The sequence below is a fragment of the Nicotiana sylvestris genome, chromosome 10 (genome assembly GCF_000393655.2).
Source record: "Nicotiana sylvestris chromosome 10, ASM39365v2, whole genome shotgun sequence".
In the NCBI taxonomy this organism is placed as follows: domain Eukaryota; kingdom Viridiplantae; phylum Streptophyta; class Magnoliopsida; order Solanales; family Solanaceae; genus Nicotiana; species Nicotiana sylvestris.
In genome coordinates, this window is record NC_091066.1 from 41,205,238 (window position 1) to 41,277,326 (window position 72,089).

At 38.1% G+C, this 72,089-nt stretch overlaps 4 protein-coding genes and 1 long non-coding RNA gene across 6 annotated transcripts; 4 read left to right on the forward strand and 1 right to left on the reverse strand.

Moving 5' to 3' along the window:
- Window positions 1-3,893: 3,893 nt before the first annotated feature.
- On the reverse strand, window positions 3,894-8,250 carry LOC138880396 (uncharacterized). Its single transcript, XR_011403033.1, has 2 exons — window positions 8,070-8,250; window positions 3,894-4,185 (listed from the first exon to the last, which is right to left on the reverse strand). It is a non-coding gene; the product is annotated as an uncharacterized lncRNA (long non-coding RNA).
- A 7,184-nt stretch (window positions 8,251-15,434) lies between these two features.
- Window positions 15,435-23,998, forward strand: LOC104224471 (SPX domain-containing membrane protein At4g22990-like). Of its 2 annotated transcripts, XM_009776140.2 has the most exons (11): window positions 15,435-15,564; window positions 16,156-16,214; window positions 16,889-17,009; window positions 17,775-18,086; window positions 18,383-18,487; window positions 18,617-19,071; window positions 19,898-20,199; window positions 20,690-20,862; window positions 21,762-21,952; window positions 22,589-22,722; window positions 23,666-23,998. In XM_009776140.2, the coding sequence occupies exons 2-11, from the start codon at window positions 16,162-16,164 to the stop codon at window positions 23,902-23,904; spliced, it is 2,085 nt and encodes a 694-aa protein (XP_009774442.1). In that variant the 5' UTR covers window positions 15,435-15,564; window positions 16,156-16,161; the 3' UTR covers window positions 23,905-23,998. The 2 variants fall into 2 exon arrangements, with proteins under 2 accessions (XP_009774442.1, XP_009774443.1); XM_009776141.2 differs by lacking the exon at window positions 15,435-15,564 and having other exon boundaries at window positions 15,839-16,214; window positions 20,693-20,862.
- Window positions 23,999-25,399: 1,401 nt separating this feature from the next.
- On the forward strand, window positions 25,400-25,933 carry LOC104224472 (pectinesterase inhibitor-like). Its single transcript, XM_009776142.1, has one exon. It carries the CDS (start codon window positions 25,400-25,402, stop codon window positions 25,931-25,933), a length of 534 nt encoding a protein of 177 aa, XP_009774444.1.
- A 39,493-nt stretch (window positions 25,934-65,426) lies between these two features.
- Window positions 65,427-66,356, forward strand: LOC138879233 (uncharacterized). Its single transcript, XM_070158832.1, has one exon. The coding sequence runs from the start codon at window positions 65,427-65,429 to the stop codon at window positions 66,354-66,356; it is 930 nt and encodes a 309-aa protein (XP_070014933.1).
- A 3,162-nt stretch (window positions 66,357-69,518) lies between these two features.
- LOC138879234 (uncharacterized) lies at window positions 69,519-69,842 on the forward strand. The gene has a single exon (XM_070158833.1). The coding sequence runs from the start codon at window positions 69,519-69,521 to the stop codon at window positions 69,840-69,842; it is 324 nt and encodes a 107-aa protein (XP_070014934.1).
- The last annotated feature ends 2,247 nt before the right edge of the window (window positions 69,843-72,089 follow it).

Genomic DNA, 72,089 nt, shown 5'->3' on the forward strand with positions numbered 1-72,089 from the left:
ATTTTTCTTCAAGGATCTCATAATCCTTTTCCCAAGCAGCGATCTCATTTTTTAGCTCTTCATTTTCAGCCAAGGCGGAGCTGTGGGAAGCTTGAAGAGAGGCGAGGGAGCATTCTAAAGCACGCACCTTATCAGCAGAGATTCTGAGGTCCTCTGTCAAATTTTGCACAAGCTCCCCAGCGTAAACTTCTTTTTGGTTTAAAAGAGCCTTTAATTCTCTGATCTCTTCACTAGCTTTAGATAGCTGCTCTGAGAAGGAGGACTCGAGACGCTCTTTTTCTTTTTCTGATTGGTTTGAAGAGGCTTTGGTAACCGCCAATTCTGAAGTTAAAGCCCGTACTCGCTGCTCTAAGGTATTCTTGCTCTCTTGTAAGTCCTCTATATCAAGCTGTGCACTCTCAAATTGCTCCTTCCAATTGATTGCTTCCAATTGAGAGTCGCGTGCTATCTTCTCCAAAGGGGCAATTCTTTTCATCAATTCTGTGCCGATAAGATTGGCCTAAAAAAAAAGAAATAAGAATCCCAAAGATGAAAAATTTTGCAAATTAAAAAAGGGAGAGAAGAAAAATACCTTCAAAGTGGCATGCACGATATCATTCATTAAAGTCAGGGAACTATGGCTCTCCATCTTTGCTTTTTCAATTGGGCCAATAAGAGTCTCCAGCCATACATCTGCCTGACCTGACTTTCTCAAAAGGCTGCTCTCAGCAGGAACTTCAATAATTACCCGCCTCATAGCGGCACTTCTACTTGAAGAGCCCATTTCAGTATGATGAACGAGGGTGAATAGTCAAAGGAGGAGCCGGAGAAGAGGTAAGAGCAGTAGAAGAAGGAACGGAAATAGCTGGGGCCGGTAAAGAAGGAATCACAAGCACGGGTGATGAAAAAGATGATAAAGGTACTTCGTCTAAAACAAGCCTGACATTTTCACGACTAAATCCACTGATGAAAAGTTGGTCAATAGACTCACGAGTATCGTGGGGAGTGACATTCATCAGGAATTATTATTGGGGTTTCAACAGGTTCGGTAAGAGAAACCGAAACTTCAGCTTCGTCATCGGAAACGATGCATCTCCTAACTCGTGGCCTCGTTACCAGGGAACTCTCATCTTCCTCTTCTTCAGAATTTTCCTCTTCAGTAGCCTTCCTTTTCGCAGAAGAGGAACCCAAAACTATTTCTCAGGCTCTTTCTAAAGAGATACAGGTTCCCGAAGGAGTACGGGTTCCCAAAGAGACACGAGAGGCTGCAACTGCTTCAGCAGTAACCCCTCGAATAGCAAATCCTGACAAAAAGAAGGATAAAAGTTAAAACAATAAAGGAGAATGTAGGCACGAAAAGAACAAAATGTGAACTCTTACCATGAGTCTTTACCTTCCAACCAAAGCGGTTAGAAAGTGTTTTCCAAGATCTACCATCCGTTGGTACGATCTTCAGCAATTTATCTACCCAACTACGGAAATTGGGAACATCCCCCACAACTCCCATGGTTGCTAAAAAAGGGGGGAGGGGTAAAATTAGAAAAGCTGATAAACTTGAAAGAAGAATGTACGAGAGGGATAAAAGACCTATGTGCAAAATTTCACTTCTCAGAAAAGGGAACATTATCTTCACCCACTAAACCAACAGTGGGGGCAGCAACAAATCAGGCATACCAGCCACGATTCTTGTCATCTTTAGGGCTCACCAAAACCATCTTACTCCTGGCTACTAGTGTAAAAACACCATTGCGAAAAAGCCTAGGCGAGTAAAGATGAATCAAGTGAGGGAAAGTAAAAGGAACTTCGGCTTTAGCAGCTAAATGCCTTAAACAGGCAACAACCCTCCATATGATTGGGCCAATTTGACCCAAGCAGACATTGAAGAAACGACAAAATTCAAGAATGACTGGGTCGATTGCTGGTCTAAACCCTAAAGTAAAAGGGTAAGTGTAAACAAAAGAGAACCCAGTTAAATAAGAAGTAATTCTTTGATTCGGATTAGGGATAATAATGGAAAAATCATTACTCCAATGACAGTCCTTACGGACCATAGAAGTCAAAACCTCTGTAATTTGAGTGGGGTAAGCATCGACACGATCTAATGCGGAAACCTGGTTTCTAAGAGATTCTCTGTCATGGTAAAAAGACAATTCTGAAGGGACTATCTCATCTACTAAAGGTTCGCGTAAAAGTTCAGAATGATCTTTACCCCTAGAAGAAAATTTGTGAGAAAGGGAACCTCTGGTCTAGAAGAAGGACCAGAACTAGAAGAAGGCATAGACGAACCACCTCGAGTAGATCCTAAACTACGAAGTCTACCTCCCTTCTGTGCCTAACAGGGGCATTGGGGAAGGAGTCAGTAATGGAAACTCTCTCAGGGTTAGGGCTTGGAGAAGACATATCAAAGAAGAATGATTTAAGGAAGAAGTAAACAGAGATTTGGAGAAATAAGTGTTCAATAAGCTTTATGTGATAAAAGACAAGGGAAAAAGTTATATTTATATCGATAAGCAACCGCCAAAGGTAAAAGTGCGGAGGTGGAATGACCACAATTATGATAACTGGCACTTCATTAATAGTGGAACCGTAAAAACCTTGAAAAAGGCTGCAATAACTGTAGAGCCAATGGAAAATCGATACGTGTACGGAATATTAAATGAAAGTGACAATTGAAGCGTCAATTTTGTCATAGCATTAATGGTGACAAAAATTCTCATTTTAATGAAATTCACTTCCCAAATATTCAATTGATGAATAAATGAAAAGTGGGGGAGACTATTTGTATTGGAAAAAATTATATTTATATATGTAAGTAACATGTTGAGACACGTGGACTGGTCAAATAGTCAAAGAATTATAATTAGTCAAGAGGCGCAGACAGCAATAGAAACGAGTAAAGGCAAAGGAAGAGACACGGGAGGACATTCGAAGAATTCAGCGCCGATACCTATTTAAGTCATTTATCAAAAGGAATGGATCTGACCGTAATAAAGAGCGCAGATACGGAATTTGACAGGCATTAAATACTGGATACGTTAGAGAATTTGTATTGATCATAATGATTGTGTAACGTAGCATTCAATGTCTTTAATTATTCATAATAGCCTCATTATGATTTGGGAAAAATGCATATCTTCAAGATACCTATAAAAGGGAGGTATCTGATCACTTGTAAACACGAGATACTATTGGAATATACTTTGATTCACTTGTTTTTTTCCTGATTATACTCTGGTTACCCCAAATTACTCTCTTTTATATATTCTTTTGATTATCAGTAACTCGCGTTCTTTTAAATTCTAGCTTTGACTAAAATTCTGTTTTTTTGGTTAAACAAGTTGTAAAACTCAGAAATAGATATTTGTCAAAGTAAAGGATATGTTTTGCAATTCTTTTAATTTACTTATACAAGAGAAGGTAAGAAACTGGACAATTTAAAGAAAATTCTGACGTTGTGCATGAAAGAACATGCCGTGATAGGTTCCGCTAGATATGATTCTAACTTTTACACGATTGTTTGGATCCCAGTTGAGAGATTGGTCATTTACATAAACCTGAAATGTAGATTCAAGTGGTTTTAACATATTGGCAGCCAATTAAGTTGCACCTCTCAGTCAGAACATGTTGTAACACGTGTAAAGATTTGATCATAAATAAAGTTTCTTCATTACATGTGCAAGGTTTGTTGTTTCCCTTAAATTATACAAGACATGTTTCAATAACAATTAATTGCATTTACAACAATTAAAAACATTGATGTATAGGTTGTAACATCATGTCACGACCCGGATTTCCCACCCTCGGGAGTCGTGATGACGTCTATTAATAGGAGCTAGACAAGCCAACTTAAATTACTTTCCATTTAACGCGCATTTCTTTTCCGAAATTATCAACATGTAATAAAGGCAACATAATTAAAATTTCATGCGGAGGTCTCAACTTATATAATAACTGAATAGAATTGCGGAAAGTTTAACAAAATCCTCTACCCAAGATTGGTGTCACAATTCTCACGAACTTCTAAGATTACTAAATACACTGAAAGAAAATTTTAAACTGTTTGTTTCGGTACAAAAGATAACAAACTAAACAAAGAGAGAGAGACTTTGTGCATGCGGACGTCAGCAAGGCTACCTCGGTGTCTCTGGACTGAAGGCCTGCTCCCGATCTACTGCTGCTGTCCAAAGGCTGCTCCAACTCCGTGATCTGTGCAAAAGAGCACAGAGTGCAGCATCAGCACAACCGACCCCATGTGCTGGTAAGTGCCTGGCCTAACCCCGACGACGTAGTGACGAGGCTAGACCCAGACTCCAGATAAATATGTGCATATATATATATATATATATATATATATATATATATATATATATGTATATACAAGTACAATGGAAAACAGCGGAAAGTAAACAATTAAAGCTGGGAGGGGGAGCATGCGTACGGGGATAGCAGATAAAACAGAATATTAGAAATAATAAGGGAAAACTACATTTGCTCACTTCTACCGTAGAATAAGGGAAAAACAACCACTTTCACTTGTCTCAGTTTTCTCTTGTTGCAGGCGTGCAGCCCAATCCCATTTCATCATATCTTGTGGTAGGCGTACCACCCGCTCCCTTTTCATCACATCTCGTGGTAGGCATACCAGCCGCTCCCATTTCATCATATCTTGTGGTAGGCGTACCACCCGCTCCCATTTCATTTTATCTTGTGGTAGGCGTACCACCCGCTCCCATTTCATTCCAATACAATATCACAGGATAATCCCGACAAGGGAGCAAGATAACATAATAAGTTTCCCGGCAAGGGAACAAGATACCAAATCAACTATCCTGGCAAGGGAGATCCAGCTATAACCAATTTACTCAATTTCTACTTAACACAATTAATACAAATGCTCAATCATAACATTTACTTACTCAGTTTCAAAGATCTTCAACCAAGTTCTCATAAGCATTACTTAAGAATACAACAATTTAGCAATTTAGGACTCACGGTCATGCTCGATCCCCAACGTATAGATACTCGTCACCATGCCTATACGTTGGACACAACACAAAGCAAGTAGTAAGTAAGACTCAACTCCTAATCCCTCAAGCTAGAGTTAGACCAAACACTTACCTCAACTTCCATGGCTAAATTAATCCACAACGACCGCTTTCCCTCTCGAATTCGGCTCCAACTCAATCAAATCTATGAAATAACAACTTTATAGTATCAATATAAGCTAAACAAATCAAACCTAATGTCTAAACATAGATTTCTAAGTTTTCTTCCCAAAAATCCAAAAATCGACCCCGGGCCCGCTTGGTCACAACACGAGGTTCGGGCCTAATTCATATCACCCATTCATCCACGAGCCCGAATACATAATTTATTTTAAGATCCGACCCCAAATTGAGGTTGAATCACTCAAAATTCCCAGAAACCTAACTCTACCCAAAACCCCTAATTTCTACTTTGATTTCATGATTTAGGTTTAGAAACTCATTAATTGATGAAGGAAGATGAAGGAAATGAGTGGGAATTTACTTACCCAAGAAGCTTTGGTGAAGAAGTGCTCAAAAATTCGCTCAAAAGCTGTGGAGAAGAAGAACTCGTGTGAAATATGGACTAAATCTCGTCACTGTTCTGTTTTGGGTATTTAAAAATCGCTGGGCAAAAATGCCTATGCGATCGCGAAGAAGGTAATCCGATCGCATAAGGTAAGGGGAAGCTGGTCATTGCAATCGCAGAAGGGCTGCTGCGAACGCATAGAAGAAAAGGTTGTGCATTCCAGGTTTGGATTTAATGAAATGCGAACGTGGATTAAAGGTTGCGTTCGCATTGAAGGATCTGGCTAAGCTATGCGATCGCGGATAAATCTATGCGATCACATAGAACAAATGTGGGGCACCTGAAGGATTACTCTATGTGATCGCAATGCTACCTATGCGATCGCATAGAACTAGGTACCAGAACACCAGAACTGAAACTTCTACAACTTTTCTAAGGCCAAAACCACTCCGAAACACTTCTGAAACACTCCCAAGCCCTCGGAGCTCCTAACCAAACACTCACACTAACTCAACAACATCTTACGAACTTAACCATGCGATTAAATAGCCAAAATAACATCATAAACGAGGAATCAAACCTCAAAATCATCACTTTTTCATCAAACTTCATAAACTTTCAAACTTAGTGTTTTAAGTCCGAAACACGTCAAATGACGTCCGATTTCAACCAAATTTCACAGAAAGCGCTTAAACCACATATAAGACCTGTACTGGGCGCCGAAACCAAAATACGGGCCCGATGCCAATGCTTTCTAATTCATTTTTATTTCAAATTTCCAAATAAATTTCAGAAAAACAATTTCTTTTAAAAATTCATTTCTCGGGCTCGGGACCTCGGATTTCGATTCCAGGCATACGCCCGAGTCCCATATTTTTTTACGGACCCTCCGGGACCGTCAAATTACGGGCCCGGGTCCGTTTACTTAAAATGTTGACCAAAGTCAACTTTAACCATTTTAAAGTCACAATTTATCAAATTTCACATAATTTAACACATAAGCTTTTCCGGCTACGCGCCCGGATTGCGCACGCAAATCGAAGCAACTAAAGGTGAGGTTTTCAAGGCCTCGAAAATACAGAAAAAGAGAGAAAACCGGTGATGACCTTTTGGGTCGTCACACATCAGTAACTCCATAATTTGATAGAATTGACAATCGTTGTGCCAAAGAACCAAATTAACAATAAGCGGTACAATAAAGCAAGCAAAAAAACTGAGCAGAGGTATATGACTATTGGTTTATTACGACAAAAAAAATAGCATCTAGGAAAGCAAGTGCAATAGCCATACCATTTAGGCTTGGAAATTTAACTCTTAGGACAAAGAATGAACCCATGTAAGCTATTTGAGAGATTCGAAGATGAATCTTTACTTGAATTTAGCTATATATTATTTGTAAGTTACCCATATGAGATAAAATATTGTGATAATCAAATAAACACGATTAGCTTTCAAAAATTCTCTACTCTCAGGAACCCAACATGAAGATGAATGCTTAATTCTAAGATAGAGCTCCAACCACATGAGCGTATAAGATGAAATAAAATGCAATAGCTAACTTTATTCCTCTGACCACTCTAGACAAATAAAGAATTTATTTAACATGGGAGAAATCATAATTAATTAAAATCTCCAATCGCATCTACTGAACAAATTAAACTCTCGTAACATAAGTAGCAATCTACGTATAATAGTAAATAATAAGTAACATTCTTGTTTGAAAGTACTCTGAATTAATTAGTAAAACATATTAGCATTACCAGTCGTGTGAGCGAGTCATCGAGGTACGTAATCTATTAGAAGAGATGAAAGCAATTTTACATTAAATCAATATTAAATCTCTAAGGAAAAAAATAACAATTTTTAAATGAAATTTCTTTTTGAACAAATGACAAATTTTAAATGTTTTTTTAACCAAACTCCAAACTTTGCAAAAATGCGATTAACTTAGCCCAAATACCATCAGGTAACAAATATAGATATATGCATGTGACATCATGATTAATGTCTATTGCAATCATCATCATCATAGTAAAAGTATTAATGATACTATAACAACAACCATAAAACAAAATAATTTTAGAAACTAATGCAATAACCAAACCTCTACTTTGGAATTTTGAGATTTCGATTGTTCGGCAACCAAACAACAATTTATTCGATCGGCAGTACAGTTCTATAAGAGACCAAAGTACATTTTAATTATATAACACAGGCAAATCATCAAATCGCTTCATTTTTTATGATTATAAGTGAAGAATGTAATTCAATGACTAAATACTTAAGGGACAAGTTCGATAATAATCACGTCAATAAAATTGCCCCTGATTATTCCAAATCAATGAAAATAATCAAGCGAAATTAGTATCATTGACTAATCAATAGCATATAAATTGTTACACAGAACTTGTTAGAAAAGAATAGGCTAGGAAATCAAAATAAACAATTATTTGAAGGGATATAGATAGACCTTTAATCACCTGACACCAAATTTCATCCTTTTTCAATGACCTTTTACCTAAAAGCAAATATCTTACCTTAATGTTCGTTTGGTTTGGTTGACCAGATTTCTAATTCTTTACGCAATTCTCCCAATAACTTTTACCATAAAAAATATCTGATAAAGAGGAGATTAGGAAAAGCTGAGTAGGAATTTGGTGAAATAGAGTTCAGAGTTCACACATGTTGCTTTAATGGAGAAAAACGAAGATTGAGAGAAAGTTGTCATGGTATTCTGACTTTTAAAGAGAACAAAATGAACCGATTGGAGAAGATGATTAGGCGTCTGTCCCCAGAGAGATGAGAGGCACGTGTAGGGTTTTTTGTTTTTTTGTTTTAAAAAAATAAATAAATGAAGGGTAATTTCGTATACATAATAAGAAATAAGGGTAATTTTATAATTTGATCTTTAACTTAAAAGTTAATTACTATATTATCCCTGTTATTTACTTAAATACCCTATTGACTTATTAAAACCTAATTACCTTATAAACAAAAATCTGACGCCTACAAACCAACACAACGCTTCAGACACAATCGTTAACGGTCACAAACCTTCAAACTATAAATAAACACAAATCTTCACAGTCTGTTGATGAGCCCCAGCTTCTAACGTTGCTTTGGCCTCTTATGTTTCACCAAACTTATTGGCTGGACAATTCTATGATGGATAGGATGATACATATGTTTTCTGGTATTTTTTACGTAGAATCGATTCTCGATATCTAAATTTCTTAAGATAGCTCCTCGAAAATTATGTATTGAATATTTGAATGAAGTGTTAGCAATTACTTTATTTAATTTAGTGGTTGAAGAGATTTATGTTATTGAATGGGTTCGTATTCTGAGACTTGGGATAATACTGTATTTGATATCTGGACACTTGAACACTGCTACTAATTACATCCATCTATCTATTCAAATAATAAACTGGGGACTACATATTCTCTGATAAACTAAAATAACTATTATTGCATTTTTAAGAAATACACACCATAGCTGCATAATAAAGTCTGTTTGATACTTTTAGCCAATTGATGTGAATATAAGTTGTGATTCTCCACCATTAAGGAATTAGCCAAATAAAACTGACATATAGCACCTGAGCAGTGCAAGAGAATCAGATAGTTTATTTCGATGTTAAACCCCATATAATACCCATATCGTTTGAAGGGTTTGCAATTTAAAGTTATTTTAGGAGAAGATATATAGTTGATTTTAGTGTTATGCATTGCCAATAGAGATGAGTTCAAACTTAAAATATCAAAAACTTGGACTCTTCAGTTTTGTACAATTAGATACACACCACTTTGTAAAGCATCTCAATTGAGTAGTTTTTGTGGTTCTAACTTTATCATGCTAATCATATTTTAAAGTACTTTAGAACCATATTTATTTTCATATATAGACTGATTCTTTTATTCTCAAGTCATTAAGCTTTATTATTTCTCTTTGGCAACGGCATACATAAACTCTTTTTTATTTCATATTCCTAAACTTTGTTCGTGTCATTTGCCATGTATGACTTATTCTATTTTCAAGTATCCAACTGAGTTTTTTTTTTGTTTACTTCTTCAGATGAACTTCTTTTCGTATATATACATATTGCTGAATATATTTTTGCAATTCATCTATTAACCTTCACACATATTAATCTCTCTAGATTTTTAAAGAAATTATCGTATTCCTTTTTTCATTACAGGTTTAAGTAGTTGCCTTGGTAATTCTGAATCAAGAAAACTAAGTTTATTTTTGTGTTCATGGGGAAGGAGGACTTGAGGTTAACATTTTGTTTAATGTGGTAGAAAGATGATTCTTACGTGACAAATTGCACATTATTGAAAGAAATATTTCACATTGAAGAAGAGGAAGAAGAAATCAGCCATAGTTTAATGGGAGAAAATCAGGAAAGATTTTCTCCTATTTCATTTAACTACATGAGAAAGACGAATTTTTTTGGAAGAATTCTTAAATTTGTGAACATGTTGAGGATCATTATTACTACTTGCTGCCAAGGGGTAAAAGAACCAATTAAATAGTTGAGAAGGCTTCCTATTTCTCTAAAACGGAGAAGAAGAGAACTAATTAATAAACGATGAGAAGAAAAAGCATTAAGGAGAAGATAATGGTAATTAAAGAAGTGAAAAGAAATTAGAACGCATAGCCATGAATATGCTACTGTTGTTGATGTCTTGAGGGAATATTTTTCCTAGAGTTTATATTCTTGAGCCCGTTTATGTCATTTAGAAGCAAATGATAATACGATCCAATTTATATGAGGTGTAGACGTAGCTTAAGTACATAACTATTTATTACCATAGTCTTATAAGTTCAATTAGGAACTTCATTTTTTGGGAAATATTTCTTACAACATTTACACTAATTATATATGTAGAGCCATCTGTCTATGAATGCGTTAATGGGAGTAATATACAATCGCTGTCTAATTGTGATGCTTATCTTAGTTCAGGTGTATTTAATTGTACTTTGCTTGTTTATCTTCGTAGGATTAACTGACTATAATGATCCTTATTAGTCAGTCACTTAAGCTTTATTATTTCATGTATAATTATTTATTCAGAAACTTCACTTTAATAAAATTGATATTATTTTATATAAATGTATATTACATGACTTAACATACACGTGCAATCGCACGTGAGGAGAAACTAGTATATTATAAAAGCATGAATACAATGTCGGTTTACCAAAATAACCTTATAATATTAAGTATAATAACTCATAATAAAAGGACAAAACCGAAATTCTAGATATTAGCTTTATAATCCTATTAGATTTAGGACATAACACTACACGCTAATATTTAGGACTTTAAAATTAACTAAATTTTGGTTATTAAATCTTTCCTTATTGAACTAGGTAAGATTCATAAATAAAAATATTAAATTTAACCTTGTATTAGAAGAATAAAGAGAGAATGGTCTAAATTCGTATGGAAAGGCTTTGAAAAAATTTGGAGTTAAAAAAATCCAAAAATTATAAATTCAAGAGTCCACTTTGACTCAACGTTTTAAGAACGAATAATAGTGTATATTTTACCTTCTTTATTTATATTACAAATTGAAGGAATTTTTTTTAATTTGAACAAAATACAGTTCCTTCAAAAGTTGTAGTTGCATTTTATGTCGATTTTAATTAAAATTAGTCTTAAATTATTTTATTTTATTTGTTGTTTGATCTTCATGATTTTTTCTATCTTTAATTATTTGAACATTTACAGAAAATTTTGTTTACTTTTCATGTCAAAAATCAAATATGTTGTTTAATGAAAAATTTACGTGAGTTTTCAACATTGAATAGTTTTTGATGGGGTACATACACAATACACATACCAAGATTAATCTATCCTTACTTATTTTCTATTTTCATGTATTTTGGAAATAGTAAGTAAATAAAAAATTCTTACAAATTACATCGTGACTCCAAGCTAATGTCATGTCCTAATGATAACTAACCTAACTTGTTGGTTTACAAAAATAACCTTATAATATTAAGTATAATAACTCATAATAAAAGGACATAATTCTAGATATTAGCCTTATAATCCTATTAGTTTTAGGACATAATACTACACGTTCGGAATCCTATTAGTATAATTACTTTTGGGCTGTCAAATTCATATAAAATTGAACAAGTAAATATCTTTAGTCATGTAATCCTATTACCTTTAGGATATACTTCTTAAAAATTTCTATTACTATTTTAATTTGAAAATTATTATAATGTCCTATTATTAATTTAATTTGAGAATGTATTATATTGTTCAAGTCCGTTCAGAAAAAAGAGAGCACATATCATTATAAAAGCATAAATACAATATTAATATACTAAAGTAGCCCTAAAATTTTAAACGGAAGAACTCATTGGGAAAGGACATAACTGCAATAACTTATTTTTTGGACTACAATATCTTCTGTGCTAATTTTTAATATTTAATAATTTAAAATTAATAAAATTTGGTTTATTAAATACTTACTAAGAATATGTATGAAGATTTAATAAAATCAATTTCATCAGAATTCTTCGTATTGGCAATACATTATCACTCCATAATGCCCAATACCAAAAAGAATTATTAAATGGACCGCATAAAGAGTTGAAATTGAGGGAAAATAAGACCCCCACGATAATATATTTTTATATTATATTTGAACTATTTTTTTACTCAAATAATATATTTTTTAATTAATTTTTCGTGTATTATTAAAAAATACCCAATTATTAAACAACAAGTAAGAAAATTTTTAAGATTATAAATTTGTGAGAAAGAGAAAAAAATGGTTCGTAAGAGTCAATACCACTAATGATTCTACAGACTAAAGATCTAAAAGTGAAATGTCATATCAATATTTTACTCTTTGAAAATAAAATTTATGGTGGATAAAATTATAATTAAGATTAAATATTCAAAATAAGAGATGAACTAATATTAAGATCTGAATCAGCATAGAATAAATTATTTTTTATTTTAAAACCAAGTAATAAAATCTGATAATTTTATTTAGCAAGAGAATCCAATTCAATTATTTTTTAAATTCATTATATGGGCAACATTCTTATTCAAGTTAAAGAAATCTTTTGGTGCATAAATTTATTCCATAAAAAGAGCATTAGAATACAAAGTAAAAATATTAATATATTATTAAGAATCAAAATGCTATACAAGTGTCTGAAGAAGCACAATCAAATCTAAATCCTAGAAAAGAACAAGCTTTCAAAATTATATTATAAAGAGTCGACTCTGCTATAGCGGGATTATTCTTTCTAAATGCCTCCGGCGGAATCGAAATAATATTTTTATGTCATACATTACTTGCAAATATCATATCAAAAGGCATGCCACTGTTAGCAATAATAGCAATGATGTACCAACAACAATTTTATTGTAAGACCACCCACTTTAGATTTGATATACCTCTTCAAACAACTTAAATAACCACCACAAATATATCAAAGCTGAGCAATGATGCTAAATTTATAAGGAGAGCAAAATTGATAATGAAACACTTATGACTAAGTGTCAAACGACCGAAATAATTGCCTGGAGTTCTAGAGATATATTGGATATTAATGAACCGTAGATGGTGTAATAGTAGTACGTTTAATAAGAGAAATATTTCTATCATTAGATTAAAACACTATTTGTGCAAATCAGGATAGAATTAAAAGGATATCTTAGCTAGAAGAAATGAATATGTTGATCGACTAAATAAAAGGTTGATTGCAAAATTTTATAATAAAACAAAAAGTTTTTCTGTTTTTGACTCAATAGAAAATGATACCAATAATTACTACCAAGAAGAACACTTAATACTTCAATACCAAATGGCCTTCTACCATATATGTTTGTTGTCAAGTTTATTATTTCTTATATATGTTAGTGTCACCGTATATATAATATACTAAGTTAAAATTGAAATTCCATTGTATATATGTTGATTTTGAAGAAAAAATTGTTTGTCATGCTACTGAAAAACTTAGATACGCCAAATAGCTTATATAATAGCACACACATGGTATATAATTTTTTTGACAATAACGTCATACATGCAAAAAATTATGATACTGGTCAATGTGCTTCTAAGTATTATCTTATCCCTGAATTCAACTTTCATCTTTCGAACTAAGGAATATCCTTTTAAATTTGTGTGAAAATAATTTTAGTATGTTTATGTTTTGCAAATATAATAAATAAAATACAAAGACAAACATCCTAAATATTGGATTATATTTACCATACTATGTTTTCTTACATGAATAACTGCATGTTTCAAGAGGCATATCAAGATCGACAACAGAAGTTATGGTTAAGGCAGAGCAACCAAAGCATTAAGATGAAATATACACAAAAAAATATTGTCCACAAAGAAGTGTTGGTTAAGATACCATCACATTAAACACTTTTAAATTATAATACATAATTATCTAATTAACATGACAAAATTGATCATTTGTATAAGTTTTGATGATGTCCTTTTATTTTAAATTCATGTATTATACTAATGTAATAATATTTTTCGGCATTTAGATAATTGTTGTATTATTATACATAAAAATTTTCTAATTAATTAAGTTTTACTGTTCCTTTATATAAATAAATATTTAAATCATCACGTGTGCACGTTAATAGATACTAGTCTCGAAAAAGAAAATTGCTGCACAAGTAGATTGAAATATGTTACTTCTCAACTCCTTGTTTAGCATTGGTAACTTGTTGGCTCGATTAATTCGAATTCAGGCAGGTAGACTACTATAAAAAGGTGAAGGACTTCGATTTAAGTTAGGAATGCCAAACTTATTAGACTTTGACATCATCGTCAAGAACATATATGTTTGCCACATGCACAAACTTATTTACATCATGTTAATCTAAATAATTTATTTAATTATGTAATTATATTTGTCAACCAAATATGATAATGAGAATTTTACTATAATTATATTATGACAAACAAATATGTAAATATAATTACTATATTTTATAATTATTAGAGTGCATGATTAGTAACCTAGTAATTACACATGACTTTTCGGACAAATCCCTAAAGTTTTACCAATAAGGAACTCAGAAACCTTGTTTTTACTTTTTACCCCTTAGTAGATAAAACATCTCGGCCTTTACGGCTTGTTTGGATGATTGTTATATATTGTAACATATTATATTGTTATCTCAAAATAATGTTTGTTTTGATTGTTTATTTAAAAAATTATATCGTATTGTTAAATACGTTGTTCCGGAACAACCAAAAGCCCCATTTTATGAAACTACCAATTTGATGTAGTGAGATTGTTTCCTATTTTCTTTTTCAGTTATGCCTCTTACTTATTACTCCATAATTCTAATTTATCTTTTACTTTTTTTTTTATTTTAACTCGAAATATCCAACCTATTGACCTACTATGTTTACGTCCATCTTTTCCAGAGTTCGATCATGCCGTTCTTTTTATCCGAATCTCCGTTCGTTTCTTTATCTCTTTCCATCGTTTTAGATTTTTTAAAACTAGAGATAGTTAACTTTTTTTTCAAGTTTCTGCTCTTGTTTTCGAGCTACATAATTTGTGATAAATTAGTAGAAAGAAGTTTTCTTAAATTAGTTATATATGTAATTCTTGATATATTTTATTTAAAATAATTGAAGGTATTTTAGTAAACTTATCGGTTACAATACAGTACGATACAGTCAAACCAATAACAAAAATGTTATTTAACAACAACAATGATACAATCTATACAAACGTTATATCCATAAAAATGATACAATACAGTACATTAAACAATGATCCAAACACATTGTTAGCTTGTAGGCAGAGTAATATTATACGGAAGGTACGGCAGTCTGATTTTAAGGCTTTTCCAAGAGTTCAACTTTATCATGAATTTCATAGTTATGTGTCTGATTTTGACCAATTGGTGGCTCTTTATTCAAATGGGGAGGCTCAAAACTTGGACCATTAATATTAGACGGCAAAGTAGCAGCAGTAAAATTCAGATGCGAAGAGTTGGAAAAAAAGGTTAGAGATGGCTCCGTTTGCTGACATTAAAATTTATTCTGATGTTTTAACTGATTTATCATGTCTACTTGACTTTCCACGGACTTTCTGATCAACTTTATTTTCTGAATAACCATTATCAATCACTGATTTTAAAGTGACGATAATTATTTCAGTAACTTTTAAAAAAGAAAAGGATATTGATGATCATTTGAGAAATATCTTATATAGTTGATCATTATAAGAATAAATTGATAAAATGTGTCAGTCGCTATCAACAATGATTCAAGCATGTATTAATAACGCCTTCAATTGAATTGGCTCTCCTTTTTTATTAATAAGTGGTGTAAGGATGACATGATAAGTCAACTCAATCATCTACTATGTATGATTTTTCTGATGCACGTCTGTGTACAATTTTGAATCTCAATTGGCAAGTATTTTTCCATACTCAGGGCTCGAACCTTTGGTAGCAGCCCCATCCGCTGCACCACATACTTTTTGGTGGTCAGATGTCACCTACTTTAACTCTATAGTCTACAGAAAACAAAATCTCTTCATATGAACTTTTGATCTACAATTTATTTCATCTGTTTTTTGAGGTAACTACAGTGAAAAATGGTTGCTTTTGGGAAGAAGTTGAAGGAAAGGCAAATCGTGGAATGGCAAGGGTATGTCCATTCTCCTTTATAGACCCAGTCTCTGTGTCCTCTTTTTTTTTTGGTTTAATGTATATATTCCATTAATTTTTATTCATATGAGCGGACTATGCAGGATTAATTCCCTTGAATCCTGTCATTTGTTTATGTTTAGTTTTTCTTCCAACTTAGCTATCTTTAAGTGTGTTAGTCTTAAAACTAATTATGCTTAAGAAATAACATGCTGTTAAACTCAAGTATATGCTATCTGCCTCTTGAGCATAAACTTAGTTGGAATTCTCAATGATAATGTTATTTGATAAAAAAAATAACATTAACACTGAGAATTGCAAACAGGAAGATACATTGCTTAAAAAGAAAGCAAATTCTACTTCTGGTTGTTTTGTGCTAATAAAAGAGATAAGGGTTAACTCTATGTTGCACGGGCTCTCCAAAACAGTTGTCATTCCCATGTCGGATCCTCCTTAAATGCACTATTTTTGGAGGATCCGATATGCACCCATCGACATTTTCGGAGAGTCCGAGCAACATAGGGTTAACTTCTCTCAATTCATATGAAGCAAAGTGATTGAGCAAACAGAGAAATGAGGCACTACCACTTAATGAGTGGAAAGGAAACAAGAAAGCTACAAATAGTTTGAATTCCAATGTTATGTTGATTTATAAGGATTATCTTGTACTTTCAGATACTATATCAATTACAAAGTAATGAAGAAGAAGGTAAAGCAATACGCTGATCAAATCCAGGCTGGAGCACTCAATCAGCGATATGTTCTTAAGGATTTCTCAAGGATGCTGGACAAGGAGGTATGAATTTGTGAAGTGAATATCTACTACTCCCTCAGCCCTAAATTGTTTGGTACTGTTACTATTTGGGGAGTTAAACCATTTTCAAAATATCTAAACTATTTAAAAAAGTGAGTTATAGTACTTCTATGTAATTTCTGGTTATGTACATTTTTTATCAAAAAGTTTAAGAAATTAATATCCTAGTCAACACTGAAAATTAGATGTTTTGACCTTCCTACTTCGAGCCCAACAATTCTTTTTGGAACGGGGTGAGTAAATCTTACTAGACATTTTGTTTAAGGAGCTGTGTGGCATGTGAACAAGGAGAAAGGGAAGGAAGAAGAGGGAAGGCGTTGATGAAATCTGAACCATTCACCTAAGTGGCGGAGGTGAAAGTGCAGCAAATAGGCTGCAATCCAGTCTCATCTACTAAATATTTTGTTCCTCCTGAAGTAATCTATTGAGTTCCGAAGTTTGTCAATATTATTGTCTGAGGTTTTCAAGGAATGTTGTTGTATTAAGACCTAAGGGTGATTTTGATGCTCGTCAGTGGATTACTCGTTATTCTTTCAACAAAATATCTGGTGTTTTTTACTGAGCAATCCATGCCTAGTGCAACTTGAAACAGGAAAAAATAAATAAATAAATAAATTTAATTTCTTGTAGTATCAACGCATTTAGTGGTTGATTGGAAGGATTCTTTTTGTAGGGAAGAAATTTCCTGGTACATTGTGGAGTACCGATGTATAAGAGCTCATGTATTTATCTTTGTAACATTTGCAGATTGAGAAAGTTGTTCTGTTTTTGTTGGAACAACAAGGAGTACTTGCAAGCAGGATATCTGAACTCAATGAACAGCAAGATTCTCTTCAAGAACAGCCTGATCTATCCAAAGTAACTGAGCTACGAGAAGGCTATAGATATGTGGGGCGTGATCTTTTAAAGCTTCTCTTTTTTGTTGAAATAAATGCCATTGGACTGCGGAAGATCCTTAAGAAATTTGACAAACGTTTTGGCTATAGATTCACTGATTACTATGTCAAAACCCGGGCAAATCATCCATATTCCCAACTTCAGCAAGTCTTCAAGCATGTGGTATTATGCTAAACTTAACTACTAGTCTCTTCCTCTGATGATAAAGCTGTTGTTGCTACTACTTAAGTTTTACTGCTAGTACACTTAGTCTAAAGTTTCTCTCTAATGAATTTTGCTTTAAGCAGAAAAAAAAATATAACCTAGTCATTACGCATTACAGCGGCATTGGTTCTTAATCAAACATGAATGAGGAAATGTGGATTGCCTTAACAAATTTGATAGCTCTCTTTCACCTAAAGCAAGCTGTCCGTGTCAGTAGCCCAGTGGGCGTCACTGACCAATAATGAAAATTGCAGGGATTAGGGGCAGTTGTTGGAGCAATATCTCGTAATCTTGCAGACCTTCAAGACCGTGAAGGAAGCTACTTGTCAATTTATGATCAGCCTGCTCTTCCACTTCAGGTTTTCGCCTACTTCCTTTAATCAACTTTAGGTTTTTGTTTAGGTTTTGTTAACACAATGTTTTTTTTGGCTAGTAAAATTCTGGTTATGCTCTATTATATTCTCATACGGTATAAAGCCATTTTGCAGGAGCCCGTCGTTGATGCAATGGAAGCAGCTATTGATAGATTAGGTTACTCAACTACCTTCCTTAACTTTTCGGTCCAACGTTCACTAATCATGCTAGAAGAGTTACCTACTCCTGTTGAGGAACATGTTGATGATCAGAGATACCATTTTATGTCACTCCTCTTGAACCTGGCAAATACATTCCTTTATATGATCAATACATATATCGTTGTTCCAACAGCTGATGATTATTCTATGAGCCTTGGTGCTGCGGCGACAGTTTGTGGAATTGTGATTGGAGCCATGGCTGTTGCGCAGGTCTTTTCTTCTGTGTATTTCAGTGCCTGGTCAAACAGGTCTTACTTCAGACCTCTGGTATTTAGCAGTATAGTTCTTTTTGTGGGGAATGTGATGTATGCATTGGCCTATGATCTCAAATCAATACCAATTCTCCTTCTCGGTCGTATATTTTGCGGGTAACTCTCTCTCCACCCCCTCTTTGAGCGAAAACATCTGTGCAAGTATACCGAATGGACAACTAGTCATGCATAAAAACAAACTTCGGAATGGAACAAGAAGAAACAGGATTAAGAAAACTATTGTTAATGTTATGTCTCTATATGTTAGTAGTTGATGAAATTCTTTAATTTATTTATTCTTCTTAAATACTTTTCACGTTGGTTCTTCCTCCTTGATTATAAATGCTCCTTTCATCCAACCAGCCGAAATAAAAAATTTCCATCTTTTCGCTACTGTAGCCACATTTCCAAGATTCTGATCTAACTGTTGAGGATAGAATTTTTAAGCTAATTTAGAGCAGCTATCTCCAAAACATCAAAAAAACAGAACTAAAGGGAAGTTCCTCCCTGTATCTTCGCAAAGGAAAAAAGATCTTCTATCTTTTGGTTGATTTCTTAGCGAGAACAATAGTGCTAGAATGGAGAGAGTGGACTGTGGACCTCTAAAGAAATCTCCTGGTCAAACATTTGCACAACTTAAATGATTTCAGCGGCAACATTGGCCAAGAAGTTGGTCAATTATTGAGGATTACCAAAACTAAAACATCTCTTTTGGATACCATGTGAATCAAATAATTTCAATGGAACACTCGAGATTGTACGAACCAATAAATTCTCACAAACAATGTGATTTTGAGTAGCATCACCTGCTTTATCGTTTTTACAGCATAATTCAGTGTCATTGTTGTCTGTGTTTTTGGGAGGTTACTGTGATATTCTAAAAGCAATTTGCAGTTGACTATAAGTAAACAAGATCTGGCTTTTCTCATCTTCGGAATTGCAGTTTGGGTTCCGCCAGAGCAGTGAACCGACGTTACATCAGTGACTGTGTGCCACTTAAAATCCGGATGCAGGCTTCAGCAGGTTTTGTAAGTGCTAGTGCACTTGGAATGGCATGTGGCCCTGCAATTGCTGGGCTACTTCAGACAAATTTTAAGATTTACAAGTTAACATTCAATCAAGATACTTTGCCTGGTTGGGTTATGGCTCTTTCATGGTTAATCTATTTGGTATGGTTGTGGATCTCTTTTAGAGAACCTGCTCAAGAGACTGAAGCAAACAATGTTCCTCGGAAATCTAATGCTGGTAAGTTCAACTTTATGTTTTTATTATCAATGCTGTCACTTGTGGTCTTAATTCCAAAAATGCCTATATGAGTGCTTGTAAATTTTCCTTTCCCCTTCATTCTCTCTGTTATCCTCAAACTAAGTTGACACCACTCAAGAGAAACAGGGGGAATGCCGAACTTTTAATTTCAAATTTTGCTGCACGACTAAATAATTGAAACTGTAAGCTCCTAAGTTATGTGGGGGCAAGGTGAAGTACAGAAAAGAAGTAATGCATTTGGAGTTTTAGTCTATTGGTTGAATAATTATCTCAACATTCTGTTAATTTGTTATCTCGCTCATGGAATTGCTAAATTCCTTGTCTTTTAGTTGCGTTGTAGGCTGGCCAGAGCACAGTCCCTGGAGAGAGTTAGGCTTTATATTCTTGTAGCCTCAAGTGAAGCCATGGTATTGTTGGTAAAACAAGAGTTTTCTTTAAATGCTTCTGATATTAAATCTTTTGATACCAGTAGAAAACGATGCCCTTGAAAAAGGTGTTGTGCAACCATTGCTATTAAAATCAGCGGATGATGAACAAGAAAATGAAGGTGAATGTGATGGCAGTGAAGAAGCTCCCGAGGAGTCTCGTCGTCCAGCCAACTCCATTGTAGAAGCATATAGATTGCTGACTCCTTCTGTGAAGGTATGTGGAGATCCTTTATCTTTCCAAGGTTCATGTGCGAGTAATATTCTTTTTGCTTTTTATGGGTAAAAGAGTAGTCCAGTGAAATTAGATGCTTTTACTGTTCAATGGCAATTTGTCTGTTGGGAATCAACCCACTGATCCGGTGCACTTGCTTCCCTAATACTGCTTGTCGTTTGAAATTATTTGTCTGTGGAGAGAAAGATCATGGTGTTAAAGAAGGAAAAAGGATTGTGGATACAGCCTATAAAGGCCTATAACTATAATACAGCCTAAAGGATAATCATGGAGCTGTGCACATGTCACATTGAATACGGTGCATAATTTAGCTGCATAAGCTTTTCTTGGTTGAAATCAACAAATCATGCTAATGATTGACTTGAAGCTCCAACTAAAGTCTTAACAAGCTCCTTTTTGGGCATTGGTAGTCTACAAATACTAATCAAATGAGAAAAGTTCTTCTACCACTTTTGAAATAATTCCTTGTGAAACTTTAATCTATTTTTATATTTTCCTCTTTACCTACCAACTTTTAAAGAGTCACATCCTCTATTGCTATTCATCACGTTAAGTGGAGAAACGTAGACTGATGACAGATTCTCCATTCTTGTTTAAAACTTGTTATTTTGGAGGGGTGATCTAGGATAAAAGTTAGTAATTAACAGATAACCGTGTTGCTTGAGAACTGCAGAAGTGAGATAGAAATCAAGTGCACTGGTTTGAAAATCCAGTTGAGCAATGCCAACATCCCCTTAGAACCACCAAGAAAGGGAAAAACAAACAAAAAGGATGGACCACTTTTTACTTGCTGCCCAACATCACATTATGTTATCTGTGGTTTGGTTACGCTATTAACAATTATACTAACCAATGACCATTCATGTTACTCCTTGATGCAGGTTCAATTATTAATCTATTTTATGCTGAAATATGCTATGGAGATTTTACTTTCAGCATCTAGTGTCATCACGGCATATTACTTTAGCTGGTCAACGAGCACTGTCGCAATTTTTCTTGCATGTCTGGGCCTCACAGTTCTTCCAGTAAATGTTGTTGTTGGGAGCTACATAAGTAACATCTTTCAGGACAGGTAATCTATCTTGAAACAAGAACATATTTTTGAAGCTTATTTTCTGGATGCTATAAACATGGCTAGTTGGCTATATACATATTTGCCAATGTGTATAGTAGAAGTGCTTTGCTTGCAATGGAATGTTGTTAGCGGATAGTATTTAATTTATTAGAAGGATTAATTAACTGTAGCATTTTTAGTTTTTATGAGCCTTCATGTTTGCAAACAACATCAAGTTTCTTGCTAGAATGCTCATTCATGTATTTTTATAGCCGTTCTGAACTAGTTTCGAAATAATGCATAGATGATTGACTGATTGATCAAATGCTTCTGCTCATATTGGATATTTCTCATGCTTTGCCTAAAAATTAAAAGAAAAAGAAAAAGAAAAAGAAAAAGTTTTAGTAGTTATGTCGCATTAATCAATTATAGAATTTTAAAAAGTTTCATTTCCTAGTTTTGAAAACTGTGACTGAGTTCTTCATGATTAGTGCATTAAACTATATAAAAGTGGAACAATCTTACTACAGAGAGCAAGTCAAGCCCGTGAAAATTCACGTTTGCTCTATCATGTTGAATGTTCGCCATTGGAATTTATGCTCTATCATGTTGAATGTTTGCCATCAGAATATGATAAGTTTATTCTCTCTGCAGGCAACTTTTGCTGGCATCTGAAATCATGGTTTGTCTTGGTATACTCCTGAGCTTTAATGTTATAATCCCGTATTCAGTACCACAGTATGTCTGCTCAGGCCTCCTAATGTTTGTATCTGCTGAAGTATTAGAAGGTGTGATCTCTATTTTCCCTTTATTTTGCTCCTTGAGAAAACATACTTGGTTCTTAATTCTCAGTAGAACCTATCATGATGATAACAAAGAATAATGTAGTTCCTATGCTCAAGAGAAAACCTGGTGGAAGAGAACATAATGTATTTTTGAACTAGTAAGCTTGGACTTGTCCTCGGCTAATTTGGCGTGTAAGATTGCTGCAGTGGACAGTATCATAACCATTTATAACACATCTTTGGTGGTAGGAAGATAGATATGCTGCATCCTAGTCTCTAGCTAATCTCAATTGGAGCGATGTTGTGAACATACTATGTTCTGTTAATACTTTGGATTTGTAGTTTTTGCCTTTTAACTAGTGCAGCATAATTGAGTTAAAGCACAATTATACAGTTCTTTCTACCAAATGAGTCACAAGATTACCCGTACATCCCATCACAACCTACGGAAGTTGTTGATTTAAGCAAAAAAGGTCAACATAACCACATTTTAGATAAGCGAATACAATTCTGAGAACAATATCTATAGTTGGTGTGAGCGGCGGAACAACAATTGACACTCCTTTGCTGGAAAATTACACTATATAGCTAGATAAAAAAATTACCCCTTGGCTTCTTCATTGATTTATTTCTTACATTTTGACCCCCCTTGGTAAAAATTCTGCCGCTGCCACTGGTTGGTGTTAATATTTACCAACGACTACCGTACTATAGACAAAAGCCTGTCATTTAAGCAGAGAAGGGTAGAGGGATAAGTGACAGGCCCATTATACACGGAGTTTTGAACTATGCATCACTTATCCTCGGGATTTCTCGGTTATCCAAAAAAAAAAAAATCCTAACCCCTTTGAAATCTAACAAAATTAGGAAGGTCTAATGGTGAAATTTTGTTGGTTTTATTCCACTTTGCATTCTAAAATATCTATGATTTGGCTGATGACTCCAGGTGTAAATTTATCTCTTCTCTCTCGAGTAATGTCATCAAGGCTTTCCCGGGGAACCTACAATGGAGGTCTCTTGTCCACAGAAGCTGGCACAATTGCTCGGGTGATTGCTGATGTAACTATAACTCTTGGTGGATATTTAGGGCAGAGCAGGCTCTTGAATGTTACTCTTCTTCCTTCACTTTTGATATGCATAGCTTGCATTTTTGCAACATGTCGTACCTATAATTCTCTTTACTGATTCACAATCTTGTATGCATACAAATTACAACGATATACGACTATTGTTTTTCCTTCTCTTTATGGTTTCTGAGTTGATTTGCTTGTTAAATTGAGGGATTTGAAACTTCCACTAACAAGATGGTGAGGGTACATACAAAGTGAGTTGACTCTCATACCATGTTGGATGTACTTTTGATTGGGTTTTTATGAATTATTGTTGTAAATTTTCATGATAAGAAGTTAATGTGTTTCTTTACCTCAACTGGGTGCTGGTGGTCATGCTTGGCTGCTTGTCCCTGGAAAAATGGAACTTCTTAGTGCACATATATTCTTTAGTTGGCTATGTTTTGAGGGCGATAACAGGTAAGTCTAAATTTGATCCTTGTAATCGCCCTTTGTTTGTGTGGCCCAACTCAATATATAGATGAAAATGTGTTGTTCTTTCTTGTGAAAATTCAATGGATTAATAGCCTGTTTAGCCAAAGCTTCTGATTTCAAACAAACAAACAAACAAAAAAAGAACATATAGTTTTTTAGAATTTAAAGAATAAAGTTGTTTGGCCAAACTTCTGGCGAAGAAATAAGTACTTCTGCGTAGTAGCAACAATAGCAGTAGAAGTTGGTTTTAAGCATTTAAGTTTATGCTAAAAAGAAGTACTAGCTATTTCCAAAAATAAGTGCTTTTGATTTTTAAGAACAATATTACTTATACTCATTTGTATGTTTTGGTGTAAACATCAGTGAGAATAATTTTACCCTAGTACAGTGAGCTAAATTTCCAAACGACACATAACACTCAATTTATGGCCTATTTGAATGGTCGTTACCTATGGTTTTATAATGTACAATATCATATTGTATTGTATTGTACTGTATTAATGAATATAATATTTGGATAGATTGTATCGTTTATTATGTTTTAGTAATATTTTTATTGTTTGGTTGACTGTATGGTACTATATAATGAGTATAATGAAGCCTCCTAATCCGTAGTTACAAAAATTGAGCTTTTTTATATTTATATAGCAACAGAGTTTCGACGGGTTTACAATAATACCCTACAATATAATTTTAAGATCAATGGAAGCAAACATGATATTAGTGAAAACAATATAATATTGAACCACTAAAAACAACCATCCAAATAGGGGGTTAGAGAATTGGTCAAAATGGACAAAAGTTAGGACATAAAGGGGAATAATTCAACTTCCAGAGATTCCACAGGAAATTGTATTCTAAATATATACTTGTGTATAAGGAAAATCTTTATATCGATACCATATATAAACAAGTTAATCAGTAATACATAGATAAAAATTCATATGTATATACAGATCTCGCACGTTAATAATGGAAAAGAAATAATTCCCACGTTAATACATGCAATCCGTTCCATTTTAGGATTTACATTGAATATATGTCCCTTTCTGAAAACTATACTATACAATACATCTATTCAATTATATAACTTCAAAATAAACAATCAAAATTGAAGAGAAAATAATTAAAGAAAAATGACACCATCATCTTCATCTTTACGTTCAACACTGATTTTATTATGTCTCATAGCTGCTTTTTTCACGAGTCCAAGTACAAGCAACCCTTTATCCGACGTATGTGCCAAGTCCAAAAATCCAGGCTTATGCTTGAAAGTCTTAGAAGGAAATTCGCATCAAAATCCTCATGACTTAACAGAAACAGCCATCAATTTAGCAGCAGCAAACGCCTCCGCCACGGCGGCGAAGATCAACATGCTGTTCAATCAAACAAATGATCAAAAACTGGAAGAGATATATAACTTGTGCACAACTTATTACAGTGCAGTTATTAGAACTTTGGGCAATGCTGAACAGTTTTTGAATATGGGCCAATACCAGAATTTAAATACTGCGGCGAATCTTGTTGGACAAGATGCTTTTAATTGTGAGACTGCATTTGAAGTTACACCTGGTATTGTCTCCACTATTACTAAGGAGAATGATGATCTTCAGTTTCTTGGTAGCATTATTGTTGCTGCTGCAGGTTTTCTTACTGGCTCGTCTTCTTAGGAAAATGCCAAGAGAGAGTGATAGGTTATAAATTTTAAAACGTTGTATGCAATAATACTACTCTAGAAACGTTTTTATAATTGTTTATTTTACATTTGGGGATTGAATTTTTAAAGGGGGAATTCGCCATGAATTTTGGATGAATTAGTTAGACCCCTATTGAAACAATAAACTATCTTGTTTTTTCATCGCTTTGAATTTTGGTTTCACCCGAAGTTACAGCAGTAGAATTTCTAATCACCAAACATTGTGGTGGAATGAATTGAATTTTTCAATCCTTAATTATTTTGAGTTCGAGCTCTGAAAATAAAATAAAAATCGGTGGAGAGTATTTCACTCTTTAATGGGCCTTATGCGACACGAATTTAGATTAATAGCAGCCCCACTGGGTATTGGACACAAGATGCGAAACCAAAGAAAAGGAGGAGCATTATGCAACGCCCGCTCTAAGCCTAAGCTCACGATTAAAGCATGAGAATATGGGAGTAATTATTTTTTTAGAATCACAATGTTAATCTCATTCTTCTTGATCTGAATCAGGATATTGCACCTTATTCTCTGAATTCTTGGACTGGGTTGTAAGTTGAAGTACCAATTTTTGGATTCACTTGCTTTTCAACACAATGATCAAATTATAATTTAATTACCTCAGCCTAGATTCATTTACCAAGCTAGCTAGCTTGAACATGAGAGCGTGCTTCGTGAACCGGTACAAAGTTTTCTATTAGTTCGCTGCGGTCCACGACATTTACCAACTACTTAAAAGTTAAAAATCTCATAAACGTGATTTCCCTTGAAAATCACTTGAATTCGCCTTCATCCTAAATCATCTTAATCAATTTTGGCTTGCAATTTGCTTCTTATTAAATTTATAACGTTGAAAACGACTAAGTTGGATAAAGTAAAATAATAAAGATGAATTTTCAGACACCACTATTGTTTAGTAGCTATAATAGAATATAAGGGTACACCAAACTCTATAGAGAATCAGGTTCTCTATCCAACAATACATAGACACATCAATAATTTAATGGCAAGAGGAATTTTACGTGGAAAATTTTCAGCTCAACGGGATTAAAAACCACGACCTACCCTTGTAGGATTTCAACTTCACTACTGAACAACTTTTAGGTTACAACTTATGCAACCTAGGAATTAACCTCTTAATCCTTCACTAACTTGTAATACTCTATTACAAGCAACTTTGTAATAACTCTATTACAAAGACTTTACATCACGACTAACTCTAGCCAAGACTCAAACACACTGGTTTAAGGTTTACAAATGGGTTCCTATAAAATGCTTCTAAACAAGCTAGATAGGAATTATAATTAAAGAAATATTACAAAGTTACAACTCAACTAAGGACATACAATAACTCTATGTGGGAACTGGTCCGTAGTTGTTTTGTTCTTTGTTCTTGAAGCACTTGAAACTTGTCTTTGGATGGTCACATTAATGAGCTTGTCAAATGTTCAAGTGTCTTTGTTTTACCTCCCTTGAATGTATATATACATGTGTGACATCACATGTAATGATGCAAGCAAGGTAGGTAAACAGTCTTCCCTAGAAAGTTGACTGCAACACTGTTCCTGCACTGTAGCATGTGCAGGCAGAAACTTTCCAGCTGCAGAGTTGACTTCGTACAGTCTCCTCGGGAATTGGTAGGGACCTGGTCCCTCAGCTGTTCCTTCCACTCTGAGGAGTTAAATCATATTCCACGCTGAATCTCAACCTGGAGTCTCGTGAACTTGAGGTCTTGTAAATGTGTAACAGATTCCTTATCTGGTTCTGGATAGTAAGTTTGTTAGATCATCAAAACATAAAGTAAAGTACTTATAACCAGAGTACTTGTAACCTATCAACTTCTCCCTTTTTGATGATGACAAACTTATAATTGAGAACCCTAGAAAGAGCCGTAAAGAACCAGATTGTGAGCCAGAAGGACCTTAAGTTCCATTTGAAGCTCTACATTCCCCCTTAATCAGTGTAAATATTCTTAAGTTCCCCCTAAAGCTCTGCATTCCCTCTTAATCAGTGCAATTATTTTTTTCCCTTTTGGCATCATAAAAAGATCAAAAATAGGTAAGTAGGAAGGAAGTCTAGTTTTAAGTTAACTCATACCACATATGTGCACACAGTCATGATTAAGAACAGAGTATAAAAGCATAGTACAAACAGCAACAAGGGAAAATCTTGCATTAACAAAGTTTTTGATTTACAGCAGGAGCAGAATCAATGTTACTACCACATCCACACATTAGAACAATCAACAAAACTACCACGACTTATCATCATAAGAACTGACCCGGAGATACTGGACACTGAGGAGACAAATTTTAAGAAGCACTGGGAGGAGAAGGTTTGGAAGCAGAGGAAATTGTTTGGAGGACTAGATCCATACGAGCATTCGCTGACATTTGCTCATTGAGCAGTCTTTCTTTCAGGTCCTCCACTTGTTTCTTGAGCTCAGTGTACTCCTTTGTCAGGCGAGCATTCTCTTCATTCTGAGAATGACTGGAACCAGGTGCCTCTTGCAGCTGACTTATCTGAGTATCAAGGATATCATTCCTTGCTTTCAATTGCCTTATCTTATTAGTAGCACTGTTTTGAGCATTGATTAACTAAGAAATAGTTGAAGTGCTTGCAACCTCTCCAAATTTTTCTATACACTCACATTCTTCAAGAATGTTTTTCGAAAAAGTTTGCTCCTTGGCACCTAGTTTGACTGGTCCGAAAGGAACCTTGAAGTGCTCGAAGACCTTGGTAAGAAGGAACCCATATGGCAGCCCATGATTACCATCTTTAAAATCAGCCATTTTGTTCATGTGCTCTATCATGATCCCAGACAGATTGATGGTAGTAAAGTCATCCAGTGCTTCCATGAGGAATAGGTCTGCACGAGTGGTGATGGATTGTCTCTTAGCTCGAGGCAACAATACTTTGTTTACCATCTCAAATAGCAATTGGTAAACAGGAAGGAGGGCCTTCTTCAGAACCCGTTCCCCCTACTGAACTACTCTGTCCTTGAAGATTGCATTTCTGAAGTTCTGAGTACAAACTCCTTTAGCACTAGATATCCCTTCAGTGAGCACACCAAGAATAGATCCTAGCAAGGAAGCGTCTAATACCATATCAACTCCATTCACCAAGGCACAAATATGATCATCATCAACCTTGTACAGGTTGGCATAAAAGCTTTGAACTTCCTCCTCATATACCCTAGCAGCTTCACTTGTGAACAAGTGTGTCCATTGTTGGAAATCACAGATCTTAACAAATTGTCTCATACCAGCCTCTTCCAAGACATCAGAGGCGAAAGTACGCCACCATAGTACCTTTTGATTTCTTAATCTTTCTTTCCAAGAACACCCCGGATCATCAAGCTTAGCCTTCTTTGAGGAACCAGGTTCATCAGCAGTATCAACCTTTCTCTTAGCAGTCTTGCGGACACCCTTCTTCTTTTTATCAGACTTCGTAGGTTTTTTACCTAAATCTTTCTCCATATTCTCAGTAGCAGCAACATCAACAGGCTTAGTCCGATGTTTCAAAGACACAAAAGATCCCCCTTTTGGTTTGAGAAGACCATGCTTTTGTGACATCTTCCTAGTCAACGTACTAGGTTCCTCCGCTTCTTCTTCATCCACACTCACAACCGGAACTATCTTGTCACGACCCCAAATATTCGGTCGTGATGGCGCCTATAACATTACTAGGCAAGCCAACCCAAACATCGATCATAGCCCTTTCTCTTTTAATAAATTATTTTCTAACACAGGTTTAAATACCAATTTTTTATAAGAAGTGATTAAACAACTAAAAATGTGCAGAAATCAATAAAACTTAAGACAACACAGGCCAAACATCTGGTGTCACAAGTCTAGAGCCTCTAACATATAAAATCTGACTGTTTGATACAAAACAAGTCTAAAATGCGGAAAAACAAGGATAGAGGAAGAAAGCAGGGTTGCGGACGCCATGCAGCTACCTTGCAATCTCCGGCAAACTCTGGATAAGCTACAGACCCTCACTCTGCTGCTCGAACACTGGGATCTGCACATAAGGTGCAGGGAGTAACGTGAGTACGCCAACTCAGTAAGTAACTAAAGTAAATAAGGCCTGAAAGCAGTGGCGAGCAGTTAAAATCATATAAAGGAGTAAACAACAGGATAATAGATCAAACTCTACAGTTTAAAACCAGTTTTGTCATAAAATCTCCAGTTTCATTTGGAATACATGAAATCATTTACTTAGAAATTCATCAACAGAGGCTTATTTTAAAAAGATGAGTGAAAGCAGTGAAAATATCATAAATGGGCCCCTCGGGCAAGATATCACTCAAAATATGGCCTCTCAGTCACGCGTGACTTAGCTCTCGCCAATCATGTACTCACACTCAGCACTCATGCTCATTAATATCTCATAATAGTAATAATCATAGTAACCGCTGCTACGTGCAGCCCGATCCATAGTTTATAGTCGACTATGCTCACTGGGGTGTACAGACTCCGGAGGGGCTCCTACATCCCAAGCGTCATATCGCTGCGGCGTGCAGCCCGATCCACAATTTATATATGTATAAATCCTTACCATTAGGTTCTCAACCTCTCTTAGTTATTAACCTCATAGCCTCTCAGCACAACAGTAGAAATTAGGGAACTCAGTCCAAACAGTCCTCACATTTAAGAAGTAGAATGATAAAACCAGTTTTAAATAATAAACAGGTAAAACATGACTGAGGATATGCTTTTAAACAAGTAGAGTGAGGAAAGACAGTAAAAATGCCCCTAAGGGTCTCAACAGGTCGGCACAAGGCCCCAAACATGGCATACATCCCATAATATATTATAAATGACTAAAGTATGGAATATCATAAGGTTCTAAATCAAATACGCAGCTTAATAGTCGCTATAGGACGGACCAAGTCACAATCCCTACTGGTGCACGCCCACACGCTCGTCACCTAGCATGTGCGTCACCGCATTTATCAAAAACAATTCAAATACCGGGGTTTGTACCCTCAGTTCCAGATTTACAATGGTTACTTACCTTAAACCGGTCCAAATTCTAGCCCGCGATGCCTTCGCCCCTCGAATTGGCCTCCACTCGCATCGAATCTATCCAAAATCATAATCACAACGTCAAAATATTCTAAGGGAACGAAGCCCAAGCGAAGATATTCAATTTACAACACAAATCTCGAAATTGCTCAAACCCGGCTCCCTGGGCCCACGTCTCGGAATCCGACAAAATTAACATAAATGGAATCCTCATCCTCTCACGAGTCTATACATACCAAGAACATCGAATTCGGACCTCAATTGCCCCCTCAAATTCACAATTTACACTCTCCAAATTCAAGCCCTAATTCCCCAATTTAAGCTTTAATTTTCACATATTTCATGATTAAACAAGTAAGAATCAACATAGGATCGAGTATAGAGTTCAAAAATCTTACCTCCAAGTGTTTCCCTTCGATTCTCTCTTCAATCCTTCTCAAAAGCTCCAAAAATCGCTCAACAATGGAGAAAATAGACAAAAATCGCGAAACTCACTTTTAAACATTCTGCCCCAGGTAAAATTACCTTCTTCGCGAACGCGACCGGCCTCTCGTGTTTGCATAGACCAAATTCACTACCTTTCCAATTTTCCCTTCGCGAACACGGACAATTCCATGTGAATGTGATGATTCGCCATACCAGGCTTTCGCGAAGGCGATGCAACTCTCGTGAACGCATAGCACATGGGCCTGGGGTGCCCAACGACCTTACTCCTCTACGCGAACGTGACCCCAGTCTCGCGTTCGCGATGCACATGAATCCTCCACCTTGGCGCTCGCATTCTCATCCTTGCGAATGTGTAGAACAAAAATATCATCACATAAAACACCCTTCGCGAACGCAAATCCCTGACCGCAAACGCAAAGAACAATTCGTCTGCAACAAAAACCAACAAAAACTACCAAGTCCAAAGTCCAAAATTGATTCGTTTAACTACCCGAAACTCACCCGAGGCCCTCGGGACCTCAACCAAACATGTCAACATATCCCATAACCTCATTCAAACCTGTTCCAACCTTCGGAATACTCAAAACAACATCAAACACCAAAATCACATCGGATTCAAGCCTAAGAGCTTCAAGAACTTCCAAATTCCGTTTTTGATCAAAAAGTCTATCAAACCTCGGCTGAATGACCTAAAATTTTATACACACATCAAAAATGACACAACGGTACTACTGCAACTCTCGAAATTCCACTCCGACCCTTATATTAAAATCTCACCTATCAACCGGAAAATGCCAAAATCTCAATTTCGCCAATTCAAGCCTAAACCTCCCACGGACTTCCAAAATGTATTCCGATCATGATCATAAGTCCCAAATCACCTAACGGATCTAACCATATCATAAAAATTCTAATTCGAGATCATATACCAATAAGTCAAATCTTGGTCAAACTTTTCAAATTTCAAGCTTCAAAATGAGAATTGTTCTTCCAAATTCATTCCGATTACTCTGAAAACCAAAAACAACAATTTACATAAGTTATAATCCATCACACGGGTCAAGTCATACCCGAGAACTAGCGAGCAAAGTGCAAAAGCTCAAAATGACCGGTAGGGTCGTTACATATCTCTTCATTAAAACTTTGTCATCTTTCACTAATTGTCTTCTCCTTGAAATTGTCTTCTCCTTGAATCAGTTTGACTATTCTTAAGAGAAGACTGAAGAGCCTCCTTATTTTGCAACCTTGTTGTGGGTCTCTTAGAAGTGGGATCTTCACCAACAGCTACTCTACGCCTAGGCAGACTGGCGATTGGTAAGTCATCAAAATCTTCTTCACTATCATCCTTTTGATTTTCAGACGCAGGACCTTTCTCAGGCATGATTACACTTATAGGCTCAACATCTAAATAAGGAAAGGGAGCATTGTCAGTACTAACCTAGGGTTCCTGAGTAGGACTCGGAGTTGGATCCTCCGAAGGCAGATCAGGTCCTCCAATAGCTTCCCCAATAGTACCTTCCTGTGCTGAAGGATCAACATGCACAAGCTCACTATACTCCTCAATAGGCTTAGATGCTTCCCACTGAGTCTTAAAACCATGCTCACTTCCTCCGACAAGAACCCCTTTACTGGCGATGGACAACATATTTTCTATTGCTTCCTTTTCTTGCATATTCATGAGAAGTTCAAGAGAAGTAGGACAGGCACATGTGGACTGGGGTTTAGGAGCAGTATTTGTTAAGTCGATGACTTTATTTTCCTCAACTTGGTCTGCTTTTGATTCTTCTTCTATAGGAGAGTTTGAGATTTTTCGATGTTCTTCATTCTCAGCAATATTCGTGACATTTCTCTATTCTGGCGAGGTAAGAGATAGGCTATGGGCAACACCTCCTGCGAGAGTTGATGCTTAGTAACTCTTGTGAGAGCAGGAACTCGAATGGGTAGGAGAGGAGATGGAGTGTTGGGTTGACTCTGGTCTAGGGTTTTGGTTATCAGTAGTGTGGGGAGAAGAGACTGGTGTTGGTGTTTCGCCTAGTGAGGACTCGATATTACTAGAGATCGTTTGATCTTCAGCCATGGTGAGAGGAAGAGAAGATTTGGTGAACTGAAGAGAGTGAATAGGAAATAGGTTTGGAAGTGTTGGTATGTGAAGTATAGTGACAAAGATGGATGTATTTATGATGACAGAGAGATTGGTTAGAAAAAAAGGGCAAGTTCTAAGGAGATGGGTCAATTTATAACTGGTGAGGCGTTTGGGTTTAAAAGATGCAAAACTAAAAGCTGACATGCTAATGATGTAGCACTTGTTTTAATTGTTCAGAATTGTGCATGAGAGAACATAGAAACTACTAACTTGTGTCAGGAGAACAAGGTTCCCTGACTGATCTCTTGTTGGTAAGCTTTGCACTTTTTACTAGTGTATACAACTTCAAATGCTTATTTGCTCTATAATCATCAAGCGTGTCTACCTGTAACGGTATATAGATGAGTTAGACTTTGCTAGAAAACACCTTTTAGCTAAGTACCTGAACCTTTCTTTCATAGCCAATCATTGAGGGACCGGGTTCTCAATTGGGTTTTATCAACCCCAATGCCAGACGATTTTGCTCGAAGTGTTCTCTGCTCAGGGCTTTGGTGAATATATCTGCAATTTGGTCTTCTGTGCTACAGAATTTCATGCATATAAGCCCTTTCTCAACATTGTCTCTAAGGAAATGGTGACGTACATCAATGTGCTTTGTCCGCTTATGTTGAACTGGATTTTTTGCCATGTTGAGTGCACTAGTATTATCATATAAAAGAGGCACACAGTCTTAGAATACTCCGAAATCTTCCAATTGATGCTTGATCCACAAGAGTTGAGCACATCAAGAGGTAGCTGCTACATATTCAGCTTTTGTAGTTGAAAGTGCCATAGAGTTCTGCTTCCTTGTACCCCATGAGATTAAGCAGGAACCCAGGAAGTGTGCCATTCTAGATGTGTTTTTCCTGTCTACCAGATATCCAACATAATTAGTGTCAGTATACCCAATACGGTCAAGTTGTCTCCTGAATGATAATAGAGGACCAGGTCCTGTGTTCCTTTGAGATATCTCAGTATTCTCTTGGTAGCCTTCAGATGAGATTCCTTTGGATTGGATTGAAACATTGCACAGAGACCCACACTAAAAACAATGTTTGGTCTGCTTGCAGTGAGATACAATAGTGACCCTATGATCCCTTTATAGATGGTCTAGTTTACAAGAGAACCAGGTTCATCCATGTCTAGACGCATAGCTGTTGCAATGAGCGTATTGATAACTTTTGAGGCTTCCATATCAAACCTTTTCATCAGCTCTTTGATGTGCTTTTGTTGACTTATAAATGTTCCCTTCTTAGATTGTTTCACTTGAAGTCTTAGGAAGAAATTCAGTTCTCACATCATACTCTTCTCAAATTCACTCTCCATCAGTTTAGCAAAGTCTGCGCAGAGAGAGTCAGTTGTGGCTCCAAAGATGATGTCATCGACATACACTTGAACAATGAGTAGGTTCCTCCCTCGTTTCTTTAGGAAAAAAGTGTTGTCAATCTTCCCTCTTGCAAAGTCATTTTCTAGATGGAATCTTGACAGCCTTTCATAGCAAGCCCTGGGAGCCTGTTTTAATCCATACAATACCTTATCTAGTTTAAACACATGAATAGGGTGTTTGTGACACTTAAAACCAGGAGGTTGCTTGACATAGACTTCTTCTTTTAGATAGCCATTAAGAAATGCACTTTTGACATCCATTTGGAATAAAGTGAACTCCATGTGAGATACAAAGGCAATCAGAATTCTAATGGCTTCTATTCGAGCTACAGGGGCGAATGTTTCATCATATTCAATCCCTTCTTCCTGATTGTAGCCTTGAACCACAAGCCTTGTCTTGTTTCTTGTTGTATTTTCAAACTCATCAAGTTTGTTTCTGAATACCCACCTGGTTTCTATAATGGTTCGATCAGCAGGTCGAGGAATCAGGTGCCATACCTTGTTCCTTTCAAATTGATGCAACTCCTCTTGCATAGCTGTGATCCAGTCTGCGTCCTTCAGTGCTTCTTTTATATTTTTGGGCTCTATTTGGGAAAAAAACTGAGAAGGCAAGTGAGTTTCTTGATTTTGATATGGTCTGAACTCCTAAGTCAAGAGGAGTGATTATGTTGTCAAGAGGATGTAAACTTTTGAACCTCCAATTTGGTGCCTGAGTCTCATTAGTAGAGGAACTAGGCACATCTGGCTGGGATTCTTGAGCACTTATTACTTCATAGAGTGGAGTTCCTTGGACTGCATCAACAACTCTATTTTCAACTTCAGTTGTTGCAATCGGGGGACCAGGTTCCTCTCCAATTGATGGAGATGTATTTGCATATTCTTCATTGGATTCCTTGACATGGCTCATTATGTCTGCCTTTCCATTTTCCATGTCAATTACTTCACCTGACACAAATAAGGGCTCTCCATCTTGATCAACATGTCTGTTCTTTTCACAGTAGAGGTGAGCTTCATCAAAGATCACATGAATGCTTTCTTCTACACATTAAGTCCTTTTGTTGTAAACCTTGTAAGCTTTGCTTTGAGATGAGTATCCCAGAAAGATTCTTTCATCACTTTAGGCATCGAACTTCCCAATATCTTCCTTTCCATTGTTATGAACAAAGAATTTACACCTAAAATTTCTTAGATGTGACAACTTGGGCTTCCTTCCATTCAGCAGTTCATATGGAGTTTTGTTCAGAAGGGACCGGATCATGCACCTGTTTACCAAGTAGCACGCAGTATTAACAGCTTCTGCCCAGAAATATTTTGCGATCCCACTGTCAATTAACATTGTTCTTGCCATGTCTTCAATAGTTCTATTCTTCCTCTCCACAACACCATTTTGTTGAGGTGTTCTTGGAGCAAAAAAATTGTAAGTGATGCCATTTTCAGTGCAGAACTCATCAAATTTGACATTGTCAAACTGCGTCCCATGATCAAATCTGATGCAGGCTACTTTATTACCCATCTTCACTTAGATCTTTTTGACAAAGGCAACAAACACTTCAAAGGTTTCATCCTTGGGCAGACTACGAACCAGGTCCTTCCTTACTAATTTGTTTAATAATGTGAAGCTAGCGTGACCTAGCCTCATGTGCCATAGCTCAGTATCATCATCAACAACGCATAGGCAACTTAGATCGCCATTCTTCAGCGATTCAAAATCAGCTACTTAAATATTCTTGTATCGTTTTGCCACTAGCACCACCTCACCGGTCACCAGGTTTATAACTGTACAGATTTTTGACACAAATTCCACCTTGTTTCCCTTGTCATAGATTGGGAAACGCTTAGTAAGCTATACTTCAATCCGTTCACGTAGTACACATTTTTGATTGAGTGAGAGAGAGACTTCCCAATCTTTCCTACTCCCATAATGTATCTCTTCTTGCCATTCCCAAAGGATACACTCCCTCCTTACAGGGCTTTTAGTGAAATGAAATCATTTGTACTTCCAGTCATATGCTTTGAGCAACCACTATACATATACCATTGTAGGTCGCTTCCTTTCACTGTTCTATGCACAAGAAGATTAGGAGTTAGATTTAGGAACCCAAGCCAATTTGGGTCCCTTTTAATGAGAAAAAGGGTGAATAAGAGATCTTTTGGTCCATACAGGCATTATGCGGATTTTAAATGAGGGACCAAGTTCTCTACTTGTAGTTACTTTTTCAGCAAAGGATTTGTTTTTCTGCTGTGAATGACATCTGGCCTTACAGTTTTCTTTAAGGTGCCTATTATTACCACAGTGGGTGCAAGGCCAATTGTCAGGTACATGTAACGTACTTGCTATTAGGGTTGTAAGGGATCTTTTCCCTTTGAAACCCAATCCTCTGCCTGTTTCCCCCATTGTTGGAGTACATGGCAGTAATAGCATTAGAGGACTAGGTCCACTTGAGTGATTTTTCAAGATCACTCTTCACGCTACCTAGCTCTTCCTGAAGTTGTTTGTTTTTTTCAAGCTCAGCACACAGACTAAACTGCACTGACTTTAGCTCATTTTCAAGCTTAATATGTGCCTCGCTTGCAACTTCCTTTCCTTTTTGATAATTTTTAGCCCTACTTTCTATTGTAGGTTTCCCAATGATTTCCTTCAAGTCCATTACTAACACTAGACGGTCATCTCTTTCTTGTTCTACGTTTTTAATCCTTTTCTTTAAGACATTTCTTTATTTCTTTAGGTTCTCAATTAACTCTCTTAGATCAACTGCAACTATTACTAGGTCATCTCTAGATTGTTCTGCTTCTCCTAATTCAACTATTAAGACATCTCTGTCATTTATAAGACTATAATAAGCATCGATTAGCACATTTTTGAAAGACATGAGTTTCTTAGGAGAATAAGATTTCAGATTTCTCTGAACATCTAGAAAATTTACCTCATCATCATCGTCATCTTCATCATCATACTGGGCCATCAACGCAAAAATTGAATCATACTCAGTTGATTCACTTTCTACTGTCATCATAGAGCTATTACCTGGTTCATCATCTTCTCTAGATTCGCTTGATGAATTTCCCCATGCAGCAAGAGCTTGTCTCACGACATTGTCAGTGGCATTTCTTTCTATTGAAGCGCTATCAGGAACTAGGTTCCTTTTGGCTGCTTTGTCAGAGTTGTTCTTATACTGATCCTGCTTTAGGATAGGTAAATCCTTGATTGAATGTCCTGGATTGCCACATTTATAACATAGGTCATAATTCTTTGTCTTGCTAGAACTTCCCCTATTTGGAATGCCTCCATTCCTGCGAACCATCTTCTGGAATCTTCTTGTTAGGTATGACATATCACCATCTTCACCACTTGACTCGTTGTTTTCTATTTTGAGAACCAGGTTATTCTCCTTCTTGGGCTCTCTTCTTTCACTGTCTTTCTTCTTCTTCATTTCATATGTTTTTAGATTTCCAACAAGCTCATCAATAGTTAGCTCCTGCAAGTCCTTCGCCTCTGTAATGGCATTCACTTTGCTTTCCCAAGAACTAGGTAGCACACTTAGGATCTTTCTAACTAGCTTTTTTCTTGGAATAGTTTCACCAAGGGAGTGAAGCTCATTAATGATAGAGGTGAACCGGGTACGCATTTCTTGGATAGATTCATCATCTTGCGTCCTGAAGAGCTCGTATCAGTTGTGAGCATGTCAATTTTGGATTGCTTGACTTGTGTTGTTCTTTCGTGAGCTGTCTGAGGGGATTCCTAGATTTCTTTGGCTGACTAATATGCTGATATAATGTTGTATTCATCAGGTCTAACACCACACACCAGAATTGTCACGACCCGGATTTCCCACCCTCAGGAGTCATGATGGCGTCTACTCGTAGAAGCTAGGCAAGCCGCGAAATAAAGAATCACTAACTCTTTCATTTTAGCCCTTTTTAACAATTTGAATTAATAGGTAATCAACATTGAAATACTAACGATAAATAAAATCAAGCGGAAGACTTAGTCTGATAAAATAACCAAAGCCAGTACGACAATGCCAACATACGTCTCTACCCGGAATCCGATGTCACAATATCACGGATTGTCTATGATTACTACAACAAAAGTCTGAAAAGAATGTACAATCTGTTTCGGAAACAATGAAAACAGAATACATAATAAAATAGAAGAGAACGCAGGGCATGTGGACGCCTGCGGGATAGGACTACATCGGGATCTCTAACTGGACTGAAGGCATCCACCCAAATGCTACTGTCCAAAAGCTGATCCGGGATCTGCACATAGTGCAGAGTGTAGCATCAGCACAACCGATCCCATGTGTTGGTAAGTGCCTAGCCTAACCTCGGCGAAGTAGTGACGAGGCTAGGACCGACTATCAAATAAAGTTGTACAGTTATATAAAAATATAAATAAGCAAGTAAAGATGGGAGGGGGGTACATGTTGCGGGGGTATATCAATACCAACGGTAAATCAAGAGTAAAGGCATAAGGACAACTTAAAATTTACAACAAAACAATAAGGAACCTGTATCAAATCTATAAACACTTTGTATCATCAATTGTTGCGGCGCGCAACCCGATCCCAATATATAACAATACTGTTGCGGCGTGCAACCCGTTCCATATCATTTATCACTGTTGCAGTGTGCAACCCGATCCAATTATATTATTGTTGCGACCTGCAACCCAATCCATTTATATCATTGTTGTGGCGTGCAACCCGATCCATTTATATCGTTGTTGCGGCGTGCAACCCGATCCACATATAATATTATTGCGGTGCGCAACCCAATCCAAATAAAACATTGTTGCGGCGTGCAACCCGATCCACGTATACAATCAACAACAATCATAACAAGAGTCTCGGCAAGGGATCAATAATGAACTACCCTATCCCGGCAAGGGAATCGACAGTATAAGTAAATACGTCCCGACAAGGGAGAAACAGCTATAACCAAACTTGTTCCAACATCTAACTACCTCAGCTAACACCAATACTCAACCATAAGTAATTTCCACGAGAATAATCATAATCCTTGTTCAATTCAGAGGATCATCAATTTAAGCATCCGTAGTATTATTTAAGAATAGAATAAATTACAATTTGAGACTCGCGGTCATGCTCGACACCAATGTATAGATAATCATCACCATGCCTATACGTCGTACTCAACAAGAAACAAGTAGTAAATAGGACACAACTCCTAATCCCTCAAGCTAAGGGTAGACCAAACACTAAGCTCGAACATCCACGGCCAACTCAAGCCTCAAACACCGCTTTTCCTTTTGAATTTCGCTCCAAATCAATTTTATCTAGACATAATCGACTTAATAACATCAATAAACGCTAAACAATCCAATTCCAATGCTTAATTATAGCTTTCCCATCATTCGTCCCAAAAAGTCAAAAATTGACCTCTGGCCCGCTTGGTCAAAACACGAGGTTCGAACCAAAACCTGATCACCCATTCACCCACGAGCCCGAATATATAATTAGTTTCAAAATTCGACCTCAAAACGAGGTCTAAATCACAATTATACAAAAAAAGCCCTAACTCTACCCAAATTCCTAATTTTCTACCCTTAAGAACATGATTTAAGCCTAGAAATCTAATGGGTGTTAATAGAAATTGAAGAAAATGAGTCTAAGATTACATACCTATGGATTGGTGGTGAAATCCTCTTTCAAAAATAGCCCAATTTGGAGTTTGGAAGAAGAAGTTAGGAAATTTTGATTAAGTCCCGTTTTGCTTCTGTTTTAAAAATCACTGGACAGGCCTTCATCGCATTCGCGATAGGCCTGTCATGTTCACGATGAGTTAGGCCTCAGTGACCTTCGCGTTCGCAACATTGGGCTCGCGTTCGCGGATCTTTGACCCCTCGAGCTTCGTGTTCGTGGGACAGTGGCCGCGTTCGCGTATAACAAAATGTGAACCCTCCCCCAGGCCTTTAACTTTACGCGTTCGCGAGTGCTTGGACGCGTTCGCGAAGGGTATCCCCCCCTCAACCTCGCGTTCGCGTCTTAGGATTCGCATTCGCGAAGAAGAAATCTGGCACCTGGGAGATTTGCCTTACGCGTTCGCGAGTGGGACCACAAGAACGTGAAGAACAAAATCCCTGGGCACTGAACAGCCAAAAACCTGCAATTTTTTATAAGTTCAAAACTTTCCGAAATCCATCCGAAACTCACGTGAGCCCTCGGGGCTCCAAACCAAATATACGTACTAACTCAAAAACATCATATGAACTTATCAGTGCGATCAAATCGCCAAAATAACCTCTTAAACAGTGCATTTAGCATAGAAATCTAAGAAAAATCTCAAAACTTTCAAAGTAGGAATTTTCACAACTACGGGTCCGAATCACCTCAAATGATCTCCGTTTCTTACCAAATTTTGCAGGCTCATCTTATTTCACATATAAGACCTGTACCGGGCTCCTGAACCAGAATACGGGCCCGATACCATCAAATTCTAAATGCATTTAATTTCCAAAACTCATAGAAATTTCCAAAAAATAATTTTCTTTAAAAATTCATTTCTCGGGCTTGGGACCTCGGAATTCGATTCCGGGCGTACGCCCAAGTCCCATATTTTTTCACGGACCCTCCGGGACCGTCAAATCAAGGGTCCGGGTCCATTTACCCAAAATATTGACCGAAGTCCACTTAAATGCATTTTAAGTCAAAATTTCAACATTTTCACGGATTTTCACATAATAGCTTTCCGGCTACGCGCCCGGACTGCGCACACAAATCGAGGTGATGCTAAAAGAGGTTTTTAAGGCCTCGAAATGCAGAATTCATTTTAAAAACAAGTGATGACCCAAAAGGTCATCACATTCTCCACCTCTAAAATAACCGTTCGTCCTCAAACGGACATAAGAAGGAAGTACCTGAGTCGGGGAAAAGATGGGGATAACGGCTCTGCATATCAGACTCGAACTCCCAGGTCGATGCCTCAGCAGGCTGACCTCTTCACTGAACACGAACAAAAGGAAAACTTTTCGACCTCAACTGACGAACCTGCCGGTCTAGAATAGCTACCGACTCCTCCTCAAAAGACAAGTCCTTGTCCAACTAGACAGTGCTGAAATCTAACACGTGGGATGGATCACCGTGATATTTCTGAAGCATGGACACATGAAACACCGGGTGCACGGCTGATAAGCTCGGCGGCAATGCAAGTTTATAAGCCACCTCCCCGACTCGATCAAGAATCTCAAACGGGCCAATGAACCTAGGGCTAAGCTTTCCCTTGTTCCCAAATCTCATCATGCCCTTCATAGACGACACTCGAAGTAATACCCGTTCACCGACCATGAAAGCCAAATCTCGAACCTTGCGGTCGGCATAGCTCTTTTGCCTGGACTGACCTGTACGAAACCTATCGTGAATAACCGTTACCTTGTCCAAGGCATCCTGAACCAGATCCGTCCCTAACAACCGAGCCTCCCCCGGCTCAAACCGTCCAATCGGAAACCGATACCGCCTACCATATAAAGCCTCATAAGGAGCCATCTGAATACTCGACTGGTAGTTGTTGTTGTAGGCAAACTCTACTAAAGGCAAAAACTAATCCCACGAGCCTCCAAAGTCAATGACACAAGCTCAGAGCATATCCTCTAAAATCTGAATAGTCCACTCGGACTACCCGTCCGTCTGAGGATGGAACGCTGTGCTCAACTCAACTCGTGTACCCAACTCTCGCTGAACTACTCTCCAAAAATGGGTGGTAAACTGCGTACATCTATCCGAAATGATAGACTCGGGCACACCATGAAGACGAACAATCTCTCGGATATAGATCTCAGCTAACCTCTCGGAAGAATAAGAGACTACCATAGGAATGAAATGTGCTGACTTGGTCAGCCTATCAACAATAACCCACACTGCATTGAACTTCCTCTGAGTCCATGGGAGTCCAACAATGAAGTCCATAGTGATCCGCTCCCACTTCCACTCAGGAATCTCAATATTCTGGAACAAACCACCAGGCCTCTAATGCTCATACTTAACTTGCTGACAATTCAAATACCGAGCCACATATGCAATGATATCCTTCTTTATTCTCCGCCACCAATAATGCTGCCACAAATCCTGAAACATCTTCACGGCGCCCAGATGAATAGAGTACCGGGAGCTGTAGGCCTCCTCTAAAATCAACCCTCGGAGTCCATCCACATTAGGCACACAAACTCGACCCTGCAATCTCAAAACTCCATCATCACCTAAGGTAACCTGCTTGGCACCTCCGTGCTGCACTGTATCTCTAAGGACACACAAATGGGGATCAACATATTGCTGATCACGGATACGCTTCAATAAAGAAGAACGAGCAACCGTGCAAGCTAACACACGACTGGGCTCAGAAACATCCAACCTCACGAACTGATTGGCCAAAGCCTGAACATCCAAAGCAAGTAGCCTCTCACCGACCGGAATATAAGCAAGACTACCCATACTAGATGACTTCCTACTCAAAGCATCGGCCACCACATTGGCCTTTCCCGGATGATATAAGATGGTGATATCATAGTCCTTTAATAGCTCTAACCACCTTCTCTGCCTCAAATTCAACTCCCTCTGCTTGAACAAGTACTGCAGACTCTTGTGATCCGTGAACACCTCACATGCCACGCCATACAGATAATGCCTCCAAATCTTCAACGCGTGAACAATGGCTGCCAACTCCAAATCATGAACCGGATAGTTCTTCTCATAAATCTTCAACTGCCATGAAGCATAGGCAATGACCCTGCCATCCTGCATCAACACCGCACCAAGTCCAATACGAGATGCATCACAATAAACTGTATAAGGCCTTGAACCTGTGGGTAAACCCAACACCGATGCCATAGTCAGAGCTGTCTTGAGCTTCTGAAAGCTCGCCTCACACTCGTTAGACCATCTAAACTGGGCACCCTTCTGGGTCAACCTGGTCATCGGGGTTTCAATAGACGAAAACCCCTCCACGAACCGACGATAGTAGCCTGCCAATCCCAAGAAACTCCGGATCTTTGTAGCTGATACTGGCCTAGGCTAGTTCTTAACTGCCTCAATATTTTTCGGATCAACCTGAATATCCTCTGCTGATACAACATGACCCAGGAATACAACTGAACTCAGCCAGAACTCACACTTTGAAAACTTAGCATACAACTGACTATCCCTCAAAGTCTGAAGAACCACTCTAAGATGTTGCTTGTGTTCTTCCCGTTTGCGGGAATAAATCAAAATATTATCAATGAGGACTATCATGAACGAATCCAAGTAAGGCCTGAACACTCGGTTCATAAAATCCATAAAAGTTGTTGGGGCATTTGTCAACCCGATTGACATCACCAAGAACTCATAATGCCCGTACCGAGTGCGAAAAGTTGTCTTAGGGACATCGGATGCCCTAATCCTAAACTGATGGTAGCCAGATCTCAAGTCAATCTTCGAGAATACCTTGGCACCCTAAAGCTGATCAAACAAATCATCAATCCTCGGCAATGTATACTTATTCTTGATTGTAACCTTGTTCAACTGCCGGTAATCAATACACATTCTCATCGATCCATCCTTCTTCTTAACAAACAACATCGGCGCACCCCAAGGCGAAACATTGGGTCTAATAAAACCATTCTTAAGCAAGTCTTGCAACTGCTCCTTCAACTCTTTCAACTCAGGTGGGGCCATACGATACGGCGGGATAGAAATGAGCTGAGTGCCCAGAGCCAAATCAATGCAGAAGTCAATATCCTTGTTGGGTGGCATACCCAGCAGGTCTGAAGGAAATACCTCTAGGAACTCACGAACAACGGGCACAGAATCAATAGAAGGAACCTTGGCACTAGAATCACGAATATATGCCAAATAGGCCAAACACCCCTTCTCGACCATATGCCGAGCCTTCACATAAGAGATAACACTACAGGTAAAATGACCAGGAGCCCCTCTCCACTCTAAACGAGGTAAACCCGGCAAGGCTAAGATTACAGTCTTGGCCATGAAAGTCCAAGATAACATGGTAAGGTGATAACCAGTCCATCCCCAATATGACATTGAAATCAACCATGTCTAGAAGCAACATATCTATACGAGTATCAAGACCCCCAATCACAACTATACAAGAGCAATGGACTCGATCCACTACAATAGAATCACCTACCAGTGTAGACACATATATAGAGGCACTCAAGGAATCATTAGGCATGACCAAATACGGTGCAAAATAAGATGATATATAGGAGTATGTAGACCCTAGATCAAATAAAACCGAAGCATCTCGGCCACAAACCAGAACAGTACCTGTGATAACTGCATCGGAAGCCTTAGCCTCAGGCCTGGCTAGAAGAGCATAACACCCCACCACCCTGGACTACATCTCTGGGACGACCTGCAGCAGGCTGGCCTCTACCTCTAGCGGTCTGAGCTCCACCTCTAGCACATCTACCTCCACCTCTACCCCCACCTCTAGCTAGCTGGGCAGGCTGTGGAACACCTAGTGCCTGAACCATAGTACGAGAACCCTGCTGCTGTAACTGAGTACCCATCAATCTCAGATAAGCCCTTCGGATATGACCATACTCACCGCACTCAAAACATCCACCTGAATGTTGCGACTGAGGAAACTGAGACTGACCCTATCGACCTGAATGACCACCCCGAAAACTCTAGAGCGGTAGTGCACTAATAGGGGCTGGTGGTGCACTGTAGGGTTGCTGATCAGAATATTGCATATGAGAACCACGGCCACCTGAAGCACCGTGAGAAACCTGAAGTGCTGACTGAAAGGGCCTAGGAGGATGGCCCTTACCATACGAATTCCTGCCTCCAGACGAGGCACTACTAAATCTGCCTGAATGACGAGGCCTCTTATTTGACCCATGACCACCTCCCTGCGATAGAACCATCTCCACTCTCCTGGCCACATTAGCCGCCTCCTAGAAAGAAATCTCACTTCCTATCTCCCTAGCCATCTGAAGACGAATCGGCTGAATAAGTTCCTCAATGAACCTCCTCACCCTCTCTCTTACGGTGGGAAGTATGATAAGAGCATGATGAGCCAAGTTGGTGAATCTGGTCTCATACTGGGTAACAGTCATAGAACCTTGCTGGAGACGCTTAAACTACCTCCGATAGGCCTCTCTCTAAGTAATGGAGAGAAACTTCTCCAGAAATAGCTGAGTAAATTGCTCCCAAGTCAAAGCTGGCGATCCGGCTGGTCTAGCCAAACAATAGTCTCTCCAGCAAGTCTTGGCGGATCTCGACAAGCGAAAAGTATCAAAATCGACCCCACTGGTCTCTACTATCCCCATGTTCCTAAGAACCTCATGACAGTTGTCTAGATAATCCTAGGAATCCTTAGAAGATGCACTGCTGAAAGTAGTAGTGAAGAGCTTGGTGAACCCGTCCAATCTCTACAAAGCATTGGCAGACATAGCTGCTCCATCACCGGTCTGAGCTACCACACCTGGCTAAACTGCTCCAACTGGCTCAGCTGCTGGAGTCTGAAACTGGGGAGCCATCTGCTCCGGGGTGTGAGTAGCAGGAGTTTGGTCACCTCCTCCAGCCTAAGAGATGGCTAGTGTTACAGGAAGCAAGCCTGCCCGGGTGACGCTCTCCATAAGGCCAACTAGACGGACCAGAGAATCTTGGAGTATTAGGGTAGCAATAAACCCCTCTAGGACCTGAGTTGGGCCCACTGAAACTGTCTGGGCCGGAACCTCATCATCAAAGTCAACCTGAGGCTCCGCCGCTGGTGCTGCTACTCTAGGATGAGCTCTACCTCTGCCTCGGCCTCTAGTACGGCCTCGGCTTCGCCCTCTGCCCCTCGTGGGAGCTGCTGCTGGGGGCTCGGGCTACTGATCGGTGGATGAGGAAGCGTGTGTTCTCGCCATCTACGAAAGAACAGAGTAGAAATTTAATTAGCATTGAGAAACCAAACCGCACGACAAGAAAGAATAAATGTGAAGTTTTTCCTAACTCTATAGGCTCTAGGGGATAAACATAGATGTCTCCGTACTGATCCCTCAGACTCTAAGCTTGTCCGTGAATTGTGAGACCTATGTAACCTAGAGCTCTGATACCAACTTGTCACGACCCTAATTTCCCACCCTCAGGAGTCGTGATGGAGCCTACTCGTAGAAGCTAGGCAAGCCGCAAAATAAAGAATCACTAACTCTTTCATTTTAGCCCTTTTTAACAATTTGAATTAACAGGTAATCAACATTGAAATACTAAGGATAAATAAAACCAAGAGGAAGACTTAGTCTGCTAAAATAACCAAAGTCAGTACGACAATGCCAACATACGTCTCTAGCCGGAATCCAGTGTCACAATATCACGGACTGTCTATGATTACTACAATAAAAGTCTGAAAAGAACGTACATTCTGTTTCGGAAACAATGAAAACAAAATACATAATAAGATAGAAGAGAATGTCGGGTCTGCGGACGCCTGCAGGACTACCTCGAGATCTCTAGCTGGACTGAAGGTAGCCACCCAAATGCTACAGTCCAAAAGCTGCTCTGGGATCTGCACATAGTGCAGAGTGTAGCATCAGCACAACCGACCCCATGTGCTGGTAAGTGCCTAGCCTAACCTCGACGAAGTAGTGACGAGGCTAGGACCAGAGTATCAAATAAACCTATACAGTTATAAAATATACTGTGGAAAGATAAAACAGAAATAAGCAAGTAAAGATGGGAGGGGGGTACATGTTGCGGGGGTATATCAATACCAATGGTAAATCAAGAGTAAAGGCATAAGGACAACTTAGAATATACAACAAAACAATGAGGAACCTGTATCAAATCTATAAACACTTTGTATCATCAATTGTTGCGGCGCGCAACCCGATCCCAACATATAACAATACTGTTGCGGTGTGCAACCCATTCTATATCATTTATCACTATTGCGGAATGCAACCCGATCCAATTATATTATTGTTGCAGCGTGCAACCCGGTCCATTTATATGATAGTTACGGCGTGTAACCCGATCCATTTATATCATTGTTGCGGCGTGCAACCCAATCCATTTATATCATTGTTGCGGCGTGCAACCCGATCCACATATAATATTGTTGTGGCACGCAACCTGATCCAAATATAACGTTATTGCGGCGCGCAACCCGATCCACATATATAAGCAACAACAATCATAACAAGAGTCCCGGTAAGGGATCAATAAAGAACTACACTATCCTGGCAAGGGAATCGACAGTATAAGTAAATACGTCCCGGCAAGGGAGAAACAGTTATAACCAAACTTGTTCCAACATCTAACTACCTCAGCTAACACCAATACTCAACCATAAGTAATTTCCACGAGAATAATCATAATCCTTGCTCAATTTAGAGGATCATAAATTTAAGCATCCGTAGTATTATTTAAGAACACAATAAATTACAATTTGAGACTCACAGTCATGCTCGACACCAACGTATAGATACTTGTCACCATGCCTATATGTCGTACTCAACAAGAAATAAGTAGCAAATAGGACACAACTCCTAATCCATCAAGCTAAGATTAGACCAAACACTTACCTCGAACTTCCACGACCAACTCAAGCCTCAAACATCGTTTTTCCTTTTGAATTTGGCTCCAGATCAATTGTATCTATACATAATCGACTTAATAACATCAATAAACGATAAACAATCCAATTCCAATGCTTAATTATAGCTTTCCAATCATTCTTCCCAAAAAGTCAAAAATTGACCCCGGGCTCGCTTGGTCAAAACACGAGGTTCGGACCAAAACTCGATCACCCATTCACCCACGAGCCCGAATATATAATTAGTTCCAAAATTCAACCCCAAAACGAGGTCTAAATTACAATTATACAAAAAGCCCTAACTCTACCCAAATCCCTAATTTTCTACCCTTAAGAACATGATTTAAGCCTAGAAATCTAATGGGTGTTAATGGAAATTGAAGAAAATGAGTCTAAGATTACATACCTATGGATTGATGGTGAAATCCTCTTTCAAAAATTGCCCAATTTGGATTTTGGAAGAAGAAATTATGAAATTTCTATTAAGTCCCGTTTTGCTTCTGTTTTAAAAATCACTGGACAGGCCTTCATCGCGTTCGTGATAGGCCTGTCGCGTTCGCGATGAGTTAGGCCTCAGTGAACTTCGCGTTCGCAACATTGGGCTCGCATTCGCGGAGCTTTGACCCCTCGAGCCTTCGCGTTCGCGGGCCAGTGGTCGCGTTTGATTAGAATAAAATGTGAACCCTCCCGTAGCCGATAAGAAGCCAACTCTACTGCCTCTGTATCACTAACATGCATAACCCGAAGTGTACGATGAACCTGGTCAATAAAAGTCTGTGGGTCCTCCTTGGGGTCTGATCCGGTAAACACTGGAGGGTCTAAATTAATAAAATCACGAACTCTTGTACTAACTGGTTTCTCAGCAGCACCTGTATTCTGCCTCTGAGCCTGAGCAGCTACCAAGCTAGTCAATAACTGCAAAGCACTCCGCATATCCTGGTCTGGAGTGCCAGACGGAGGAACTGGAGGCGCTGGGTGCCTTCTAATATCCTCTGGAGGAGATGGAGTAGATGAGGTATGAGAGGGCATCTCACTTTGAGCCTCACTTTGTCCTGCTCTGACTTGGGGCACCTGACTGGTACCCTCTCCCGCTGCTGTATCAAGCCGTCTACTAATCGTTTGCTTCCTAGTCGAAGGCATCACTGAAAAAAAACAAGGTGAATATTAGAGACAAACACTTACGACTCAACTCTACGCACGATCTAGATTCAGGAAGAAGGTAACAACCCTAGATGTCATGTAGCCTCCTGATTATAAATGTGGCGCGCTACACATCCATAATCAAGACTCTACTAGACACGGCTCATAGACAACCCCTAGGACAGACTTGCTCTGATACCAAGTTTGTCACGACCCAAACTGAAGGGCCATGACTAGCACCCGACCACACTTGCCGAGCACCAACGTACATTTCATCTAACCTTCATTATTATCTTTTAAGGCTAAAGAGATCAATATAAATGGTAGACCTAGATCATGGACAACCAGCAATAAAATATGATGGCATGAATATACATAGCAGGGGATGACCAGACAATCAAGAAACTACATATAAGGTATGAGCTACCACGCTACTATGAAAGACTATACAACAAAAACTAGCCTACAAGGCATACCAAACTATACATGAGCCGACACCTGTCTATGAGCCTCTAAAAGAACATAAGTGTTGCAACATAGCCGGAACAGGGCCCCGACATACCCATAATGTCTATAACAAAAATTGCATACCAAGACCAAGGCAAGTCCGGAGAAGGGATCTCGCCAATCACCGCTGAACTGGACAGTCTACTGTGGTGGGGGAGCTGCACCTGTCTGTCTATCAGGACCTGCAGCACGACATGCAGCGTCCACAAATAAAAGGACGTCAGTACGAATAAAGTACTGAGTATGTAAGGCAAGGAACCATAAATACGATCAGTAATGTAAGCAAGGATAGAGAATATACAACCTGTAACATCTTAGTACCTCTGAGGGCTACTTACATGAAATGCATGATACATATGTATAAATACATAAACCTTTAAAGCATTCGCCTCTGTGGGCATCATCATCATCATATCGTACCCGGCCATAATAGGCTCGGTAGAATCGTACCCGGCCACGTGGAGCTCGGTAAAACCCAACTGATCAGTGGTTGCACAATAGGTGTCGTACCCGGCCAACTATAGCGTGGCTCGGTAGAGTAAAATAGATACATATATATAATGCATGCTCGACTCATGGAATCACATTCTAAACCTTTCGGAGTGACGTAAGGTCGGTATCCTCTGTACACGTTATTAGGACTAACTCTTCACTATGAACCTTATAAGAATCAGGAAGTACCAACAACATTGATAACATAAGACTAAGAGAAGCAACATTAACATCAATCGTTCCATAAGAGGGAAAACAATGTAAGTACTGCTAGCTTCTAAGAGTAGAGTATCTTGGAAGATCGTTCATTACATTATGTGCAATCGGAGTCGTGCAAAAGAAGGAAAGGGATAGCCTCACATACCTTGTATATACTTCCCCAATCTCAAGCTATGCAATTGTCAAAACTCCTTAGTCTACAATAAGAGAAACAATACTATCGTTATCATTTAAGCGTCATAACTATTATGTATCGACCACAACCTATTTTACGATGAAACGGACAGCACCTCCCCTATATATATGACCTCACACCATTCAAAATAGTCACCAAACAGCCCAAACAACATCAATAATAAACATATTGAGCCTCCCAATATAGTCCACACACAGCCTAATCACTCCATACATACGACGACCACCATAGTCGTGTCAAACAATCTGGAAATGTTACGAATAACTATCAGCCCATAACCCTACATATATATGGTGTTTCCCCATACCCTTCCTCCTCCAAAACTCCACAAGATAGTAGTAAAATACACAGCCCAACAACAACGCAAAACAGTCCACAAAACAATAACATTACTACCAAACCTTTCGATATATATCTCACAAGTTCTAGCTTCAATGGCTTAGCCGCAACTTGGATAATCTTAAATACATATAGAGTAAGAGGTTACTTACCTTTATACAGAAAGAACAACTCCAATTTGACCTTAAATTTCCATGAAATATCCCTCCAATGCTGCCACAACAACAAAAAAGCGAAACTAGCGATCAATTAGTGTTTTTCGGCACTAGAATCACTTTAGAAGGCTTGAAATCACCTAGGATTGATATTAAGAACATGAGGGAGTATTTACAGAACATAAACCCTTTAAAACAACCTCCCACACGAGCTGGAACGACACAAAAATGAGCAACAACAAGAAGAACAAGAGACTTACTAGCGCCACGGAATTCCCGACACTTGATTTGTGTTGTTTGCCCTTTTTTGGGTCTTGAATCTTGAGAGAACCTTGAGAGGATGTTCCTAGGGTTCTAAGGTCTGAAAATAGTGAAAAGAAATGACTTAAAACGGGTTGTAGTCATCCTATATAGGTCCAAATATCTTAAACCGACTTAGTGGGCCCCATAGAGAGGTGCTTGGCGCAGTCTCGCGAAAACGCGAATATCTCTCTACTCCGAGATCGTATCGATGAACGGTTTAATGCGTTGGAAACTAGACTCATAGATCTTTAATTTTGGTGGGTAGATCACCCCGTAATTCCTTGTAAATTATGAGAAAAGATTAGAAACATTTGACCTAATGTTTAAGTAAAATTATGAACCTAAGTTGCGACAACTTTTGTCGACTTTTGTTTCATAACTCGTTTGACTTCAAGACTTATGATACGGATATTATATGATTAAAATACCTTAATAAATGACCTCTTGAGTGTATTAAGCACCGCTAGATTACCTGAAAATACGAGTTACAACATCCTTGATTCGTTTAACTTCTAATACTGGTTAATCACCCTTATACACTCTTGTATCACTTAAGACCAATAGGATTGACTTCTTATCATCTCAAAGATAATTCCTTCTTGGATTTATGTTAACTAATATATGGCATGAACTAACACATGTGGATATGGGTTGTAACACCCTCCCCCCCTTAGGAACATTCGTCCTCGAATGTAAGGGTTTATGGGGAGTTTAAATCATCGTGGATTCCAATGGAAATTTCCGATCAATTTTCCCCTATAAAATGGTTACTAGCAAAACTTGCAAGTAATTAAGCCCAACATATGGTTTCACAAGTCTACACAAAGCATTATGCGTATTTACATTATCTACATATCATCATTTTGTATTAAAGAGGAGTATTCTCAAATTATTGCTTACCTCATAGAGCCGTTTCTTCTTCCAATGTATCCTGTCTTCCACCAGCATCCTTGTTATCTTCATTCTGGAATAAGTAAGGGTATTTTGACTTCATCTCCTTTTCTGCTTCCCATGTCATTTCTTCCATATTTTTGTTCCTCCACAATACTTTGACGGAAGCTACATCTTTTGTTCTCAGCTTGCGGACTTGCCGATCTAATATCGCCACTGGCACTTCTTCATATGATAGGTCCTCTGTAACTTGTACATCTTTGATAGGGACGACTCGAGAAGGGTCTCCAATACATTTTCTCAACATAGATACATGGAATACCGGGTGGACAAATTCCAATTCGGATGGCAATTCTAACTCATAAGCAACCTGTCCAATCCGTCGAAGAATTTTATACGGCCCGATATACCTTGGACTCAGCTTACCTTTCTTCCCAAAACGCATAATACCCTTCATTGGTGAGATCCTCAGGAAAACCCAATCACCAACCTCAAACTCTAGATCACGACGTCGGACATCAGAATAAGATTTTTGCCTGCTTTGTGCCGTCCTCAATCGCTCCTGTATCACTTTCACCTTCTCAATAGCTTGGTGAATCAAATCTGGCCCATATAATTCTGTTTCACCGACTTCGAACCATCCAACTGGTGATCTACATCTCCTCCCGTATAGTGCCTCGTATGGGGCCATTTTAATACTGGAATGGTAGCTATTGTTATAGGCGAATTCTATGAGTGGAAGATGATCATCCCAATTCCCCTTAAAATCTAGAACACATGCTCGTAGCATATCTTCCAGTGTCTGAATGGTACGTTCAGCCTGTCCGTCAGTCTGCGGATGAAATGCAGTGCTGAGATTTACTTGTGTGCCTAAACCCTTCTGGAAAGACCTCCAAAAGTTAGCCGTAAATTGAGCTCCTCGGTCTGATATAATAGATATGGGCACACCATGAAGCCTAACAATCTCCTTGATATACAACTTTGCATAATCTTCAGCCGCGTAAGTTGTCTTCACTGGCAGAAAATGGGCACATTTTGTAAGTCGATCAATTATCACCCAGATGGAGTCAAACTTATGATAAGAGCGAGGTAATCCAATAATGAAGTCCATATTAATCACCTCCCACTTCCAGGTCGGAATCTCTATATTTTGAAGCAATCCACCGGGTTTCTGATGTTCTATCTTTACTTGTTGACAATTGGGACACTGGGCTACAAATTCAGCAATAGACTTCTTCATATTATCCCACCAATACTGCTCCTTGACATCATGATACATCTTTGTCGAGCCGGGATGGATGGAATATCGGGATTGATGAATCTCATTCATAATCTTCTCTCGCAACCCTGCCACATTAGGCACACACAATCGGCTCTGGTATCTCAGTGCCCCATCTTTTCCGATCCTAAAAGCCATACTTTTACACTGTTGAATGCTTTCTCTTAATCGTACTAAGATAGGATCTTCATATTGTCGTGCTTTTACCTCGGCTACCAAAGATGATTCTGATGTATTCTGTACAGTAACACCTCCATCATCAGAGTCTAACAATCTGATTCTCATATTGGCTAGCTGATGAAGCTCTTTAATCAACCCCCATCTACCTGCCTCAATATGTACTAAGCTTCCCATTGATTTACGGCTGAGAGCGTCTGCCACAACATTGGCTTTACCGGGATGATACAATATCTCGACGTCGTAGTCTTTCAATAATTCAAGCCACCTACGCTGCCTCAAATTCAACTCTTTCTGCTTGAAGATGTATTGTAAACTCTTGTGATCTGTGTAGATGTCAACATGGACGCCGTATAAGTAGTGCCGCCATATCTTCAAAGCATATATTACTGCAGCCAATTCCAAATCATGGGTTGGATAATTCTTTTCATGCTTCTTCAATTGTCTTGATGCATAAGCAATCACATTCCCATGCTGCATCAATACGCACCCCAAACCTATACCTGAGGCATCACAATATACCACATAACCTTCTGTTCCTTCAGGAAGAGTTAGCACTGGTGCAGATGTCAATCGATTCTTCAACTCCTGAAAACTACGTTCACAAGTGTCAGACCACTGGAATTTGGTAGCTTTTTGTGTTAACTTAGTCAATGGTGATGATATAGAGGAAAATCCTTCTACAAACCGCCTATAATATCCTGCTAGCCCTAGGAAGCTGCGGACTTCTGATGGTGTTGTAGGTCTCGGCCAATTCTTTACTGCATCGATCTTCTGAGTGTCGACACTAATACCCTCATCAGATATCACATGGCCAAGGAATGCTACTGAGTTCAGCCAGAATTCACATTTGGAGAGCTTAGCATATAACTTACGATCCTGAAGCGTCTGTAATACTATCCGCAAGTGGCCCGCATGTTCCACCTCCGAACGAGAATACACTAGAATGTCATCAATGAATACAATCACGAACACATCAAGATAGGGCCTGAATATAGTATTCATGAGATCCATAAAAGCTGCTGGGGCATTTGTTAGCCCGAACGACATCACCAAGAACTCAAAGTGCCCATATCTTGTCCGGAAGGCCGTCTTTGGAATATCCTTCTCCCTAACCCTCACCTGATGATACCCTGAACGTAAATCAATCTTAGAGAAATACTTGGCACCCTGGAGTTGGTCAAACAGGTCATCAATTCTTGGAAGTGGATACTTGTTCTTTATAGTAGACTTATTCAACTGTCGATAGTCGATACACATCCGTAACGACCCGTCTTTCTTCCGCACGAATAGGACTGGTGCACCCCAAGGTGAAGTGCTAGGCCTAATAAAGCCCTTATCCAGCAAGTCCTTCAACTGCACCTTCAACTCTCGCAACTCTGCCGGGGCCATTCTGTATGGAGGAATAGAGATCGGTTGAGTGTCAGGCAACACATCAATGCTAAACTCAATCTCCCTTTCAGGAGGAAGGCCCGGGAGTTCATCTGGGAAAACATCTGGGAATTCGTTAACCACAGGGATTGATTGTAAAGTAGGCGGTTTCGCCTCCGCATCCCTAACGCGAACGAGATGATAAATGTAACCTTTTGAGATCATTTTCCTTGCCTTAAGATAGGAAATAAACCTACCTTTCGGTGTAGCAATGTTCCCTTTCCATTCAATGACGGGTTCACCCGGAAATTGGAACCTAACCATCTTCGTACGACAGTCAACATTTGCATAGCATGAGGCCAACCAGTCCATTCCCATTATCACATCAAAATCAACCATTTCTAACTCAAATAAATTTGCCGAGGTTTGACGACTACAAATCATCACAGTGCAACCTCTATATACCCTTCTAGCAATCAACAGAATCTCCTATCGGAGTAGATACCGCGAGGGGTTTACTTATCAATTCAGGTTCAATGCCAAACTTATTAGCCACAAAGGGTGTAACATATGATAATGTAGATCCCGGATCAATCAGCGCATATACATCATAAGAAAATACAGATATAATACCTGTAACAACATCTGGAGACGACTCGAGATCCTGTCGACCTACTAGAGCATAGGTTCGATTTTGAGCACCACTCGAACTCGGCACTGCACCTCTACCCCTACCACGACCTGTCGACTGCTGAAAACCCCGTGCTGGAGGTCGAACTGATGAGGAAGAACCAGACACAGATCCAGTCGGCTGAGCCATACCATCACCTCCTCTATTAGGACAATCCCGCATCATATGGCCAGGCTGCCCGCACGAATAGCATGCATCAGAACCTCGACGACACAGTCCAAAGTGGGCCTTGCCGCACTGATCACAATGTGGTGTTGGGGGTCTCATCTGACTAGTATCCCTGTGATGTTGCGAGCCAGATGCCCGCGAACTCTGACCTGGACCAGAATAGGATCGATCATATCGAGGCCTCTGAAACTGTGGAGGAGCACTAGCTACAGGTGGCGCCGAACTCCTCGAAAACTGTGGCCTGATGCGGCCTCTGAAGTCATCAGAATACCCTGCAAATCTCGCCCTCTTATGCTGGCCTCTATCCTGCTCCCTAACTGCCCTCTGCTGGCGCTTACGATCCTCTAGGGTCTGGGCATAAGCTTGAATACGGGAAATATCCATGCCCTCCACCAAGGAGGCTGTCGTACACTCATTTATTAGATGTGGTCCCAACCCATTCACGAACATATGCACCCTATCACTCATCTCGGCCACCATATGGGGAGCATACCTTGCCAAAGAATCAAACTGCATACTGTACTCTCGCACACTCATATTACCTTGTCTAAGGTTCAAGAACTTATCAGCTCTAGCTCGTCGTATCTCAACTGGCAAGTAGTGACGAAGAAAGGCCTCAGAAAATTCCTTCCACATAGCTGGAGGAGGGTTCGGACCCCTGGATCTCTCCCAACTATCATACCAGAGAACCGCTAAATCCCGTAGCCGATAAGAAGCCAACTCTACTGCCTCTGTATCACTAACATGCATAACCCGAAGTGTACGATGAACCTGGTCAATAAAAGTCTGTGGGTCCTCCTTGGGGTCTGATCCGGTAAACACTGGAGGGTCTAAATTAATAAAATCACGAACTCTTGTACTAACTGGTTTCTCAGCAGCACCTGTATTCTGCCTCTGAGCCTGAGCAGCTACCAAGCTAGTCAATAACTGCAAAGCACTCTGCATATCCTGGTCTGGAGTGCCAGACGGAGGAACTGGAGGCGCTGGGTGCCTTCTAATATCCTCTGGAGGAGATGGAGTAGATGAGGTATGAGAGGGCATCTCACTTTGAGCCTCACTTTGTCCTGCTCTGACTTGGGGCACCTGACTGGTACCCTCTCCCGCTGCTGTATCAAGCCGTCTACTAATCGTTTGCTTCCTAGTCGAAGGCATCACTGAAAAAAACAAGGTGAATATTAGAGACAAACACTTACGACTCAACTCTACGCACGATCTAGATTCAGGAAGAAGGTAACAACCCTAGATGTCATGTAGCCTCCTGATTATAAATGTGGCGCGCTACACATCCATAATCAAGACTCTACTAGACACGGCTCATAGACAACCCCTAGGACAGACTTGCTCTGATACCAAGTTTGTCACGACCCAAACTGAAGGGCCATGACTAGCACCCGACCACACTTGCCGAGCACCAACGTACATTTCATCTAACCTTCATTATTATCTTTTAAGGCTAAAGAGATCAATATAAATGGTAGACCTAGATCATGGACAACCAGCAATAAAATATGATGGCATGAATATACATAGCAGGGGATGACCAGACAATCAAGAAACTACATATAAGGTATGAGCTACCACGCTACTATGAAAGACTATACAACAAAAACTAGCCTACAAGGCATACCAAACTATACATGAGCCGACACCTGTCTATGAGCCTCTAAAAGAACATAAGTGTTGCAACATAGCCGGAACAGGGCCCCGACATACCCATAATGTCTATAACAAAAATTGCATACCAAGACCAAGGCAAGTCCGGAGAAGGGATCTCGCCAATCACCGCTGAACTGGACAGTCTACTGTGGTGGGGGAGCTGCACCTGTCTGTCTATCAGGACCTGCAGCACGACATGCAGCGTCCACAAATAAAAGGACGTCAGTACGAATAAAGTACTGAGTATGTAAGGCAAGGAACCATAAATACGATCAGTAATGTAAGCAAGGATAGAGAATATACAACCTGTAACATCTTAGTACCTCTGAGGGCTACTTACATGAAATGCATGATACATATGTATAAATACATAAACCTTTAAAGCATTCGCCTCTGTGGGCATCATCATCATCATATCGTACCCGGCCATAATAGGCTCGGTAGAATCGTACCCGGCCACGTGGAGCTCGGTAAAACCCAACTGATCAGTGGTTGCACAATAGGTGTCGTACCCGGCCAACTATAGCGTGGCTCGGTAGAGTAAAATAGATACATATATATAATGCATGCTCGACTCATGGAATCACATTCTAAACCTTTCGGAGTGACGTAAGGTCGGTATCCTCTGTACACGTTATTAGGACTAACTCTTCACTATGAACCTTATAAGAATCAGGAAGTACCAACAACATTGATAACATAAGACTAAGAGAAGCAACATTAACATCAATCGTTCCATAAGAGGGAAAACAATGTAAGTACTGCTAGCTTCTAAGAGTAGAGTATCTTGGAAGATCGTTCATTACATTATGTGCAATCGGAGTCGTGCAAAAGAAGGAAAGGGATAGCCTCACATACCTTGTATATACTTCCCCAATCTCAAGCTATGCAATTGTCAAAACTCCTTAGTCTACAATAAGAGAAACAATACTATCGTTATCATTTAAGCGTCATAACTATTATGTATCGACCACAACCTATTTTACGATGAAACGGACAGCACCTCCCCTATATATATGACCTCACACCATTCAAAATAGTCACCAAACAGCCCAAACAACATCAATAATAAACATATTGAGCCTCCCAATATAGTCCACACACAGCCTAATCACTCCATACATACGACGACCACCATAGTCGTGTCAAACAATCTGGAAATGTTACGAATAACTATCAGCCCATAACCCTACATATATATGGTGTTTCCCCACACCCTTCCTCCTCCAAAACTCCACAAGATAGTAGTAAAATACGCAGCCCAACAACAACGCAAAACAGTCCACAAAACAATAACATTACTACCAAACCTTTCGATATATATCTCACAAGTTCTAGCTTCAATGGCTTAGCCGCAACTTGGATAATCTTAAATACATATAGAGTAAGAGGTTCCTTACCTTTATACAGAAAGAACAACTCCAATTTGACCTTAAATTTCCATGAAATATCCCTCCAATGCTGCCACACAACAAAAAAACGAAACTAGCGATCAATTAGTGTTTTTCGGCACTAGAATCACTTTAGAAGGCTTGAAATCACCTAGGATTGATATTAAGAACATGAGGGAGTATTTACAGAACATAAACCCTTTAAAACAACCTCCCACATGGGCTGGAACGACACAAAAATGAGCAACAACAAGAAGAACAAGAGACTTACTAGCGCCACGGAATTCCGACACTTGATTTGTGTTGTTTGCCCTTTTTTTGGGTCTTGAATCTTGAGAGAACCTTGAGAGGATGTTCCTAGGGTTCTAAGGTCTGAAAATAGTGAAAAGAAATGACTTAAAACGGGTTGTAGTCATCCTATATAGGTCCAAATATCTTAAACCGACTTAGTGGGCCCCATAGAGAGGTGCTTGGCGCAGTCTCGCGAAAACGCGAATATCTCTCTACTCCGAGATCGTATCGATGAACGGTTTAATGCGTTGGAAACTAGACTCATAGATCTTTAATTTGGTGGGTAGATCACCCCGTAATTCCTTGTAAATTATGAGAAAAGATTAGAAACATTTGACCTAATGTTTAAGTAAAATTATGAACCTAAGTTGCGACAACTTTTGTCGACTTTTGTTTCATAACTCGTTTGACTTCAAGACTTATGATACGGATATTATATGATTAAAATACCTTAATAAATGACCTCTTGAGTGTATTAAGCACCGCTAGATTACCTGAAAATACGAGTTACAACATTCTTGATTCGTTTAACTTCTAATACTGGTTAATCACCCTTATACACTCTTGTATCACTTAAGACCAATAGGATTGACTTCTTATCATCTCAAAGATAATTCCTTCTTGGATTTATGTTAACTAATATATGACATGAACTAACACATGTGGATATGGGTTGTAACACTACGCACTCGGACTACGCACGCAAATTGAGGTAATGCTGAAAAGGTCATCACAAGAATTTTCTTAGCACGAAAGTTCTTCTCTATGGCCTTTCTATCTGCATCGTTGAATTCTTTCCTTATCTTGGGAATTGAATCATATTCCACGCTGAATCCCAACCTGAAGTCCTGTGAACTTGAGGTCTTGTAAATATGTAACAGGTTCCTTATCTGGTTCTGTATAGTAAGTTTGTTAGATCATCACAAACATAAAGTAAAGTACTTATAACCAGAGTACTTGTAACCTATCAAGCTATTAACTTCCTATAGCTATCATATACATAATTAATTCCTATAGCTACTATTCTGTTATTATTGAAGTGTATTCACATGTATTCGCGCTGTTGTATTTATGAATACAACAGAAAAAAGCGCCTAAAATCAGGGCAGTCCAGCTGTACGTGCATGTATTCAAATATATTTGCACCATGTGAAATCACCTTAAAATAGGTATGTCCAGCTGTTTAATAACGGAAATAATATCAATTAGTGTGATACACTCATAATATAACTCAACAAAATTAATTCTTACATGCCTCATTTTCAATCCAATTAATTAAAATGATTTTCAGTGTATTTTACTGTATTTTAAAATTAAATGTATCCATTGTTTATATTATGTTCTATTTTAATATTTGTATTCAGTGTATTTCAAAGTTTATATTATGTATTCATGCATGAATACAGGTGTATTCGGCTGTATTAAAAAATACAAACCTTCGAAATACATAAATACAGGAAAAAAATAATGTATTTATACAATATATAATGTATTTGAGTGAATTTGCACATAATACAATGTGTCTGTATCATTATATGTGACTAAATAGCAAAGAAAGGAAGAAAGTTCGTCGGAGATGACATTTTTCGGTCAAGCAAAATATTGCATACATTGTATTAAAACTAAAAATGGATACGAACAAAAAACCCCGACCCTCAAATCTTCCCCATCGTAAAAAATATTGCAGTGTCTGTGTATAGGAATCCATTGCAATATCCGGCGTAGAAGAAAGCCGCAGATAAATCCATTGCAAATATCTGGCATAGAAACTAAGCAGTACAAATCCATTGCAATATCTAGCGTATAAACTAAGCAGGTATTCTGCTTGAACGGAGAGAGAAGGAAGAGAGAGAAAGAAGAAAAATTTTATTGGGATTTTGAGAGAGAATTGTGTGTTAATTGAAAGAAAGTGAGAAGGAAGAGATAGAGAAAGAAGAAAAAATCTAAGAGATAATCTTGTGTTAATTGAAAGAAAGAGAGGAAAAAACATAAATAGCATATTTCATGTCTCAATCGTAGTATATACCATAAATACCTATTTTGCTATAAAATATAAAAGATAGCTATAAAAAAATAATATTTTAAAATATTTTTAGTTTATAATAAATAGGGTATATACCTTTAGTATAGGAGGTAAAATTTTCAATAATAAATAAGGAGAACTTCCTCAATTATTACAAGCGGAAACTTTCAAACATTTTCCTTCTTTGTCTTTTTTTTCTTAAAGGGGTTAAGTGAAATTTACTCTTAAATTATTGAGTTCAAAATTTTCTAAATTATAATACTTCATTACGATACTTACAAAAATAGATTGGCCTATGTGAAGCATAGGGGAAGGAAAAAGCCTCTCTTGGTGACTAATTAAATCATGCCATTAGCAAACGTCATGGATGGCTCGATTATAAGACCAGTAAAAGAATTGCTTGGGGCTATAATTTTTTAGAGGCCCCATTTTTTTTTTTTTTAAAGATGTATTGTATATGTATTATTCAAAAAATGCGTGTACATTTTAATTTAAAATAATTTTTGAAACGAAAGTACAATAACTTTAATGTCATGAGAATCGTTGTAATAATTAGAATAATAGTTAGAGAATAGAATAATTTTTAGTGAATTATTCCTTACATGGGTAGGGTAGCTATTTTCTTGCGTCATTTATATCCTAACAATTAATATGTGCCCACACTATTATTGACATATTTACCTTTTTCATTCTCTCTTTTACTATTTTTATTCCCAATTTTGAAAAGTCTCTCAATCAGCAGTTACCGCGGCTTAAAAGTTGTTTTTTTCAAAGCATTACAACAAAGAATCATTATATTGAAGCAATACAACACTTATTTATATCATTATATCAATTTATCTTGCTATATAGTTTCTTACCCTTTGATTTCTGCTGCTATCTTTTGTTTCTTGTACTTCGATTATTTATATGTGATAACTACTGCTCCTTTTTAGATAACTTTATCGTGACTTATTCGCTTTCGTTACTTTTATTTTCATACTGCATCAATTGATTGTCCTTAGCTGACCTCTTTTTGTCATGCTTTCTCTTGAGCCTGTGGTCTTTCAGAAACAACCTCTCTGCCTCCCAAGATAGGGTAAGGTCTGCATACACTTTACCTTCTCAAACCCCACTTTGTGGGTTTGCACTGGGTATGTTGTTGTATATCAACTTATCAAATTCTTGAGCCGATTTTATTATTCTGCATTTATTTTATACCTTTTCATTGTAAATTTGTCTTTAATATTCTTACTTAGGGTCTCTTTCTGAAATTTGACTTTAGACCCCTAATCTTGTTGAGACGGCCTTGCCTAACGTACACCAACTTTTTCCATGAAATTTTTCTTTTTTCGAAAATCTATGGCCAAAAACTGTCTTGTTATTATTGCTAATGAGTGTACGTAATTTATCATTCGTATTTGGAAGATGAAAAAGTGAAAGAAAAAAAAAGTTAGTTGCCGAAAGAGATTGCGTCTGTCAATGAAGGTGATCTCTAAATATTTCATTGAAGGTACACGATCAATTAAGGCCGCCTTTTTCTGGTGAAAGAGGAGTTGGATTTCACCTGTAACATTATACTACTAGTAGATAAATATCTTAGAAAAAAAGAAGAAAAAAGAACATAATTTTAATAATTATTCCAAAATGTGTCCGATATAATGGTCATCACAGTAAGCACACGTGACAAGACATATAGCAGCTACTCCGTATCAAATGTGTTGGTGGAGTTTGTAACATTTTTTGCCCGAGTCAATATTTGACGACTAAATGCAAATCTGATGCAAAATTTTAAATGAATGAAATGAAAAGAATTTGCCTTCATCCTAGATATTCATGGTAATAAATTATCCTGTTCTCTCATCTCCTATCCACCCCCACCCTCACCCTAGCAAGAAAGAAAGATGAGTAGAGACTAATGATCAAATAATCTGGGCGCGACAGATATTTTATTCCTTTTTATCTAACTTTTTAACTTGCCCATATATGAGCCGACCCCCTCATCTATTCTATCTATGTATAAAGGGGCGGGTTTAGGGGTCGGAAACAGGTTTACGAACCTCCTTCAACTGAAAATTACCATGTATATATATAAAGTAAAATTCATTTTGCGCCTCTATATGTTATAATTTAAATTTTCTTGATAGAACTCAATGTATTGGGAAAAATCAAATTAACATTTGATATTAATTAAGTGCTGATACGTCAAGACACGTGGATCAATAACATAACGATTGTTAGCGAAGAATAGTCGAAGAGGCACGAATCTTAACAGGCACGGGTAAAGATTCAAGAAAACAGAAAGGAACGGTTACTCAGACCTCTTGATAATTCAACGAGACATCAGAGGGATGAACCTAGATAGCAAAAAGTACAGATACGTATTATCTGTAATTAATGAGCATCAATGATAGAAAACGTCATAGAATCTTCATACGACAGTTACAATTGCCAATTATAACGTTACATTAATGCCATTAATTGCTCATAATGACTCTATTATTAGAGGAAATAAACGTATTATTTAGAAATAGCTATAAAAGGAGAGAAATAACATTTGTAAGGACGGAGAATATTATTGGAATACACTGATTTACTTTGCTTTTTTTTTACTTATTCAGTTATCGTCTAAGTCAATTCTTCTTATTTATATTTGATTATCAATAACCCGAGTTCTTCTAAAAATTAGCTTTGACCAAAATTCCTATTTTCTGGTTAAACAAATTGGTTCCATTACCGAGAATCTGACAATCTTCTGCTTTCCAAATCTATTCTTTATCGAAAACAATCATGTCAAATGTCAACGATAATAACCAACAAAATTTACCACTCCAAGGAAATCCACAACATCAGCTGAACCAATAAGGTGACAGAACTCCACCCCCTTCGCCACAACATTCTCCTCGACAATCACGAGAGGGGACTCCTGACAGATTTGAATCAAATTAAAATGATCAAGCTATCGATGAAGCTTTGAAAAAATTAATCGCTGAACAGGTCAGCAATGCTCTTCAGGCTTTTACTAACAAGTTTCCGGTTGTACCACCAACACCAACTCCAAACAACAACACCCTGGAAAATTCTCGCTCAGGACTCGTTAATTTAGGCAGTGGCGGAGCTCCCAGCGAATCTCGTGATGGAGAGCCAGGTAACCCAGTTAATTCTGATTTACTAAATTTAGTACTAACTTTGCAGAATCAGCTCAAGGAGCAAAGTAACCGCATAGATCAAATACTTGGAGTGCCGCCTGTGATCAAGGGAATAGATATGGACAAATATTCACAGCAACCTTGGAAGCCAAGTGATGCTTCTCTACCAATTCCAAAGAAATTCAAGATGCCCAATATTCCTAAATATGATGGAACAACTGATCCACGGGATCACGTAACTGCATTCACAACTGGTGTAAAGGGCAACGACTTAACCAAGCAAGAAATTGAATCAGTATTTGGTCAAAAAAACGATGAAACGCTCACTAAGGGAGCATTAACATGGTACTCTCTTTTACCCGAAAATTCTATAGATTCTTTTGCTGAGCTTGCAGATTCATTTATCAAAGCACACTCGGGAGCTCAAAAAGTTGAAAAAGAATGGAGGATATTTTCACAATAAAACAAGGAGATACGGAGCTGCTTAGGGAATTCGTAGACAGATTCCAACGAGAAAGGATAATGTTTCCACGTGTACCTGATAATTGTGCGGCTATGGCATTTGCCAGTAATCTAAATGAAAAAAGTTTAGAAGCCACGAGGAGACTCAAGGAAAGTCTACGAGAATTTTCGATAACAACTTGGAATGATGTTTATAACAGATACAACACGAAGCTGCAGATAGAAGAGGATACCATCACTCAGTCTCGAAAAGAGGAAAGGGTAAGTTCAAGACGAGCAGAAACTGAAAAAAGGTCCAGTAAAAATAGGTACGAGTCTTACATGGGACCAGCAGGAAGAGACTCACGTTCAAAACAAGAAAACCCGAGGTATGATCATAGATCACGAGATAGAGAGTCAGGTTCATCATCAAGGTTCGGAAAAGAACGAAACACAGGAGAGACGCGAGATGATGACAGAAGCTCGAAGGCAAAGATCGGCGGTTACAGTTTTAATGTTAGCACATCCGAGTTGCTGGTTGTTTTAAGGAGCATGGGAGACAAGGTACGGTGGCCAAAGGAAATGAGATCAAACCCGAACAGACGAAATCCAGATTTTTTGTGCGAGTTTCACAACGATCATGGTCGCAAAACGACGGATTGTAGATTACTGCAAGGTGAAGTTGAACATTTATTAAAACAAAGATATTTAACCGAATTGTTTAGTGAAAAGGGAAAGCAAGCATATATGAAGAATAGGCAGGAGCCCCCAAAACCTCCTTCACCAAAAAAGACGGTTAATGTCATAAATGGAGGAGAAGAGATCAATGGCGTAACATACACGGCAGCTAAGAAAGTGTCAAAAATAACAGTTACAAATGGGAAGCGAGTTCGACAAGTTCTAGAAGAAGATAGTATTACATTTGATGATGCAGATGCAGATGGCGTGCTAATCCCGCATAATGATGCACTAGTAATATCTTTACTCGTACATGTCACTAATGTAAAATGAGTTTTGATTTATCCAGGTAGTTCCGTGAATATCATTCTGTTAAGAGTGGTAAACGAGATGCAAGCTGATGATAAGCTGATACCCAAGGCACACACCTTGTATGGTTTTGACAACTCGAGCGTCGTAATAAAAGGGGAGATAATACTCCACATTCGCAGAAGGAGTGGTCAAAGATACAAAATTTTTGGTGGTATAAATGGATATGACCTACAATATGATTCTTGGCAGACCATGGACTCACGAAATGGACGTTGTTCCATCTACCTTGCATCAAATTTTCAAATTTCCATCACAATGGGGATACGGCAAATCCGTGGTGACCAACAAGCTTCACGGAGCATTAATTCCGTGGCAGATTCAAACGCAAAAAGTGACAAAAATAGCAACCACAGAATGCAGTTGAGGATGCACCGACACGAACCTTAACTAAAGATGGGCAAACAAATGTAGATTCGAGGCCCGATACTATTCAGGAACTGGAGGAAAATGAAAATATCAAAACAACGATCGAGGAACTGGAGGTTGTGGTGCTATTTATACATTGTCCCGACAGAAAAGTCTATATTGGAACCAACCTCAGCCCGGAAATGAAATGTAAGTTGATTAAATTTTTAAAGGCTAATGCAGATTGTTGTGCTTGGTCCTATTCTGATATGACAGGTATACCACTGGAGGTAATGATCCACAAATTAAATGAAGATCTATCGTACCCACATGTTAAACAAAAGAAAATGAAGCAAGGCGTATTCAAGAACCAGATGATTCAAGATGAGGTGCAAAAAGTTCTAAAAATTGGGTCCATCCACGAGGTAAGGTATCCAGATTGGTTGGCTAATATTGTGGTAGTACCTAAAAAGAATGGTAAGTGGCGAGTTTGTGTAGATTATACTGATCTAAATAAAGCTTTCCCTAAAGATTCTGTTTCATTACCGCACATAGATCAACTAATTGACGCTACTGCAGGGCATGAATTGTTAAGTTTTTTAGATGCCTATTCAGGATATAATCATATCAAAATGGATCCTCTAGATGAAGAAAATACTTCCTTCATCATAGATAGGGGGACTTACTGCTACAAAGTTATGCCATTCGGCTTAAAGAATGCTGGGGCCACATATCAAAGGCTGGTGACAAAAGTGTTCCAAGAACACTTGGGCAAAACCATGGAAGTGTATATAGATGATATGTTGGTTAAATCAAAACAAATAGGAGACCACATTCAACATCTGACTGAAACATTTCAGATTCTTTGCAAATTTAATATGAAGCTAAATCCTGAGAAATGTGCATTTGGCGTCTCATCTGGTAAGTTCTTGGGATTTCTTGTTTCTAATTGTGGAGTTGAAGTAAATCCTGCGCAAATTAAAGTTATTGAAGAAATTCCGGATATACTCACGAGCAAAAAAGAAGTACAAAGGCTAATAGGCAGAATAGCAGCCTTGGGCAGGTTTATTTCCAACTCATCAGAAAAATGCTTCAAATTCTTTTCAGCTTTAAAGAAGCAAAACCAATTTGAATGGTCTGAAGAGTGTCAACAAGTGCTTAAAAATTTAAAGGCGTACCTGTCAAATCCACCACTGCTAGCTAAACCAAAAGATGGGGAGAAATTTCTTGTATACCTTGCAGTTTCAGAAGTGGCGGTAAGTGCCGTATTAGTTCGAGAAGACCAAGGTAAGCAATCACCGATTTATTATGTTAGCAAATATTTGCTCGATGCTGAGACTCGATATTCTCATTTAGAGAAATTTGCATTAGCTTTGATTATGGCATTTAGGAAATTAAGACCTTATTTCCAATGTCATACTATTTCCGTGGTAACTGTCTGCCCCTTACGTAATATATTGCATAAACAAGAGTTATCAGGTAGATTAGCCAAGTGGGCTATAGAACTAAGTGAATATGACATTACATATCAACCTAGAACTGCAATAAAGTCACAGGTTTAACCAGATTTTGTGGCAGATTTTAGCCAAGGAATACAGTTAGAAGCAGAAAAAGAACTGCAGATATTTAACGGATCTAATCCAGGTACATGGACCTTATTTACTAACGGTTCATTAAATGTAAAAGGAGCAGGTCTGGGCATTGTCCTGGTACCACCTACGGGTGAAATCATAAGACAAGCAATAAAGTGTCATCCAATCACTAATAATGAGGCAGAATATGAAGTTGTGATTGCAGGTTTAGAGTTGGCACGAGAGCTCGGAATAGAGCAGGTAATAATAAAAAGCGACTCACAACTTGTGATTAACCAGATGCAGGGGACTTATATAGCCAGAGAGGCAAGGATGCAGCAATACCTAGAAAAGGCACGGGATTTGGTCATGCAATTTCAAACTTGGAAAGTCATGCAAATACCAAGGGAAGAAAATACCGAAGCAAATGCTCTAGCTAATCTTGCATCTACTGTAGAAGTAACAAATGAAGAAAATGCTTCCGTAATTCATTTGTTTCATTCAGTACTTGATCAAGATAAAAACGAGGTAAATTACAATAATCTAACTTGGGATTGGAGGAACGACATTATCAATTTTTTGCAGTATGGAATTTTACCTGAAGATAACAAAAAAGCTCAAGAACTTCGCAAAAGCTGCTCGCTACTGTTTAAAGAAAGGCAATCTTTATCGAAAAATGTTCGGTGGTCCTCTAGCAAGATGCCTCAGGCCTTCTCAAACAGAGTACGTGATGAGAGAAATACACGAGGGACATTGTGGAAATCATGCTGGAGGAAGATCTTTGGTAAAAACTATGATTAGAGTCGGCTATTATTGGCCAAAAATGGAAGAAGACGCAGAACATTTTGTGGCTAAATGTGACAAGTGCCAAAGATACGGTAACAACATGCATCGACCAGCTGAATTATTACATCCGGTCATTGCACCATAGCCTTTTATAAAGTGGGGGATGGATATCGTAGGTCCACTACCATAATCTAAAGGCAAGGTAAGATTTTTATTAGTGCTCATTGACTATTTTACTAAGTGGGTAGAAATAGGAGCTTTTAAACAAGTACGAGAAAAAGAGGTCAGAGATTTCATCTGGCGGAACATCATATGCCGATTCGGGGTACCAAAGGAAATCGTATGTGATAACGGTCCACAATTTATAGGCGCACAAATCACAGAATTTTTCCAAAGTTGGCAAATTAAAAGGATTACCTAAATGCCTTACCATCCGGTGGGTAATGGACAAGCTGAATCAACAAATAAAGTCATTATCAACAACTTGAAGAAAAGACTGGAAGAATCTAAAGGCAATTGGCCAGAGGTACTACCTAGAGTCTTGTGTGCTTATCGAACAATAGCGAAAACAAGTACGGGGAAAACACCATTTTCACTTGTAAAAGCCTTAATTCCAGTTGAGATAGGGGAACCAAGCACGAGATATACTCAAGCTTCTGAAGAATCGAACGAAGAAGAGATGCGGCTAAACCTGGATTTACTTGAAGAAAGGAGGGAAACTACATTAATAAGGATGGCAGCATAAAAACAAGTTATTGAACGGTATTACATCGGAAAGCTCATCTTAGATACTTCAAGATTGGGGATGACATACTCAAGAAAGTTTTCCAATCCACGAGAGCAGCCAATGAAGGAAAGTTAAGTCCAACTTGGGAATGACCTTATAAGATTCGTGGTATTGCAGGAAAAGGAGCATACGAGCTTTAAACATTGGATGGCAAAATTCTACCTTCAAATTGGAATGTTGTTCATCTAAAGAGATACTACTTCTAAGGAAAGAAAATACCTACGGGCAGGTATCCTCACTAACAATTTTTATTTTTGAATTATTAAAATTTTACTAACGATTTTAGATGATAGGCAAAAAGCTAGCCCATACTAAATGATGAATTACGACCTGAAAGACACGTGGAAAGAAGATAATTTCCGGTCTAGGGTTACAACTATTCTGCTAGAAATTTAAATGGATTAAGCAGTCTTCATCTAAAATCGTACCTCCGAGTCCCGTATGTTTTTCCTTTTCAGGAAAAGGACCGCATGGAAGGAATGATCAAGTACTCGAGATTTCATACTTCAAAGCTCAAACACTTGGGGGACTATATAATATACATATGATATATGTATAAGGAAGGCAAAGAAGACTGAAAATAATTAAATTTCAAGTCAAGCCTGAAAGTCTACTCATCAAATATCAAGTTCAGAGCAAAGTTATGAGCCAATAACACAAGCCTGATCAAAAAGCCTTTTAAGAGTACACTCGTGGATATAGATTTCAAAATATTACGATGTTTAGGTTAGAGACAGTATTTAGCCATCTATCATAAAAAACTCTTGGATTTTCTTTCTTTTTTGCAAATCTGTTGTAAAGAAAACAGTTACGGAAAAGTAATAGAAGATATTTAAATGCATGTAAAATATCACTTACACTTGACAAAGTTCGAATGAAAACTTTATCAAAGTTGTTTCAAGAAACATGTGTGTTCCTATTTCTTCTTTCGTATGTTTACACCATTATGAAGTTGAGACGTCTTCTTTATTAAGTGTCGTATATAAAAGGGCCCCCTTTTATAAATCCATGTTTGATTCAAAGATCCATGAAGTTAATAAAGCATTTCTAAAAAATGCAAAAAGTCAAAAGGGTAAGACCAAAAACTCGCGAACTAAAAACAAGACCTTGGACTTATATAAAAAAACAAGGCAAAAAAAGTATAACAGAAACTCAAGAGAATTGAGTTGAAACGGAAACTTTATAATATTAAGTTTAAACTAAGTATGAACTTAGTTATAAAATGATTGTCATTTTTATAAAAAACCCCGAAAAGACCTAGGGACTTGTTATCAACAAAAACATAACCCCCCAAAATTGGACCAGGGGTAAAACCACCACATATTCTACCAAAAAAGAAAAAAAAATTCAAACTTCACAAATAAACTTTCACTATGGAGCAGGAGAAGGGTTCAAAACAACATCATCAGCAACTGAAGGCTCAACTTGATCTAAAAGAGATGGGACATCCACCGCACTAGAGTCAGCTTCAACGTACTCGGGAGTATAAGCCATGGGAGAAGAGAAACTTTGGCCTTGCTGAGTTTTCTCAATGGTCTCTTTAATATTTGCTAACTCAGTGTCTAAGTTAAAACTTTCTTGGCTAACCTCCGTAAGGGTATCATGGCGTGTGTTCAATATAGCCCAACTCACTTCGACAACAGCTTTGTCCTCAAGAGCCTCGTAGTCTCTTTCCCAATAGTCAATTTCACTCTTGAGCTCCTCCCTTTCAGCCAAAACAACATCGTAAGAAGATTGTAAAGGGGAAAGTGAACTCTCCAAAAACTTGACCTTATCAGAAGACAAACAAAGATCTTCTTGTGGGTGAGTGTTTGAACAAGTTCTCATGCATAGACTTCTTTCTCGTTCATCAAGGCCTTCAAACCTCTGATCTCCTTTGTGGCTTTGGAGAGTTGTTCGGCAAATGATGACTCAAGGAGAGTTTTATCCTTTCCTGCCTGGTTGGAAGAAGCTTTTTCAACTGTTAACTCCGAAGCCATGACCCTCAACTGCTGCTCTAAGGTACATTTGCTTTCTTCTAAAACTTTCATATCAAGCTGAAGACTTTTATATTGTTCTTTCCAATTGTCTGCCTTAATTTGGTAATCATGCATCAACTTCTCTATATGGGAAACCCTTTTCATCATCTTCGTACCGATGAGATTGATCTAAAAAAAAGAGGGTAAGAATCTTGGTAAAAGGAGAATGAAATAAAGCATGAAAAGA

Coding starts and splice junctions, on each gene's coding strand:
- LOC138879233 (XM_070158832.1), top strand. CDS start 65,427: ATGTTTCCACGTGTACCTGATAATTGTGCGGCTATGGCATTTGCCAGT.
- LOC138879234 (XM_070158833.1), top strand. CDS start 69,519: ATGCCTTACCATCCGGTGGGTAATGGACAAGCTGAATCAACAAATAAA.
- LOC104224471 (XM_009776140.2), top strand. CDS start 16,162: ATGGTTGCTTTTGGGAAGAAGTTGAAGGAAAGGCAAATCGTGGAATGG. Junction 18,488..18,616: donor AGCCTGCTCTTCCACTTCAG/GTTTTCGCCTAC, acceptor GCCATTTTGCAG/GAGCCCGTCGTTGATGCAAT. Junction 21,953..22,588: donor AGTAACATCTTTCAGGACAG/GTAATCTATCTT, acceptor TTCTCTCTGCAG/GCAACTTTTGCTGGCATCTG.
- LOC104224472 (XM_009776142.1), top strand. CDS start 25,400: ATGACACCATCATCTTCATCTTTACGTTCAACACTGATTTTATTATGT.